We start from the raw sequence: 66,056 nt of genomic DNA, 5'->3' as shown, positions 1-66,056 counted from the left end.
CGCCACTGAGAGATCGAGCTGCGCAGGTGAAAAGATGCGACTGCTGTTACCTCAAGTACCGGAGGGGACTTGTGCTATGTATGACTTAGTCCACATTGCAGCCGGCTTGTGGGAGGCAAGAAACAGCTTTCGTGACAGGGGAGGGTTGAATTGGATGATACGAAATTGGGATGGGAGAAAATATAGAAAATGGGAGAAAAAGTGGACCAAAAAAAAATAATGCTTTTAGCTAATTATACCTACTTTTCCCCAAACCAAAGTTAATCAATGTTGCTCCTTGGTCAGCACAGCTGCCCCCCCCCCCCCCTCTCCCTCTTTAACCTGAACTGACTTCAAGGCACATCATTACAGCCTTGAGGCAAATCTTTCCTGTGACAAATGGCATCCAATGTAATCAAAAAAGTCAACCAACGAACTTTTTTTATCCACATTTTCTCCCATTTTCTATTTTTCTCCCATCCCAATTTCGTATCATCCAATTCAACCCTCCCCTGTCACGGACGCTGTTTCTTGCCCCCCACAAGCCGGCTGCAATGTGGACTAAGTCATACATAGCACTAGTCCCCTCCGGTACTTGAGGTAACAGCAGTCGCATCTTTTCACCTGCGCAGCTCGATCTCTCAGTGGCGAGGAGTAACGCGTGGGAGGCTCACGCTGCCCCCGACACTTCCTAATTCTACTGCGCAGGCGCACCAACCGACCTGTAGGAGTCGCTGTCCACAGCGCCCGATCCCCACCCATCAGTTTCCCACCCCCTAATACGGCCAATGTGTATTGTGTAGTACGGACGACCAGCTAAACTGAAAGCAAATGTGGAGCGCTGGGCTCGAACTGACGAGCCCAGCGTCTCCAGCATTTCGTGGTGAGCGCCTTGCCCACTATGCCACGTAGCCGCCCCTCGAAAAATGCTATTTTTAATCTAGATTAATCTAGATTAATTACAGAAAATTGTGAGATTAATTCGTTAATTTTCTTTAATTGACAGCACTAGTAATTTTACTTACTCACAAGCATTTTATATTACCTAAACATAAGATCTGGGCCACTTGTTTGTCAAACACTTACTCCAAAGTTGTTGAAATGGTCCAGCTTCTCAAAACATCTGTTTACTGGGGGCTGACATCTTGATTAGATTGTAAAATGTGTTTTTTTTTTCACTCCAAATCGCATTCAAATCAAATCAAATCAAATCAAATTTATTTATAGGGCCCAACAACACACGTTAATGTCCCCATGGGCCGTACAGGTCTTCTTTAAACAAGTCAAGAAGACAACATAACAATAAGTCAAGAACAGAACAAGAACACCATAGGGTCCAAACATTTTTTAGATGAATGCAAATAAATGAAAGAATGCAAGCACTCCCAGACATACCCCATGCGAAGGTAAGGAAAAACTCACTAAAACCTAACAATAGGGAAAAAAAGCTCCACAGGCAATGTGGAGGAGAGAAACCTTAGAAGGGCCGTTCAAGGGGGGATCTCCCTTCTTAGATGTCGGTGATAGTAGTGTTGCAGACGGACAGTTGGTAAGCATGCACTCATGTGTGTGGTGAGACACAGATGAGTGCATGCAATAGCAACTGTACATTTTGAAAAATTAAAGATAGAGCTAATAGCGATAGCAACTGAACATTTTGAAAGATTAAAGATAGAGTTGATAGCGGATCTATTTGAGGCACAGGGGCGGCGCAAGAGGGTCACGTCCTCCCCGTCTTAGTCACGGGACATTCAACACTCCGGTCGTTGCTCAGGGACAGCCGGAGACAGGGGGAAGGGGGGTGGCGCAGAGAGGGTCGCGAACTCCCCGACATCATCGCGGGACATCCGGCACTCCGGTCACCACTACGAGACCTCCGAAGACAGGGGGGCACGCAGAGGGGGTCGCAATCTCCCGGCCTTCGTCACGGGACGTCCAACACTCCGGTCAACACTCCAGGACAGCAAGTCATAGGAAGACAGGGAGACGGGACAGGCGTTAGACAGCTCATGAGATTGTAGTAGGCGGACATAGCAATAGATACAAGTGGTAGGCATATATGTGAATGGAGTAGATATATGAAGTAAGCGTATTATGTGAATAGAATAGAAGTACTTAACCCAGCAATGAAACCGCGTTGACTGTTAATCTGTTAACAGTCTGTTAATCAGTTGACAGGACCACGGACAGACGGCGGTGAATAACTGATCCAATGCCTCGGAGGTGCATGTAGAGCAGTCACTACAAGCTTGGCCAAGACCCCGAGGCATCCATCACCTTGGTCAGCGCCAGGAGACGGGTACTCAGAGAGAAGGGGGAGGGAGGGGGGGGGGGGAGAGGGGGGGGGGGGGGGGGAAGAGTTAGAGAGTTCCCATGTTTGTGGTGCTGCAAAGGAGCAGACATGTAGTACCCTGTAGTGCCATGTAGTACCCCGTAGTGCCATGTAGTACCCTATAGTACCCCATAGTGCCATGTAGTACCCCGTAGTATCCTGTAGTACCCTGTAGTGCCATGTAGTACCCTGTGGTGCCATGTAGAGCTATGTAAGCCATGTAGTACCCTGTAATGCCATGCAGTACCAAGTAGTACTCTGTGGTACCATGTAGTACCCTGTACCCTAACTAAACTACCCTATAGTAAACTACCCAGTGGTACCATGTAGTACCCTGTACCATAACTAAACTACACAGATTAATCTAAAGGTCAGTCCCCGACCAGGTGAGATCAAGGTAGGTTGAAGGAGAGAGAGAAAAGATGAGTCTTAAGCAGGGATTTAAAAGCTTCGACAGAGCAGGCGCCCCTGATGACGGCAGGTAATTTGTTCCACAGGTAGGGAGCGCGGTAGACAAAGGCTCTGTGGCCGGCAGATTTCTTTTTAACCCTAGGGGTCGATAGAAGCCCCGCATTTTGTGAGCGCAGAGCACGAGCGGGCGAGTATCGGGAGATGAGATCAGATAGATAGAGCGGTGCAAGCCCATTTAAAATTTTGTAGGTGAGGAGTAGCACTTTAAAGTCAGAGCGGGCTTGGATAGGAAGCCAATGTAGGGCGGACAGAACTGGTGTGATGTGATCAAATTTTCTAGTTCTAGTTAGTATCCGTGCAGCCGCATTTTGCACGAGTTGAAGATTTTTGATGCTTGAATTAGGTAAGCCTGAAAAAAGTGCATTACAGTAGTCCAGACGTGATGAGACAAAAGCATGAATCAGGGTTTCAGCATCAGCCAGAGTTAAAATGGGGCGTATTTTTGCGATATTACGAAGATGGAAGAATGCAATTTTGGTGACATTTTTTATATGTGCATTAAATGAGAGGGAGGAATCAAAAATGACTCCGAGGTTTTTTATGGTGGAGCTCTGGGATACATGACAGGTATCAAAGTTGAGGGAGATGTCCTGAAACAGGCCTCTGTGGTTTGGGGGGCCAACAATTAACATCTCAGTTTTATCTGCATTAAGGAGTAGAAAGTTTTGCGACATCCATTTTTTGACGGCAAGCAAGCAGGCCTCAAGGTTTTGTAGTTGGGAGGAATCATTTGGCTTAATAGGTATATATAATTGGGTGTCATCAGCGTAAAAATGAAAGTTTATGCCAAATTTGCGTATGATATCGCCGAGGGGTAGCATGTAAATCGAAAATAGCAAAGGGCCCAGGACAGAGCCTTGTGGGACACCACATTGCACTGGGAGGGTCTCAGATGTTAAATCATTATAGACCACGCAGTGTGTTCTATCAGTTAAATAGGATTTAAACCAAGCTAGTGCGAGACCCCGAATGCCAACATGGTTCTCAAGCCGACCTAGAAGAATCGAGTGATCGATAGTGTCAAAGGCTGCACTGAGATCAAGCAATAAGAGCACAGAGGTGAGGTTTGAGTCAAGAGAGAGCAGTAAGTCATTTGTGACTTTGGTAACCGCCGTTTCGGTGGAGTGTAAGGCTCTAAAGCCAGATTGAAATGATTCATTAAGATTATTGTTTGATAAATGGTCAGTAAGTTGCGTTGCGACGATCCGTTCTAACACTTTGGATAGGAATGGGAGATTGGAGATAGGTCTGTAATTTTTCAAGATTAGAGGGTCGAGGTTCGGTTTTTTAAGTAATGGTTTAATGACGGCTGATTTAAAGGCCAGGGGCACCACGCCAGTAGACAAAGAGGTGTTGAAGATATTGAGTAGGGCAGGGCCTAGAGTTGGGAAGAGTTTTTTGATGAGAGTTGCTGGGAGAGGGTCAAACAGACAGGTTGAAGGTTTAGCCGCGCCAACCAGTTTAGAGAGGGCACTAAGTGAGACGTTTTCAAGGCAGCATAGCGTATGACTGGAATCAAAGTCAGGGGGAATGCCCGTCAAAGGTTGGGAGGGACTCTGATTGTTGAGTAAAGCAACAATTTCATCTCTAATGAGGTCAATTTTCTTGGTAAAAAATGTCATGAATTCGTTAGCCGAGAACGCATGGTTTAGGGCACTTGGTTGTTTCTGCGTAAGTTTTGCAACTGTGTCAAACAGAAACTTTGAGTTGTTTTTGTTTTCATTTATGAGCCTGGAAAAATAAGAGGTTTTGGCAAGTGAGAGTGCCTTTTTGTAGTTACGTAAACTATCATTCCAGGCGAGGCGGAATACTTCGAGTTTGGTCGAACGCCATTTATGTTCAAGTTTGCGACAAGCCTTTTTAAAGGAGCGCGTTTCCTCCGTAAACCAGGGAGTTAGTTTTTGCGGAGCACGTTTAATTTTAGGTTTAAGGGGAGCGACAATGTCGAGGGTGCTACGAAGGGCGGCATTAAGTTTGTCTGTAAAGAGATCAAGGGGGCCAGAGTAAGAGAGGAAGGGAGAGAGGGTGTCTGGTAGGCAGTTAACTAGAATTGGGACAGTTGAGGCGTTAATACGACGGCTCATGTAGGATTCTACACTGTCTGGGCGAGAAACCGTCAGATCAATTTGAAATTTGATGAGGTAGTGGTCTGAGAGAGCAGGAACATAGGGGGAGACGGTCAAATTTGACACAGTGAGACCGCGGGCTAGGACTAGGTCAAGGGTGTTCCCACCACTGTGAGTGGGTTGGTCAACGATTTGAATGAGACCGACAGAGTCAATGATGTCGGTAAAAGCCTTATTTAGGGGATCTAGAGTTTTATTGGAATGAATGTTAAAATCACCAACAATTAAAATGTTATCTGAGCGCATAACAAGCTCAGAGATGAAAGTTGAAAATTCATCTAGGAAGAGGGTGTAAGGGCCTGGGGGGCGGTATAGGACAGCCATTACAAAGGATGCAGTGGAGGTAGGAATCAGACCGCCACACTTTCTGTTGGGTGGAGAGGGATGCAACAGGAGCACCTCAAACGAGGAAAACTTACAGTTTGCGTCGGATGTAAAGTTGTGCTTAGAGTCATAAATTAGAGCAACTCCGCCTCCTTTCTTGGAGGTGCGTGCGATGTGGGAGCTACTAAAATTAGGGGGTGAGGCCTCGTTTAAGGGCAGAAAATCATTAGGTTTAAGCCATGTCTCAGTGAGGCCAAATAGGTCGAGACTATGGTCTGTTATCAGTTCATTTACCAAAAGAGCTTTGGTTGGCAGAGAGCGGATGTTGATAAGGCCAACCTTCACACTCTCTGTATACTTAGCAGCGCGGTTTTCAGCCATGCGGGTAGGTTTAATCGCAATTAAGTTGGCATGGTTTATCGCACAAGGACGAGCTGGGTAAAGCGGAGCGTAACGGGATATTCTAGTTTTGATTGGGTATACAGGTTTAGGGGTAGAGATAGAAAGAGAGGAGTGGGGAGCCTGGTGGAGGAGGGGCCGAGCAAGAAAGGTATAAGGATTGGCAAGATCCATCAGTTTAGCATGACTAGCAGGCTCGCTAAGAGCCTGCACCCTGGCATGCTTGTGGGGTGGCTGTCAGCCCGAAGCTATAATCTTGTCTATATTGCGAGATAAGAGAGAGGCGCCTTGCATGTTAGGATGCACGCCGTCCTTTCTCAGCAAGCCAGGGCGCCCCCAGAAAGAGGACCAATTATCCACGAACCCTAAGCCCTGTTCTTTACAGTATTTTTCCAGCCATCGGTGTAGAGAAGCTGTCCTACTCACGAACTCATCATCATGCCGGTTTACAGGCAGGGGGCCAGAGAAGATTACTCGATGCCGACTCATCTTTCTGGCGAGGTCAGAAAGCCTAACTATGTTGATCTGTTGATTGATTCGATTCATCATGGCAATAATATATAATATAATATAAAATGCTTCTGAGTAAGTGAAATAAAATGACATAACATAGTGTACTGTCGCCCCAGGAGATCTAAAGTTAATTTTAGTCTATGTTCATTTGCCCAGCTGTGATATGAAGCGAGCAAAGCATAGCGCTACATGTACAGCCAGGGAACCCGGCAAGCTCCCAGCTGACTATGCTCTGCCTTTGTATCTCAACAGCCAAACGAGAGAGGCCCCTAAGGCCTGAGCTACTCCAAATACCCCTGCATTACCCTAATCAATTTCTACTTCATAGCCAATTCTATCCATCGGTGCTGACAGGGACAGATAAACCCTTCCTTCTCAGTGGAACATTGAGTCAGCAGGGACCTGGCAGCCATTCAGACAGCCGTCTGGATGAGCAGGAGGTTTTTAAGATAAACTAAAAGTGCAGCCATAAGGGGATACACGATTTCATGGGGAGTGCCTGTAGAGGAGTGTCTGTAGAGCCATCTGGTGAATTTGTAATAATAAAGATAATAATAAAAAAAAAACAGATTCTGCTCTAATACCATGGGTACAAAAACATCTTTAATATAGTCTAATATGCTGTACTGCTGTATATAGGGAAATATCAACCTAGTCCTACATTCATTTTGGATGAATATGGTCAGGGTAAAACATATTATTTCTGTAGTTAGAAATGTATGAGATGGAGGTTTTTACACATTAAAAGAACACATTTTGGGAAACACACATATTCATATTCACACTACTCTTACTAGTTAAACCACTGGCCAGTATGACTTACAACCGTAGTGTCTTTATACCTGTATCACTGCACATAATAATACTATAACTCTGTACATACATCTGATTAGCACTATTACTCAGTAGTACTAATTTATACATTTTATACCCAGTTTGTCATCACCTGTACATTTTATATTACTATTGCACTTTACTGTTACATTTGCACTCTGGTTGGATGCCAAACTTATTTTTGTTGTACTGTACTTGTTAATGAAAATATATTTGAATCTAAAGGAAATCAAAAACTAAAATATATTCACAATCTTCCCCCAGAGTCAGACAAGAAGATTGATATGAGTTTCATCTCTGTGTGTCCAGCAGCTCCATGCTAGCCTAGCTCAGCACAAAGACTGGAAGCAGTAGGGAGCAGCTAGCCTAGCTCAGCACAAAGACTGGAAGCAGTAGGGAGCAGCTAGCCTAGCTCTGTCAAAAGTGAAGAAATACAGTACACCTTCCAACAACTCCTAAACTGACAAACAGGGATGAAACTAATATCAATCTTCATGTCTGACTCTGCGGATAATAAGATGGCAAATTAGTGTAGGCCTATTTCCCAAATATGTTGAAGTGTTCCTCTAATTAATACAACGGTGTTTTGGAAGATAGATTAGGACAGTTGAATAGGTCAAGAAGGTCAGGTGGCCGGGTAGCGCAGCGGACTAAGCGTCTGTCTACCACCACAGAGCCAGTGGGATCGAATCCGGCTGTGGTGCCTCCGGCTTGGCCGACCATCCATACTGGCACAATTGGCAGTGTTAGCGGGTGGGAAGCCGGCGTGGGTGACTCCTACAGTTCGGTCGGGGCGCCTGCACAGTAAGCGAAGGATCTGGGAGAGGTAGTGTGACCTTCCACGCGTTACACTCTCCCAGTGAGAGTCCGCGCTGCCAGGTGAAAAGAAGCGGTGGGCTGGGTACACATGTGTCGGAGGAAGCATGCGATAGTCTCCGCCCTCCCAGACCGACGGTAGGGGTAGAGTACGCAGCGACCAGGAAGGGCAGGGGCGGACTGGGACACAAATTCAGCCCGGGACATTCAGACGCACCAGCCCACGCACCGGCCCCGAAACCGGCCCACACAGCGGCCGCTATGAAACACTCGTCCAGTATTAAACAACCCAAGGCTGTGGCTAAGGAGTCAACATCAGGGAGACCAAATCTACACCCCGCCCCTAGATGTGCATTGTGCACTCATGCACAGTGCACACACACACACACACACACACACACACACACACACACACATATATACTGTTACTTCCTGTCATTGGCATACGTTTTCTTTTACTAGCTATTTTAGTTTTTTAATTCTAGTTTTTTCAGCTCCACCATTTTTTTTTTACAGGGACCAATTTCGAATTGCATATCATTCTAGGTTGACACTGAAGTTAGTAAAATGCCATCCGAATTATGAAAAAGCTTTCTTGATGGAGAAACAGTGTATAAAAAATCTGAAAGAAGGAAAGATTTACTGTTTGAAATTCTCCCAGTTGTTAGATTATTGCTTCCCTCTGCTGATCAGCTCTTCCACCTTAGAGCTATATCTCCAGGCAGCCTCACGTTGTTCACTAAGCACAACATTTGACGACACAGAAGCAAATCTTCATTCAAACAGCAATGGCAGGCAGCTCTGGATCACCGGCGCAACTACAACGGAACGCCCGAGGGACCAGAACTAGACGGGATGAACCAGAGGCTACAACACCGGTGCAAATCACAAGAAATCCAACCGGCAACCCCACGGACAAATCGCCTGATAAATTAGCCAACCTAGCCAGGCTGGCTATGTTTACCAGCCCAGGAGAACAAAGGGTTGCCGCCAGAAAAGACAGGACAAAGGATCCCCCCTCCCCACACACCAGCACACAGACCTCACGGAGACAACAACAAAGCCCCCCCCCTCCCTCCCCCACAGCAGCACCAGAAAACCATTACCTGGAACTTGAAGACATCAATAACACAGCTAATAAAAACGGACTACACATCTTTCACCTTAATGTGAACAGCATTAAGCATAAGCTGGACGAAATAAGAAACCTGTTTATGAGCGGTAAGGTAGACTTATTATGCTTTACTGAAACTAAACTTGATCCATCTGTAACAGACCCTGAAATAGAAATAGAGAACTATACTATAGTCCGTAATGACAGAAACCAGTATGGAGGTGGTGTTTGTATGTACATGCATAAGGACACCAAATTCATTACCCGTACTGACCTTCATCATGAGACAATTGAAACCGTATGGGTGGAAATTTTATTTGAAAGGGCAAAATCTGTTCTAGTCGGCACAATATACAGACCGCCAGATCAAACTGGCTTTTATGATACTATGGATGTGTGCTTAGCTGGAGCTGAGGATGCGGAAAAAATTCTTATTGGGGATTGGAACACGGATATGCAACAAAAAGATGCACCCGTCTTCAAATCCTTCAATAGGTTTTGTGATCTGCACGGCCTCAGCCAACTAATCACCCAACCCACAAGGATATGTGAATCAACTCAGACTACCATTGACCTCATACTGACCTCTGACAAGTCCAAGATATCCAATAAAGGGGTTATAGCATGCGGGTTAAGTGATCATTATATGATATTCTGTACCCGCAAAAAGCTAAAACTAAAGGCTGGCTGTCACAAAACAGTCACATCTAGAGACCTCAAAACCTACTCTAGCGAGGCCTTTAACCTTGAACTGGAGAGTCTGGACTGGTCAGATGAACTCAATGGTACACTGGTTGAAGAAACTTGGCTTGGCTTCAAAACCAAATGTTCATCAATACTAAACAACATGGCCCCCCTAAGAACCACCAGGGTAAAAAATCGCGCTGAGCCATGGATGCACACTGAAATACTGACCGCTATGAAAGCCAGAGACAAAAAATGCTCTGAGTTTCGTAAAAGTCAGTCAAAGCTTACCAAAAGCACGAGCAGTGAACTCCAAGACCACGTGACTGAACTCAAACTAGAAAGAAACAGACTAAGAAATGACGTAAACTCCATGATCAAAACTGCTAAAAAAAAATTCATCAATGACAAAACCGAGGAAAACAAAAATAAACCACGTGAACTTTGGAAATTACTCAACAATCAACTAGGCTGCAGTAAAAAACTCAAAACCAGGTTCTCAAACATAAACATAAAGACGGACAACACGCTCATCACAGACAAGCTGGATGTAGCCAATTACTTAAACACTTTCTTCACAAACATAGCCACAACACTGGTAAACAAACTACCCTCCCACTCAGGGCAGTATGGGGTAGAACACATAGTAGCATACTACAAGAACCTAGGCGTCCACAAAGACGACTTCAAACTGGAAATAGTAACTACAGATGAGGTACTCAAAAAACTGAGCGCCCTCCAACCAAACAAGGCCACTGGCCATGACAACATCCCCTCCAAATTCCTCAGAGACTCAGCAGCAGCCATCACCCCAGTCATCACACACATAATAAACCTCTCCATAAAACAGGGACACGTCCCCAAGGACTTCAAAATTGCGAGAGTAACACCCCTGCACAAAAAGGGCAGCAAATTAGACCCGGGTAACTACCGCCCTGTTTCTATCCTTACATCCATCTCGAAAGTCATGGAAAAAATAGTATACGAACAGATCGAAAAGTACCTCGCGGAAAAAAATCTAATCTACGAATTCCAATCTGGCTTCAGAACATCCCACTCCACTGACACATGCCTTCTCTACTTGAACGACCACATCAAACAAGAGGTGGACGCGGGCAAATACTGCGGCATGGTCATGCTGGACCTACAAAAGGCCTTCGACACTGTCAATCACACCATTCTGATTGACAAGCTAAAAGCAATTGGTTTTGATAGTTTATCAGTGAGCTGGATACAATCCTACCTGGAGGGGAGGGAACAGATGGTGGAAGTAAACGGTACACTATCCCCCCCCCTCACAGTGAGCTGTGGTGTTCCACAAGGAAGCATACTAGGACCGCTACTATTCCTAATTTATGCAAATGACATGTCGTCAGCTTGTGACTGCAACTTGTTCCTGTTTGCGGACGACTCAGCCCTGCTGGTCTCTGACAAGAACAAGTTACAGGTTGAAAAAGCCCTCAGCTCGGAACTAGGCAAAATCTGCATATGGCTCGCCGACAACAAACTATCATTACACATGGGCAAAACAGAGTCCATTCTCTTCGGTTCAAATAACAAACTCAGCAAGACCGACGGCTTCTCGGTTACAGTGGGTGACAATATTATCACAAGGAAAGATGAAATTACCTACCTGGGTTCCATCCTAGAGGCTAATCTTTCCTGTGACAAAATGGCATCCAATGTAATAAAAAAAGTCAACCAACGAACGCGATTCTTGTACCGGATCTCCGCTCTGGTAAACAAGAATACCCTGAAGACTCTAGCAGGAGCACTCATTCAAGGGTACTACGACTATGCTTGCACCTCATGGTACCAAAGCACCTCAAAGGCACTAAAAAACAAATTACAAACATCTCAAAACAAGCTAGTCAGACTACTACTTGACCTGACTCCTAGAACCCACCTCACCCCTGCCCACTTTGACAACCTAGGATGGCTTAGAGTAGACGACAGAGTACAGCAACTTGCAATGGGCCTGGTCTACAAGATACACTACGCGACCAAGGTACCCATGTACATGTCAAAATACTTCCCAAAGGTCAGTGAATACCACGATCACAACACCAGAGGGAGCTCCACAAATCATGTAAAACCCAGATTCGGATCAAACAAGGGACTAAACACGTTTCGCAATTATGCCACATCAATGTGGAACGCCCTGCCTAAAGCTGTAAAGGAATGTGAATCACTACCCACCTTCAAAAACACTCTCAAAAAACACCTACGTGAGACTGCAATTCGAAACTGGCCCCTACAAATGTCCTAACCTAGTTGTACAGTAAATGACCAAGTAAGGCTTTGTCAATATTCCAATGTACAGTGTAAAATGTGTGTGTGTCCCCTTCCCAACCCCCCCCCCCCCCCCCCCCACCTCCAATGTACAGCCCTCACCCAACCCACCCAACCCCACCCCACCCAACCAACCTCCTCCAATGTACAGTTTCTATGCCAAATGTATATACACTCCTTTTCTGGACACTTTTGTATCACAAACAGTACTGTATTTGCAAATCTGATATGTCATAAATGTATAGATGTAGCAGTACTGTCTATCTGTATGTCATGTATGTCATATATGTTATGATGAATTGAAAATGGGGGACCCTGATGTAAACAAGTCGAAAGTCTTTCTCTGGTCTGCATCCCCTTAACAATTGTATGTATTGAGCTGTACTGTACTGTACCCATTCTGCAATCTGTTAATAAACTTTTCAATCAATCAATCAATCGCACAGTAGAAGCAATCGTCCGTGTTATCTGATTTGGAGAGTATTCCTTCATTAAAAGGACAACAAAAAACGTCTCCGAAGGCTTATATTGTCAGAGAATAGGCTACGGCAGTGCTTCTCAAACTTTTTCTGTCAGGCCCCCCTTTGGCGGACCAAAATATTTTGCCCCCCCCCCCCCCCCCCCCCCTCATGAAATGGGCCATGTTTAAATTTATTGAAATTTATAACGTGACCTTTCAAATTGGCCCTATATTTTGTTTTCAGAGCTGTCATGGATGAAAAGCCAGCTTCACACAGATACTGTATGTGGTGCTGAATGGTATCAACACCTTAACTGCTGCATCATGAGATACTTGGTACTCAGCACCACACTCTGAAATTAGCTCTCCAGGTGGTATCAGATGAGATTTCAAAGAGTTCTTCCAAGAGTTTGGATGGAGATGTGTCAGGAAGCTTTGTCTCAATGTTGTCTGTAAAGGTTTTTTTTATCCAGAGTAACTTGGTGATCCTTTTCTGTGGTTTATTAAATAATGATTTTCAGATTTTGAGAAATGGTATTTTCATGGAGAACTGTGCAGCTGCAACAGATAGCACTTTAGTGATCATTTTCTGTAATACATTTTATTTTATTTTTATTTTTTTTTAAATAAATCTTAAGGCCCCCCCTGTCATGCCTCTGCGCCCCCCCTGGAGGGCGCGCCCCCCACTTTGAGAAACACTGGGCTACGGTGTCAGAGAATTAGGCTACGCGGTATGCTCCAAATGGCATTGAGTTTCTCTCGTTCGATGTCACGGATAAGCTAGGGGACACAAATTCAGCCTGAGACGTTCAGAGTTGCTCCGGCCCGCACGCTATTGTCACCTATGTGTGTCGTTGCGCTCTGGGTAGTGTATCTGTAGTAGAGCGCTGTGTAGGCTACATCATCTGGATGGACTGTTTCTGTGCGAGCGAGCATGCATACTATGGAATTTAATCCTGCCGGCGCAACTGCCGGCCCACACACCGGCCCACACACCGGCCCACACACTGGCCCACACACCGGCCCACACACCGGCCCTCACACTGGCCCACACACTGGCCCACACACCGGCCCACACACTGGCCCACACACTGGCCCACACACCGGCCCACACTCCGGCCCACACACTGGCCCACACACCGGCCCACACTCCGGCCCACACACTGGCCCACACACTGGCCCACACTCTGGCCCACACACTGGCCCACACACCGGCCCACACACCGGCCCACATACCGGCCCACATTAGTGGCCCACACACCGACTCACACACTGGCCCACACACCGGCCCACATACCGGCCCACATTAGTGGCCCACACACCGACTCACACTGGCCCACACCGGCCCGCCGTACAGACCATGTAGCCTGGGAGATGACTGAAATCACTGCAAGAGCTATGGCAATTTTTAAGTATCTTTCTGTGGCAATTTTCATTTTTACATCTAACTTTTTCAGCCCTACCCTACCAAAGTGGGCCGATCGGAGTGGACTAAATGGGCCAGTCGAACCCCCCCCCCATCAAAAGAAAACAAATTTACAAAAAAAAGTAAAAAAATATATATATATATTTTTGGACCAGCCCACTTTACTTCCGGCCCATCGGGATTCGTCCCGAAAGTCCCGATGGCCAGTCCGGGCCTGAGGAAGGGGATTGGGAATTGGCATAACGACTAACGTTGGGATGGGAGAAAAAATAAATAAATTTAAATAAATTTAAAAAAAAAATAAGGTCAGTCATTTTGGATGAGACTATTGCATGTAGAGCGTCCTCCACAGAAGGACTTAGAATGTTAAAAGCCTAAATTAAGTGATTGCCATGATTACATTATCAGACCAAAAAAGCTATAGTGATCAGACTCAAGTGACGTTATATGGAGGGCTGACTTAAATAGGCTTAGAGACCAAATCAGGATAATGTTGGCGCGCACAATGGGGCTGACTGAAATCCACCCTCTTTCCTGACTCAAGTGGGTCATAGACATGGCTCGTCATCTCAGCAGATCGGGTCGTTTAAAGGTATGGGTGGGGAGGCGAGAGAGGGCGGTCGGAGGCCAGGATGGGCTGTAATGATATAAGTGGTCTGAATACGAGCTGACTAACTGGACAGGCCTGCATGCATCAGCAACATCGTGCCGAAGAAAGTTTTCTTATTTTCCTTAATATTGACCAGGACTAACTTACAGTACGGCAGGAATGGAAGATTTCCAGGAAGTCCCAGGAGGAACGTTGTGGATACGCAAAGGACCTCTGATGAATAGAACCTATAGAAAATAATGTACATCCCTATATGACAAAGCCTCGGACAACAGTGTTGTACTGTCGAGAGCATACGCAAGTATACCAGGGCATACCCACCTGTTTTTTTTTTTTTTACCTGTATTTATTTGAATAAGGTTTGCATGTATGTTCGCTGCACATTCATTTAGAGAGATGGACAAAAATACCTTTCTGCATTACAAACACTCCTTGGACTGTTTGATGATGATGGCGCCGCTCCGACCGGCTGCCTCTCTGTTCGCTCCGTCGAGACTGTGTTTACTTTTGTTAATATTTATAGTTTTTAGAGTTTTGTGCGTACCAACTGTTGGTGCATTTAATGTATATGACCGTCAGTCACTCATAGACATTGGATTACGGGAAACTTACCAACTGGATTACTCGCTGGATCAGCTTTCCGAACCACATCAATGGCCTGAAGAAATTCTCCGGAGATTAGGACCAGACCCTTTGTTCCCAGAGCCCAGGAAAAGACGACGAGGAAAGAGGGCTGGGATCCGAAACAGGCTGAGATCCAGACGCCACCGCACACCACTGCCCAGTATATTGCTAGCCAATGTACAATCAATAGACAATAAACTGGATGACATCCGAGCAAGGATTCAATATCAAAGAGACGTTAGGGACTGCAATGTCCTTTGCTTCACCGAAACATGGCTCACACCGGAGGTTCCAGATCACGCAATTCAACCAGCGGATCACTTCTTTATACATCGCAAGGATCGGTCATCAGAGTCCGGTAAACAACGTGGAGGAGGTATTGCCTTCATGTTTAACAAAAATTGGAGTGATCCAACGAACGTGAAGGAATTATCCAACCACTGCTCCCCAGAACTGGAATATATAACCATCAAGTGTCGTCCTTTCTTCCTCCCGAGGGAGTTAACGGCGATCGTCCTGATCGGAGTGTATATTCCACCGCAAGCCAGCAACAAGGTTGCGCTCTCCAGACTACACGACGAGGTAAATAGAATACAAGTGGCTAACGTTAACGCCGCCATTTTAGTACTGGGAGATTTCAATAGCGCCAATCTGAGAAAGGTATTGCCTGACTTCTATCAGCATGTGACTTGCAACACCAGAGGCGGTAACATCCTAGATCACTGTTACACGCAATTTAAAGGTGGCTACAAGGCTCATTCTGATAGTGGCTTTGGTAAATCAGATCACGCGTAAATTTTTCTTTCACCAAAGTACAAACAGAGAATTAAAAGTACTCCCGTAGTCTCGCGAGAGGTGCAGAAATGGGATCTGACGTCAGAAGAGACGATCCGGTCAGTGTTTCACCACACAGACTGGATTGTGTTCCGCGACACAGATAACATTAATGCCTACACGGAGACAGTGCTGGACTATGTTTGTACTAGGGTGAAAGAAACAATCCCCACTACCAAAATGAAAGTTTACCCAAATCAAAAACCCTGGGTAGACAAATCCGTCCGTGAAGCTCTGAGAGAGCGCACCAAAGCATACAATGACGGCCTAGTGGCAGGCAACATGAATGACCACAAGGTGGCGCGACACAACGTAAGGAGGACAGTGTCAGAGGCCAAACGGCGCTACAGGGATAAAATTGAACTCCAGTTTGAACAAGCTGACTCTAGAGCTATGTGGCAGGGGCTCAAAACGATGACAGACTACAAAGGCGCCTCCCTCAAACTGAACAGTGACATCTCCTTAGCAAACGACCTCAATACCTTCTATGCGAGGTTTGATGCTGGTAATAACAACACCAGCTCACAAGCCTCGGCAATGGGGGGGGGGGGGTCGGCTGCTGATGGAGGCGCAGTGTTCAGGGTAACAGAGCATGAGGTGAGGCGGACCTTTAAAAAAGTGAATATCAGGAAGGCAGCAGGTCCGGACGGCATCCCCGGCCGCGTCCTAAAAGTCTGTGCCGACCAACTGGCCCCAGTATTCACTGACATATTTAACCTGTCCTTAGAACAGGCTGTCATCCCCACCTGCCTGAAGAAGTCCACTATTATCCCTGTACCCAAAAAATCCAAGCCTGCTTGCCTCAACGACTACCGCCCTGTAGCTCTCACCTCCATAGCCATGAAGTGCTTTGAGAAGCTAGTAAAGGGCTACATCTGCTCCTCCCTCCCCATCAACATGGACCCCCTGCAATTTGCATACCGCCCCAACAGGTCCACGGAGGACGCCATATCCCATGTGCTGCACACAGCAGCATCACACCTGGACAAGAGGCAGGGGAACTATGTGAGAATGCTATTCATCGACTACAGCTCGGCATTCAATACCATAGTCCCCTCCATACTCATAGCCAAGCTCAGGGACCTGGGCTTGGGCTATGACCTCTGCCAGTGGGTCTTGGACTTCCTGACTGGCAGACCCCAGGTGGTGAGAGCAGGCAACTGCACCTCCTCATCCATCACCCTCAACATAGGGGCCCCCCAGGGCTGTGTTCTGAGTCCCCTCCTCTACTCCCTGTACACACACGACTGTGTGGCTCAGCGGAGTAGCAATACAATCGTCAAATTTGCTGACGACACAGTGGTGGTGGGCCTGATCTCTGCCAACGACGAGAGGGCCTACCTGGAAGAGGTCAAGGTCCTGGCGGGATGGTGCCAGGAAAACAGCCTCTCCCTGAACGTCAGCAAAACAAAGGAGATGATTGTGGACTTCAGGAGGTCGGGGGTCAAGGACTACAGCCCCCTCAGCATCGACGGGGCACCGGTTGAGAGAGTCAACAGCTTCAAGTACCTCGGAGCCTACATATCCGAGGACTTGACATGGACCACACACATTAACAGTGTGGTGAAGAAGGCACGACAACGCCTCTACTTCCTCAGGCGCCTAAGGAAGTTCCAAGTCAGCCAGAAGATCCTTAAGAACTTCTACTCATGTACAATAGAGAGCATCTTGACCGGCAACATCACCTCCTGGTTTGGGAATAGCACTGCAAAAGACCGAAGCAGACAACAAAGAGTGACACGTGCAGCCGAACGCACAATTGGAGGGGGGCTCCCCACCCTCCAGAACATTTACTACAAGCGTTGCAAGGGCAAGGCTAAGAGAATCATTAAAGACTCCAGTCACCCGAACAACTGCCTCTTTGAACTGCTGCGGTCAGGCAAGCGATACCGGAGTCTCAAGGCGAGCACAGAAAGACTCAGAAGTAGCTTCTATCCCCAGGCCATCAGGCTGCTAAACGAACAATGAATGAACACTACACAACAACAACCACCAAACGCACATAGCACACACATCCACACGCACACACTCACTTTAAACAAACACACTGTAGCACCCACTCCACACACTTTATAGCACACACCCACTTTAAACAAACACACTGTAGCACCCACTCCCCACACTTTATATTTATGGATGAAGGATTGCACTACAACTCGTACACCTTACTGTAAATTGTACCTAAAATTGTACCTCATCCCATTTCTGCTTTGCACTAGATAGTACTGTACATTAGTACACTGCATAGTATTGTGTATTGTATATTATATGGTAACTCAGAACATTGTACATATGTCTATACCGAACACTGTGACCTCATTTTCTTCTTCTAAATTCATGCTATATTATGTTATTATGTTATTTGATACTATCTTGTCTAGCACAGTCTCTGGAGCGTAACAGTAAGAAGCATTTTGTATGAAAGTATTCTGTACTTCTGTATGACAACTATTAAAGAACTTGAACTTGACTGAATAATTCATCTAAATTTGATTTAAATCTTTATGTGGCCTAGTGCAACATCCAAATCACCTGGAGGTGCAGTATTTGTTAAAGGCCGAAATGTACGTCAAAATATCCCTCTAACTGTGGTGCTGCAGAGATGTTCCGGGCTGTAAATAGTATTCTTCAGACTTAAGAAAATATCTTTGTTTGGTACAGATCCTAGCGGAAATCACACCATGATCATTTAAATATGTTTTTCAATGAATATGAGTATGACACATCCCCTCCAATATCATGAATCATATCGCAATTGATCATGAACCAATAAGGACCTGCCCACCACTCACTCACTGTACTGAGTCACAACACTATTGAATTACAATGTAGTGCTATGTAACATGTTTCTGCTTCCACTTGCACCCACTACACCCGTATTGTGATTATTATGATTATTATATTATTACTTGGTGCTACTTTATCGTTGTTTCTGCTACTGCTTTGCACACACTACACCCACACTGTGAGTGTTGTGTTATAGAGCTACCTTATCATTGTTATGGTGCCACGTTGCACACACTACACCCACACTGTGATGGTTGTGTTATAGAGCTACCTTATCATTGTTATGGTGCCATGTTGCACACACTACACCCACACTGTGATTGTTGTAAATTAGCTAAGGTCATGTGGCCCTATAGGATTGGATGTGCAGTAGGGAGCAGATGATATTCACATCCTATACCATACCCTTTCAGTCTGATAATGTGAATAACATGTATTCCACTCCTCTGGGATCAGTTTGGCCAGTGAATAATTTAGAATAACTATGTATTGCACTGGTCTGAGAGCAGGCTTGATATACACATTGTCTAAGAATGTGATCACTAGCTTATTTTGCTTAATTAATTAATATTAATTATCATTATCCTAATAAGACAGCATCCAACTGTCCCAGTGGCTTGACGAGGTTATGTGTATGTGTCGCTCTTACTAATTTGGCACATTCTAAATTCAGAAATACCATCCTCAGAAGTATCTTGTTACAAATTACATGATGATTTTCAATGGCAGCAAAATACAAATTCCAAAAGAAATTATATTAAAAGCAATCAAATATGTATTCCCAATAGGGAATGTATATCCCGGAGCTGGGTATTTTTATTCTATATAGGCTTATTTTATTCTTCATTCGTGACTTGTTTTGTCTCCCTAAATGTTTACTGTTTACTGTGAGCGATTTGTATAGTGCGAAATTTCCCTCGGATGAATAAAATATTTCTATTCTATTCATGTAGGTATAGCCTTCTGTCCCATATCTGCATATACAGTTTAATTTAACAACACTTCACAGCAGGGAGCCCAGTTCAACCAACCTGGCCACAAGCAGCTCCACTGAAGCAAAGGGTTGGAGGCAAGGGCACTCCATCTGTATAGTGGTTGAAGGACGTGTTATCATTCGCCTCCACCACCATGTTCTGTCTGAAGGTCCAGGGTTTCCAACAAGTGTCAGTGTATTTATAATAAACCTATCATAGTACTAATTACCACTGAAATATACAAGATGGTGGGATCATATCTACCACTACACCACTGGCCCTGGAGCAGAATGTGTCCAAGAAGCAGGTCAGTCTCTCCCTCGCCTTCCTGTGCTTAATTATGTCCTCACATAATCTGCTCTACTACCGGTGTGGACTGACTGAGACCTTTGTCAACAGGGCTACTCTGTGTGTGTCCTTCTGTGAGGCATCCTCTCGGTTTGGCCGCGGAGAGATCAAAGGCTATATACCAAATGACATCTAGTCTGGTCAGACAAATCTAATTTTTTTTACATTATGCCGGAGAGTGTGGACAGTTTAAAGGGGCTGATGCTTTATAACCAGCATTCATTTGACACAGCAGGACCACATTTGTGTCCTTTAAACCCCCAGCAGGTCTCGGTTCATCACCATTATTATACATTATTAATTTGTGAGGATAATTTCATTATTTCACCCTATTACATAGATAATTGAAATTACACAATGTTTTAACAAAACATTTACAAACATTAATGACACCGCAAACACAACATCGAAGAACTCACCTGAATTCCATAAAACGAAAAAGACAGTACTACTCCTTTTATTCCACGGGTGAAAGTGAATCAAGAAGGCATTGGTTGTATGTGCCGCTGCGGTCCAACACGCACTGCAGAGCGCGGCGTGCTAGATGTGTGATCAGCCTCTACTGCTGCTGCACACAGCTATGCACCACAGACCGACTGCAGTAGGCAATCAATTCAATTTGATTTCGGCAACGTTTCGGCTCATCACGATCGCTAACAACAGTAGAAAGTGTGTTATTCTAAATTCAAAACAGGTGCTGCCTGCATGCCATCTATTTCCCGCCGCTTGACATCAGTGTGTGTGAAGTATGCATGCCATTGCCTCCTTCTCATCGTTCCTCTTGAAGAAGCGCCAACCCAATAGGAATAATCTGATTATTAGACTCCTGGCTAAAGACCGGCCGACACTCTAATCCAGATTAGACTATACAGAGTTGACAGCTCCACCTCCCTCGTTCTTCGTTCTACACTCAACGACAAGGCACGACGTGAATTTGTCAACTATCTCTCTCTCTCTCTGCCACCGCAGTCCTGCGCAGATGTATGTACGTATGGCTGGAAAAATGCATGCCAAAAAAACTGTTGAACATTTTCTAATTCAGTGCTGGTTCTCAACCTTTCTTGTGTGAGAGGTCGGACCACCACGTTGATTCACACATTAGTCCGCACTCCGCAGACCCCATGAGCCATGATGATAATTCCATAGCAGCTGTCAATGAATAGACTTGCTGTAGTTGAAAAGATAACAACAATATATATATGGGTATATACGTTTTATCTTCTAGTGAATGAAATAACATACAATGAATGAGTGACATGTAAACTCTTCCCCATTTTTATTGGGATCTCCTGGAATACCCTTAAAGACTCCATGGGGGTCCACAGCGGATCATCAGTCATTGACTATCAGGGTGAGACAGTGGCCTAATTAAACAATTGAGTCACACGTTTAAAATAATTGCCCAGATATGGACACATAAAGTTGAATGTCTCGCTCTCATTTGGTTACATTTCAAAAGTAGCTATTTTTTTTAACATCATGCCGGAGAGTGTGGACAGTTTAAAGGGGCTGATGCTTTATAACCAACATTCCCTTTAACACAGCAGAACCCCTTGTGTATTTGGAATTAATAGAATATTAACTCAGTAGTTAGGATGGAATTTCAAGATGGAAAGCAAGTCAATACATTGCAAAAAATGCAACAGCAATGGTCGCTTCTCACCAATAGATGTCGCCAAAACAAATAGAAATATGGATCTTGCAGATTACCACTTTAACTTTCAGTGGTTTTGTTGACATGAAGCCTAGTTACCTCTGCCAAGGACTTCCAAGAACTGTGTAAACAAGATATCTCAAAAAGCAATAGGCAGATTGCCATCAAATCTGCTGTGAACATTCAGTCACCTGTTACTCCCATGCCCCATGACAGTTCATTCAATATCGGTGAACATGCACCTCTCTTCTATAGCTATAATTGGAGAAAGAGTCCTCAAATTCGCAATGTCACCTGGATGTAACAATGCTGACTTTGTGGAGCATAAAATGTTGAGTTTAGTTATCACAACCAAATGAGGTTTATATTTCACTATTGCCAACAAGTCTGAACAGACCTGTCTCAAACCCTGCCCCTTTTCTTGATCCTCCAATCACAGCTGTCGCTTACCTCTGACTTCCTCGTACAAACTTTGTTTGTACGAGGAAGTCAGAGGTAAGCGACAGCTGTGATTGGAGGATCAAGAAAAGAGGGCAGGGTTTTGAGACAGGTCCGGCATGGTTTTATAGGGACACTAGGGACATGTCCCTACCAAAGCCGCGGAAACACAAAATGTCTCTACAGTAAGGGCACTGGTACAATTTCAGCAAAAGTGTAGGATAACAAGTACTGCACTTGTGATAAACAGGCAGGCCACTCTTAACACTGAGTCTTGAAGTAGGACACATATGTTACATAAGTGTTTCATGTCTGCAAGTAGTTTGATATTGTCAATCATTTCACTTTTACTTTAGGTGGTGAGTGGGCAAAATGCCTCAAAAAAAAAAAACAGAAAATGGAAATTTTTTCCCTTTTTGCTAAAGCAGCAGACCTTATGTGAATACTGTATATTTCAGTTAGTTAGTTAATTATATAGATTTGTTATATTGTTTACACTGCTTGTTTTTACTACCTGTACCTCCCCTCCCCCATGTTGCTATGATGCCTGAATTTCCCCAAGTGGATCAATAAAGGAATATCTTATCTTATTGCTGAGGTACAGCCTGGGATATTCAGCTCTGCTTAAATAATGTGAGTAAATAACGTAAATAACATGAACACTGTGTCATGATTGGTCGAAAACCTTCCGGTCTGAAGAGCATTTCCAGGGGAAGACAGCTTCCTCTTCTCAAATTCGAACAGGCTGAATTCATAGAATCTGCCAGGCATTCCATTAAGTCACATCCATGAGGTTAATTAGAAAAAAGAAAAAAAAGATCAGCATACAATTAAAAATAACTCCTATAAAAAAATACTTGAAAACATTCACTTCTTTTTATTTGTGAATTATGTAATAAGATAATAAGTGTGTATGTACATGAGTAGGCTACTGATGTACACACACTAATTTCCCCTTAGAATGAAATGTTCCATATTCATTCATAGGACGGCCATTTTGCTCTTATGTCATGCTCAGGTTGGGATTCCTATGGTCAATAAGCAAAGCAGTATGGAGAAACAATTATTATTCTCCATATTTTAGTTCTAAAGCATGAGAAAGGTGTGGGTTATTATAGGGTGGGTCTGATAACTTTAGACCAGGGCTCAGGAACCATTTACCTTTTTTATCAGTTGCACATTTTTAAAGAGCCACAGCTAGGTTTACACTTTAATGTATTACAAATGTTACCATTTTATGTATTAACTACTGTATTGGAAGACCCACTGGAACTATAAGTTACAGTATGCTACAATATCATAAATGTAATGTCCTGCAGGAAGTCAATTTGCAAGGCCACCATACAGCAAAATGATGCATGTAATAGACAACAGTAGGCCGCGTGAATATTTTAGGCAACCAACTTGTGTTTAGCGTTTCTCTGATTGGCCAATACGCCCATGTGACCACGGCAGCGCGAGAGAGCTGCAGCGCGGAAATAGGCTGTCTATTGCCTCGCGCTGCAGCGCGGAAATAGGCTGTCTATTGCCATTCTCTAAGACAAACTCTAACCTTAACCAGCTCCTTAACAGCGCCTAAACTTAACCCTTCTAACCTTAAGCAACTCCGAAACAATGCCTAACCTTAACCAACTCCGAAACAATGCTTAAAGTTATGCCTAAACTTAACGGCGAAAGAATGCGAATGCACGTTAAAAAAAAAAAAAAAAAATTGAAGGGAATAGAACTTTGCCAGGATCCACAGCAATGCAGCGCTGCCAATTGAGCTAGTTCTGGATAGTGAAAAATGGGGGATTACTGCTACATAATGCTGCCGCAACGGAGCTCCGCCCGCTCTGCTGCTGCCGCGTCGCCGCGGGGGCGTGGCTAGACGCAAGTTGGGCGTGGTTAGACACAAGTTGGTTGCCTTTAATATTTAGGCCAGTAGCCCACATAAACAACATTCACCTGTTAACCATCGGTCCAGTCTTTATGTGCCAGAGTTGCACACGTTTTGCTATCTAACATGGTAGCCAGCGGCCACTTGAAAATGAGCCATTTGATGGAGCTTGACCTGAAAATGTAATTAAAATCCAGCTTTCTCCCCTCACTTATGTATAAGCAAAATGCTGCCATCAATCATATTAAGCCAGAGAAGATAGACATGTCTTGTTTTTAAAAAGGTTAATGGTATAAGACTATATAAATTAATAGCTATGCTATGTAGCCTGGGTTTTCTTTATTCTTGTGAACTGTTGAACATTGGTGAGCCATATGATATCTGGAAAAGAGCCACAAATAGACCCCCTGATCTAGACCCTAGTTTAGCTATAGGCTACTTATTCATTCAGCCATGCAGCTACTGCATACATTCAAACAATATGTTACATAATTTGAAGCACTCTCCATATGGTTTGGGGACCCCCAAATTATCTGGTGTGACCAACTGAAAATGTACAATAATAATAATAAAAACTGGCCAGTTACAGTATAAGAGTTAACAAAAAAGGATGAAATGTGCCGTTTAGTAGAACTCTAGACCTTACGGTAAATAATAGAATTTATTGGCCTACCAAGTTGAATAGTTAGTCACTAGAATATGAATCCTATGCAAACTTGCGTACAAACTCTACTCTATTAATATCAAAACACGTCATCTAGCCTTTAAAGGTAGAATCTGTAATGTTGTCAAACAGCCCTCTAGGCAAAACATGACAAGTTACTGCGTTTTGTTTACTTTTTCTTGTTTTTGTCTGATGTTTGGGTTGGATTTCAGTGGTTATGGGGGGTTGCCGCTACTGCTGGCCACACCTCAGGCTCTACCAAGAGGTCTGGAGACATTCACAGTATAATAAGTTACTAAATTCCAAACCCACATCAGACTGAAACAAAAAAAAAGTGAATAATAAATAAAGTAAAGCACAATACCAAGCAGGGCTATTTTGCCTAGATGTCGTTGTTTGAAGGCATTACCCATTATAACTTAAATAAGGGAAAGAGATAGATGTTATACATTATATAGGCTAGAATAGATGATAAGGCCTGACTCATCAATTTGACAAGAATACTGTCAGGAAGCAGTTTCTCTCTCGTGGATTTTCATGTGTTCTTTCAGATTTGGGGCAAATTTGTATCGCATACCACAGACATGGCAGCCATACGGCCTCTCTCCTGTATGTGTCCTCATGTGTCTTGTCATCTGTCCGTTTTGGCTAAAGTTTTTGCCGCATATTTTGCAGGAATAGGGTTTTTCACCTGAATGGTATCTCATGTGTGTTTTGAGGTGATTGCTGGTGCTAAAGAGTTTGCCACACAAACTACAGTGATAAGGTTTCTCCCCCGTATGGCTTCTCTTGTGAATAGTCAGATTCTGACTCTGGCTGAACGCTTTCCCACAAATGTCGCAGTGATAAGGTTTCTCCCCCGAGTGGGTTCTTGCATGGATTACAAGATGCTCTTTTCGGACAAAGGCTTTGCCACAGTCCTGGCATGTGAATGGTTTTACCCCTGTGTGTATCTTTGAGTGCGCAGTCAGAAAATGAGTTTTCGAAAATGTTTTACCGCAAACATCACAAAAATGGGTTTTACTGTGAGCAGCTTGTAGATGACCTATCAACTCCTCTGACGACTGGAATGCCTTACCACAAACATTGCAATCGTGTGTCTTGTCGTGCATTTTGATGTGCTTCATTAAAGAACCTATATATTGAAAGGCCTTGCCACACAGATGGCAGAAACTTTGGTCACTTTGAGCTTTTTCTTGGGAGTTAGGGTAAGGCAACTTTGTGGGTTCCACCTGCTTATTGCTGTCCATTTGTCTCTTTAATACCTTTGCTTTCTTCAACTTCTGTTTGTTGGAACTTGTCTGAGTTTTACTCTCAACCCAGTCATCATCACTGTCACCCTTATCACTCTGGGTCCACTTGGAGGGAAATGGGTGAGATCCAGAGTCTGGTTGGTCACTTTCTCCAATAGCAGGAGGGAAATCTGCCTCCATTTCTGCACTGACGTCAAATTCCTCCTCTTCTTCTTCTTTAATCTCTGATATTTCAAAGTCTGTCTGAATTGTGCAGTAGTTCCAGTCATCGTCCTCCACAGTAACGTCAGTTTGAGAGGTTCCTGGGCTCTCATACCCTGGAATGGGATCAGACTCTTCTTCCTTTGCAGTTGACGGCGAAGCCTCCTCCGAGTTCTGCTCAAATAGGTTCTGCTGCAGACTGAGGTTCGCTTCCTCTTTGACGACCGTGCCACCGGCCTGTATGGGGTCTACAAATAGAGAGGAGACGGAGGGTAAAGTTAGTGAGCGGGCCATTGTTTGTATTACATACCGCAAGCTAGCGAGTTAGCTACACGTTATTGAATATAGTTAGCTTAGGATAATAACGTGTTATCCTCCTCAAACCAGCAGCCTCGCACATTCCAAGTTCTTAACGCCACCTGTCTTAATGCCACCAGTTATTTTTCGATTGTTAATGCCGTTAATTGTAGCCCTGCTAAGAGTCACAGACCTGTTCTTTCTCTGAGGAGGCTCAGCTCCTTCCGCAGTAGGCCGATCTCATCTCTCGAACGAGAAACTTCAACCTGATACAAAGCTATCGTTTGCTCAACTTCTCCAAATATCTCCACGGCTGCCGCGGACAGTCGCTCGCTCACAAACGCCTTCAGTCGAATCATTGTGGACAATGTCGCTCATGGATGGAAAGGTGTGCGGCATGCAGCATGCATGTCTATGAATTCTTGTTGTTGAGCCTCCCTCCACCACAAACTATTGAGCGAAGGAGACAGCTAGCGAGTAGGCCAGGGTATATCTGCAGTGCCGCAACGGAACCCGAACGCGGAACTGCAACTACTCCGTTGGTAAAAGACTACTGTGTGTGAGCGTTCGACGGGGTGTTGTTGGGCGGGGCTCCCCGTAAAACCCGGAAGTAGTCAGTTTGTGCTGTTTATCTTTACCCCTAACGCGCAACACGGAACACAGAAATGCAAATGCTGTCGAGTCCTCACTGCTTGTAAAAAAAAATAAACAGCACAAACGGACTACTTCCGGGTTTTACGGGAAACAACACACAGTACAATAAGCTGCGCGTCTGATCCTGATGAATTGAAAATGGGGGACCCTGATGTAAACAAGACGAAAGTCTTTCTCTGGTCTGCATCCCCTTAACAATTGTGTGTATTGAGCTGTACTGTATTGTACCCATTCTACAATCTGTTAATAAAGTTTTCAATCAATCAATTCAATCAATCAATCAATCAATCTCTACATTTCGTAGCCGCATTTCTGCAGACCCCTCTCTGATTGGTTGAACTCCATTTCTGCAGACCCCTCTCTGATTGGTTGAGCGAAGCCCCTCTCTGGTACGCGCTTGGTTTGCGTACTGCAGATATGCTATTGGGAGTAAGCAGCTAGCTCGGTGGCGACATCTTGTGGCCGAAATGTGAAGACGTGGTTGTGTCACGTGGCGTCACTGACTTGACCTGCTAAACGAGTTGTTGGCCAAATAACAACGCTACAGCAGAATCCATTAGCTGAAGTAACGTGTCAGAATTGATCCGGAATGTCGTTTTGCTCTTTCTCCAGCGGAGAGGTCTTCAAAGACCACTTTCAAACAGGTTTGTCTCTTTATGTCTACTATTTGGCGATATTCTTTAGGGGGAAACTGGCTATATTAACGTTAGTCTGATAACTGAACTAACGGTAGAACACTAGCTAGCTAACCTAACGTTAACTAAGTTTGCGGAATGCTAAAAACAAATCGCCAGTGCAATGAATGGACACATTTCGCCTCTATAGGTCGGAGTAAAATGTTTATCATCTTTGCCAAAAGTTACACAGGTAAGCCATCACAAACTTGAATACTTATGGTATATATGGCAGTCTCTTACCTTACAGGCTTGAGCCAGCAAGGTGTTGTAAGTCACTGTTACACAACACTGTTACAAAAGCCGCCTGTGAGAACTTCATGTCCGATTTTAAGTTATAATCCACATTTTCAAGAAACCCAGCGTCATCTAATTTGTGATTTGGGAACTGGGGATTCCTTCAGTCCATTCAAAACGTACTTGCACTTAGATTCGATTCCAGATTAAATGTATTGTCATTATACAGATTGATTGATTGATTGAAAACTTTATTAACAGATTGCAGAATGGGTACAGTACAGTACAGCTCAATACATACAATTGTCAGGGGACCCTGATGGAAACAAGACAAACGTCTTTCTCAGGTCTGCATCCCCTTAACAATTGTATGTATTGAGCCGTACTGTATTGTACCCATTCTGCAATCTGTTAAATAAAGTTTTCATTCATTCATTCATTCATTAAGGGGATGCAGACCAGAGAAAGACTTTCGTCTTGTTTACATCAGGGTCCCCCATTTTCAATTCATCGTAACATATATGACATACATGACATACAGATAGATAGTACTGCTACATCTATACATTTATGACATACCAGATTTGCAATTACAGTACTGTTTGTGATACAAAAAGAGTAAAAAAAAAAGAGTATATACATTTGACGTAGAAACTGTACATTGGATTGGGTAGGTGGGGGTGGGGGGGGACTGTACATTGGAGGTGGGTGGGTGGGGGGGGGGGTTGGGTAGGAGTGGGGGGGGGGGGGTTGGGTAGGAGGGGTGGGTGGGGGACACTGTACAACTGTACAAACAAAACTGTACATTGGATTATTGACAAGACCATACTTGGTAATTTACTGTACATTGGAGGGGGTTGTGTTCGGACATTTATAGGGGCCAGTTTCGAGTTGCAGTCTCCCTTAGGTGTTTTTTGAGAGTGTTTTTGAAAGTGGGTAGTGATTCACATTCCTTTACAGCTTTGGGTAGGGCGTTCCACATTGATGTGGCATAATTGCGAAACGTGTTTAGTCCCTTGTTTGAGCCGAATCTGGGTTTAACATGATTTGTGGAGCTCCCTCTGGTGTTGTGATCGTGGTATTCACTGACCTTTGGGAAGTATTTTGTCATGTACATGGGTACCTTGGTCGTGTAGTGTATCTTGTAGACCAGGCCCATTGCAAGTTGCTGTACTCTGTCGTCTACTCTAAGCCATCCTAGGTTGTCAAAGTGAGCAGGGGTGAGGTGGGTTCTAGGAGTAAGGTCAAGCAGTAGTCTGACCAGTTTGTTTTGAGATGTTTGTAATTTTGTTTTTAGCGCCTTTGAGGTGCTTTGGTACCATCAGGTGCAAGCATAGTCGTAGTACCCTTGAATGAGTGCTCCTGCTAGAGTCTTCAGGGTATTCTTGTTTACCAGTGAGGAGATCCGGTACAAGAATCGAGTTCGTTGGTTGACTTTTTTTATTACATTGGATGCCATTTTGTCACCGGAAAGATTTGCCTCTAGGATGGAACCCAGGTAGGTAATATCTTCTTTCCTTGTGACAATATTGTCACCCACTGTAACTGAGAAGCCGTCGGTCTTGCTGAGTTTGTTATTTGAACCGAAGAGAATGGACTCTGTTTTGCCCATGTGTAATGATAGTTTGTTATCAGCGAGCCATATGCAGATTTTGCCTAGTTCTGAGCTGAGGGTTTTTTCAACCTGTAACTTGTTCTTGTCAGAGACCAGCAGGGCTGAGTCGTCCGCAAACAGGAACAAGTTGCAGTCACAAGCTGACGACATGTCATTTGCATAAATTAGGAACAGTAGCGGACCTAGTATGCTTCCTTGTGGAACACCACAGCTTACTGTGAGGGGGGGGGGGGGGGTAGGGTACCGTTTACCTCCACCATCTGCTCTCTCCCCTCCAGGTAGGATTGCATCCAGCTCACTGATAGACTATCAAAACCAATTGCTTTTAGCTTGTCAATCAGAATGGTGTGATTGACAGTGTCGAAGGCCTTTTGTAGGTCCAGCATGACCATGCCGCAGTATTTGCCCGCGTCCACCTCTTGTTTGATGTGGTCGTTTAAATAGAGAAGGCATGTGTCAGTGGAGTGGGATGTTCTGAAGCCAGATTGGAATTCGTAGATTCGATTTTTTTTCCGCAAGGTATTTTTCGACCTGTTCGTATACAATTTTTTCCATGACTTTCGAGATGGAGGTAAGGATAGAAACAGGGCGGTAGTTGCCTGGGTCTAATTTACTGCCTTTTTTGTGCAGAGGGGTCACTCTCGCCATTTTGAAGTCCTTGGGGACGTGTCCCTGTTTTATGGAGAGGTTTATTATGTGTGTGATGACTGGGGTGATGGCGGCTGCTGAGTCTCTGAGGAATTTGGAGGGGATGTTGTCATGGCCCGTGGCCTTGTTGGGTTGGAGGGCGCTCAGTTTTTCCAAAGTTCACGTGGTTTGTTTTTGTTTTCCTCAGTTTTGTCATTGATGAAATTCTTTTTTGCTGTTTTGATCATGGAGTTTACATCATTTCTTAGTCTGTTTCTTTCCAGTTTGAGTTCAGTCACGTGGGCTTGGAGTTCACTGCTCGTGCTTATGGTAAGCTTTGACTGACTTTTACGAAACTCAGAGCATTTTTTGTCTCTGGTTTTCATAGCGGTCGGTCAGTATTTCAGCGTGCATCCACGGCTCCGCGCAATCTTTTACCCTGGTGGTTCTTAGGGGGGCCATGTTGTTTAGTATCGTTGAAAATGTGGTTTTGAAGCCAAGCCATGTTTCTTCAACCAGTGTACCATTGAGCTCATCTGACCAGTCCAGACTCTTCAGTTCAAGGTTAAAGGCCTCGCTAGAGTAGGTTTTGAGGTCTCTAGATGTGACTGTTTTGTGACAGCACAAGTACAGTACAACGGAAACAAGTTTGGCATCCAACCAGAGTGCAAATGTAACAGTAACGTACATTAAAGTGATACAGGTCTACTCTAAAGACATTATGGTAGTAACAAGTCATACTGGCCAGCGGTATAACTAGTAAGAGTATGGGGGTAAAGGTATATGTACAGATATAGATATAGTATCTACACAGGTATGTACAAATAATTATATGCAGGTATACAGACAGATGTGGATATAAATATATGTATATGGTACATACAGCATTATTGTACGCTATCATACAGAGTTATATGGGTTATATGCAGGATTGCAGGTGTATACATAGGTAGCCTTTATAGAAAGGATTATATGCAGGTATATTCATATGGATATACAGTAAATATGAATATATATATATAATATATACAGTATATTTAGCATTATTCTACATGCTATCATACAGAGCTATTTGGATAGACTATAGTTTGAGGTAGATAGTTATGATTATAGATTTAGGCAGTTGTAGACAGTGAAAGCCGTAGGCAGGTATGAATTGAGTATAGGCAACAGAGTTAAAAGTTTGTACAGTATGGGTGACAGAGCCATAGAGTATACACTAAACGTTAACTTTGTGAATGTTCACAAGTACTGATCGAGCTCTCTTAAGCTAATAGTAATAATGTGAATTATGTTGTAGGGTTGGTTTTCTGCTTATACACTGACTGTGTCTGTGATACAGCACTAACAACGATTATTAGTGCATAAATTGGTGGCAAGCTTGTTGCAGAACCAGACAAAATGTGCCTCCAAATAGCTGTATGACTCACTGTTGTCATGTATAGCACCGACCTCTCTAATCTCTCCACAGGGCAATATGTGTGCACCAAGTGTGGCCACCAGCTGTTCTCCAGCCGGTCAAAGTTCGAGCACTCTTCCCCCTGGCCTGCCTTCACGGAGACCGTCCATGAGGATAGCGTGTCCAAACACGAGGAGAGGCCTGGGGCGTATAAGGTGACATCCTTAGATATGCAGTAAATTTTTTACACTAACATGCTCGACATGGATTCTGTAGAGCAGGATGTTGATCAGTACTACTGATGTTGCTGTGATGTGTTCCAGGTGCGGTGTGGGAAGTGTGGAAATGGACTGGGCCATGAGTTTGTCAATGACGGGCCAGCCAGGGGACAGTCACGCTTCTGAATATTCAGCAGCTCATTGAAGTTCGTCCCTAAAGGTATAATAGTTGGGGGGCTATCAAGTTGTTTCCCAAATCCCAACACATCAGCCCATAGCATGTTGTTGTTAAAGGAACACGCCAAACATTATGGGCAATGTGCGCAGCTTTCCCTCTCTGCATTCAGTAGAAAGTTATCCGGCCGCAAGCTAGCCTAGCTTAGCTCAAATGAATGGAAGCGGATAAGGACCACTAGCCTATCTTAAATCCAGGAGAGGTGTTTTTGGCCAACAGTTAGGCTAGCTGGTCTATATCCGCTTCCGTTCATTTGTGTTAAGCTAAGCTAGCATATGCCACCAGGTAGCTTTCTGCTGAACGCACTGAGAGGAAATTAGTATCTATCTCCTTGTCTTTTTCTTTTAAACAATATTTGTATTGGATTTTACAGTACACAAGTCATATTTTCATTGCCATCAATTATTTTGAGTTCCTTTTCTCCAAGTGTACACAAATATACACACATACCCCCCTCCCCCTATCTCTCTCTTAACATCTTTAAGTCCACATTTAGTGTTATCATATACAAATAATATGTATACATTCAATGGTACCTTTAGTCAAATATCTCGTACATAGGTACAAATAAATAAAAAATCAAATAAAAATTACATCCTTACAACACCTTCAATAACATGCCTCCGCTCTCCCCCGGGGTCAACTGACCACGGGAGAGCACGGGGGGATTCCTCCTGTAGAAGCCCTCCTATATCTTCCCTTCTCAAGTATTCATTAAATGGTTTCCATATACCCTCGTAAACCTTTTGTTTCTGAGGATATATGTTATTCTCTCCATTGACATGCATTGTGCCATGTTCTTAATCCAAGCACCGATTGTAGGTGCGTAACATTTCTTCCAATTGAAAGCTATTGTTCGTTTTGCCTGCAGTATAGCAAAGTCCATACATTTGTATTGTTTGGTTCTCAGGTTGCCTTATCTATCTCCTTGTCTGACTGGAGAAGCATGTTGGCGTGTTCCTTTAATAATTTGCATTGATAAGAGGATAAACATTGACTGTAAGTATTACATTCTCTGTGTCCATCTCTCTCTCTCTCTCTCTCTCTCTCTCTCTCTCTCTCTCTTTCTCTCTCAGATAAGGTTGATGGACAGTAAGGTGAGCTGGTGAGAGGAGGTGAGCTGCTAGAGCTCTAGAATGTATAGATGCTCTCTGTGCTGCTGAAGGTGTGTGCAGTGGATGAAGTGTTCTGGGACAAAGCCCAGACTGGGACCTCCAGGACTCTGATGGAAAATTGCCTCACTGGACAGCAAGGACGGAGGACTCTCAACATGCTTTGTTATGCAATGAGCACCGCACAAACAACCAGATTAGCCTAATTCATGTTATTATATGTACAGGGTTCGCACAAGGTCCTTGAAGTGCTTAAAGTGCTTGATTTTTTAACAAAAAAAGTCAAGGCCTGGTATTCATTGAAAACAGCCAATTTTTTAACAAGTTGCTTAAAAAGTCCTTGAAATTCAAATCAACCATTCGCATTGAAAGTTTTGTTCATCCATGATAAAAGTGTAATTGTCGGAAATTGGTTTAAACCCTAAATATTTGATCAGATTCTTTCTATAAAAAACAGCATTTAACTCTTTAATGGCCAAGCCCGAGTATAGTCTGGTTTTGATCCTTTGATATTTTCCTTTGATCCCAGTTATATACGGTCAGCCGGAGCCATCTAGGTGTCTATGATTCATCTACCTACGTTGGAATTGCAAAGACGATCGAATATCACCAGGTGGCTGGAATGGCTTGGTGTGGATACACATTTTCCTTTTTTTTACTGCCTGGACAGAAAGACACAGCGATCGCCTCGACATTTTGTTGCCTGAAGCGTATTTCCCATATAAACGAGTATAGACATATACACTGGTAATCGCGATGGCGATGCGATCACTTGGAATTATTCTTTTTGGAATACCTTCTGGCTAAGGTAAGGTATATTCTATGTCTATTTTACCGAACCTGAAACATGTTTTTGTAACGATCACAGTTTTGTGTTTTACCAGACGTAAAACATGCTCAACAAACACGATCACAGTTTTGAGTTAAAGGTCCCATGTTTTGCTATTCCTTTCACTATTTGGGCAATGGTACACCATTCCTGTGAGTCTATGGAACACATCTGTAAGTTTTTTTTTCAAAATAATTCATTGTTTTGTATTTCTAATCAAGTACTCTAAAGCAGCATTTTTCCACTTCAAGATTTCAAGCTGTTTTGGGCTGGCTTTGAGTGACAGTCACCCACAGTCTGCACTGGCAGACAGAGAGAGACATAGAGAGATTGAGGGAGATACTAATTCATTTCGCCGCGGGGGGGCATAATCCCACAGGACAATGCATTAGTAACTTGTTTCAAATGGCAATATATACCCCTGTGAATATTATTGCACGGATTGGAATACGGGCGTGCGGGTGGGAGCGTGCACAATGATATTTTGCAGCAGGTTGACAGTGATATGCGAGTGCTCCCGACTGCGTGTGTGTGTTTCCCTGTGCGCGCGGTCGGGAGTGTGTGTGTAAATGCTCTGTGTCCCTCTATCTCTCTCTCGTTCTCTGCTCTCTCTGTCGGCACCCGCGCCACGTCAACCCGTTTGAGGAAGTGTCCGTATTTCCACTCGCTCTGTTGTTGAGCGAATGGTTGAGTGTGGCTACAACCATAGAGGGGGCGTTAGTTATGCAGATGAGAATTCTTGGACGTCACAGGTACGCGAAATTCAGAATAGCTTAGTTCAGTGAGGGAGGATCTCGTGAACTCGAGACTGGACTGATGAGCCAAAATGAGAATTAGAGACACAGACCCCATTGATACAACCCCACATTGCTAGAAAACAATGCTAAACACTGGAAAAGGCCATTTATAAGACACGGGACCTTTAAAACGACCCCCCCCCCCTTTGATAATTTTGTGAAGACACATATGTACATGGTATATACCTTTTTATTTGGGGCTTCAGGGGATCAACCAGAATGATTTAGGCTTATTGCATATAATGTGTTATATCTCACGATCTATGGAAAAAGACTGGATTATTCCGGAAATGGGGCGATGTTTAGCGTGTAACAAACTACAGTGTAGAAATGAGCTGATTAGTCAGTAATGGACTATGAGCAATGCCTTTAAAATGAGCCATACTAGTGCGGTTAGGTGGCCGAGCGGAGATTGCGTTCGTCACCAGCCCCGGAGCTGAGCTGGATTTGCCTGTTCGAATCCAGCTCACAGCTCCGGGGTTGTCACCAGCTTGGCTGGCCGTCTGCACTGATACAATTGGCTGTATCAGAGGGTGGGAGAAGCTGGCGGGGTGGGTCCGGGTCGTTGTAAACAGCGACTCCTACAGTTCGGTCGGGGCGCCTGCTAAGCGCGGATTGGACGTGAGGGGGATAGTGTGGTCCTCCCACACGCTACGCCCTCTCAATGAGAATCCGCGCTGCCAGGTGAAAAGAAGCGGTGATTGGCTGGACGTGTGTCGGAGGAAGCACGTGGTAGCCTCCACTCTCCCAGATGATCTGACTGTGGGGGGTAAGTGCGCAGCGATCAGGAAGGGACTGGGAATTGGCATACGACTAACATTGGGATGGGAGAAAATCGGAGGAAAATGGAGGGGGAAAAAGACAAAAAAAAAAAAAAAAAATGAGCCATACTATTGTCTCCATAGCTATAATACAGAACACACGATGGGTCTGCAAACATCGCTAAAATGGTCATTAACGCTGGCGCCAAACAGTGCAGATGGCAAAAGCTAGTGGCCGTGAATGAGTTAAAAGTGAATTGTATCCCTTTAAATGCCCTTTAAAAATTACAAATTGTGCTTGGAAAAGTACTTGAAAGTCCTTGAATTTCATTTTGCAATGTCTGGGAACCCTGTATGTAATAATTGTGTAGCTCGACATTCTCAAACACGAGGTGCATGTCAATTTTGTAATTTGTTGTAATTTTAAAGAAAACACCATACAAATTAATTTGTTGGTTTGTTAAATGCAGCAAATTAACTGTGAAGATATATATATTTTTTAAATCAAACAGTTTTACAGATTTGATCAACAACATTGTTACCAAACGTTGTTCACAATGATTGATATGTAAATCTAATAAATCTAATTTTATATGAGTGATGCACTGTGTCTTCTACATCACATTCTTGAATGTGGGTTTAATGGTTGATGCATTAGGTTTTAACAGACATACGATAACGTGTTTCTGTATTAATCCCCTTGGGGAAATTCTGGTGTCAGCAGCATGGGGGAGGGGGAAGTGAGGTACAGGCAGGGTAATAGAAATGATAATAGAATATAGATAATAAATATATCAGTAGAGGTAAAGAACAAGCTAAAATATGAATGAAAACGTATCAACATGCTCCTCATCTTGGCTAGCAGAGGGGGTGGGAGGGTGGTTTATTATATAATTCTATAATTATTTTACCCCTGGTCTATCATTCTTCTCTTAGATTTATTACTGGTGATAGTTATGGCACTCATGGCACTCATGTATGATAAGGTGGGTTAGTCTTCTCTACCAGATAGATGAAATGGGCATTGGTATCTGTTTACTTTTAAGGCCATTGATGGAAAATTGCCACCATATAACAATGATGCTAGATTGGAATTATGGACCTTATCTGACCTGCTCAAATGATTGGCATACACTTAAGGTCCCACGAGTTTAGTCAATTTGGTAAATCTGCTTTTTTATCTTTTCACCAGTTTTTCTCCTATTTATGCAAATGTATTTTTATCCTAATTACTTGTAATCTTGACGGCATTGCAAATGTCCCTTTTTTAGAATAAATAAAGGTTTCAATAATCTTTCTATACAACCACCCCCTGCTGAATGAACTGAACATTTCAAATCCATTGTATTCCTCTGACTCGATGAGTATAGTGCCATCATGTGACAGAAATTAAATCCATTAATTACAACGGTGGCGAGAAATATCACAACCACTTCCAACCTGCTGGTGAGTGGCAAAGTGTGAAGGTTCATGTGCCAAACTCAGGACGACATTTGAGAACCAATGCACAACACGTACCGTCTCATCATGTATATTCATATTCACCTCCTAAGCCCAAGTATCTCGTAACTGCTACAACTTTTCCCTTTTCTCCTAACAATGTGTGCTCAGAGTGTGGACATGAGCTGTTCTCCAGCACGTCAAACAGTAAAAGAAACTGTAACATATGAACTGTGATCACAGTAAGGCGAACAACCACCAATATATAACGATGGTGTTTTCAGAATGTTCGCTTTTCATGTACCTTTTTAAAAAATAACACATTTTCATGTAATTTATACCTAATGTAATTGAATGTAATCTTTTTGTGATTCTCACAATTCACTTTCAATTATTGTGGTCACAATTCGATTGACTGTAAAATATTTATTATCCAGGCAACTCGATAGATTATGTTCTTATATAACCTTTGTGTTACAAGACTTTCTGCATGGCTAATCTTGGCAATCTGTAGGATTTAGCAAGCTAATGATTTATAGTTCTAACATCATGAACAATTGTCACAAGACTGAAAACTGAAAAAAATTATAAAAAGTACGATTTTGGGGGGTTCTTTCCACCACCGCAACTGATGTTACATATTATAAATATACAGTATACCATATTGTGAATTTAAACAAACATTTCTATTAGATTAAAAAGGATATTAAGCTTTAACTAATTAAAAGGTGGGATTACCCACCACTACATATAGCCTGAACCTGCAGTAGGTTTACCAAAGACATCTAAGACACTAACCCTAGTGAATGAATGAAAACTTTATTTAACAGATTGCAGAATGGGTACAATACAGTACGGCTCAATACATACAATTGTTAAGGGGATGCAGACCAGAGAAAGACATTTGTCTTGTTTACATCAGGGTCCCCCATTTTCAATTCATAGTGACATTTATGACATACACAACATACATGACATCATGACATTTATGGCATAGGGACATACATGACATACAGGTATATAGTACTGTTACATTTGTGACATATATGATATGCAAATATACAGTACTGTTACCCATAGATCCTGACAGAGAGTATATGATGGGGAGGAGACTACATTAGGAGGGGGTGGGTGGGTGGGAGAGAAATATACATACGGTGGGGAGAGAATATATACATACGGTGGGGAGGAGACTGTACATTAGGAGGGGGTGGGTGGGTGGGAGAGAAATATACATACGGTGGGGACTGGGGAGAGAATACAGTTGTAATGGGAATTATCAAAGGACAAACGATGAGCCGTTTACATTAATCATTCTGAGTCATTATTAATAATAATAAGAAGGTTTATTTAATAAAGAAAGTTCATGACAGCGTGGCCACGCTGCCAGGCCAGTCACCCGCCAGAGACAGACATGTTTACCCCCTAGCGTCTGACAGGGGACTGACCCAGAGGCCTGGTCAGACATACAATTGAATACATGAAATGACGTAGAAGAAAACAAAATGGCTGGTTAGAGAAATTAATAATACGACTATGTTATGGCTAAGCCTGGAAGGAAAAACAGCTCCATCTTACAGTTCCCATGACCTTGGGTTATGGCTCTATGGCTGGTAGAAACAGCAACTTCGTTACGACTGAGAGAGAATGATAGAGTAATCTTAAAGAGACATACACACATTAACCAGTAAATCTGGTCAGACTGAAACTCAAGCTGTATGACATGATAAAACAACACAGATCCATAATGACATGATAATATTTCCACGACACAGTATATACATACGGTGGGGAGGAGACTGTCTATTAGGAGGGGGTGGGGGGGTGTGGACATTTACGGTGGCCAGTTTAGAATTGCAGCCTCCCGTAGGTGCTCTTTTAGAGCGGTTTTGAATGTGGGTAGGGATTCACATTCCTTTACACTAGCTTTGGGTAGGGCGTTCCACATTGATGTGGCATAATTGCTAAAGGTGTTTAGTCCCTTGTTTGAGTCAAATCTGGGTTTAACATGATTTGTTGAGCTTCCTCTGGTGTTGTGGTCGTGGTATTCACTGACCTTTGGGAAGTATTTTGACATGTACATGGGTACCTTAGTCGTATAGTGTATCTTGTAGACCAGGCCCATTGCAAGTTGCTGTACTCTGTCGTCTACTCTAAGCCATCCTAGGTAGTCAAAGTGGGCAGGGGTGAGGTGGGTTCTAGGAGTAAGGTCAAGTAGTAGTCTGACCAGTTTGTTTTGTGATGTTTGTAATCTTGTTTTTAGCGCCTTTGAGGTGCTTTGGTACCATGAGGTGCAAGCATAGTCGTAGTACCCTTGAATGAGTGCTCCTGCCAGAGTCTTCAGGGTATTCTTGTTTACCAGAGAGGAGATCCGGTACAAGAATCTAGTTCGTTGGTTGACTTTTTTTATTACATTGGATGCCATTTTGTCACAGGAAAGATTTGCCTCTAGGATGGACCCTAGGTATGTAATTTCATCTTTCCTTGTGACAATATTGGCACCCACTGTAACTGAGAAGCCGTCGGTCTTGCTGAGTTTGTTATTTGATCCGAAGAGAATGGACTCTGTTTTACGCAGGTGTAATGATAGTTTGTTATCAGCGAGCCAGGTGCAGATTCTGCCGAGTTCTGAGCTGAGGGTTTTTTCAACCTGTAACTTGTTCTTGTCAAGTTGCAGTCACAAGCTGAGTCGTCCGTCAAGTTGAGTCGTCCGCGAACAAGAACAAGTTGCAGTCACAAGCTGACGACATGTCATTTGCATAAATTAGGAACAGTAGCGGTCCTAGTATGCTTCCTTGTGAAACACCACAGCTCACTATAGTGTGTGTGTCAGTGTGTGTGTGTGTGTTTTCAGGTTTGTTGCAGGAAGTATGGCAATGAATTGGGTCATGAGTTCCTGTATGATGGAGCAAGATTCTCACACTTCTGTATATTCAACAGCTCCCTGACGTTCATACCTGAAGATACAATAGACCTCCCTCCTTACTCCCTCCATTCTCTTTACCTCCCCTCTACCTCCCTCTCTTCTCTACCGCCATCCTCTTCTCTACCGCCCTCCTCTTCTCCACCTCCCTCCTCTACCTCCCTCCTTCTCTCTACCTCCATCCTCTACCTCCTCTCTCTACCTCCCTCTTTTCTCTTCATTTTCTCATCTCTCTCTTTCTCTCTCATATAAGGTTGATGGACAGTAAGGTGAGCTGGTGAGAGGAGGTGAGCTGCTAGAGCTGTAGAATGTATAGAAGCTCTCTGTGCTGCTGAAGGGCAGTGGATGAAGTGTTCTGGGACAAAGCCACCTCCAAAATGGCCTCCCAGGACAACAGCAAGGAGGGAGGGACAACTGAGATTAGTTTAGTAACTTTGTGTAAACATTTACTGACATCCACTTTTTTGGACATGATTATGGACAGCTGCAGGGTGGCCCTGTGGGATTTTGTAGGAGACAAAGTGAAAATGAACACAATTATATAATGATGAACCTTGGTCAAGGTATGAGCAATTGTGTTAATGTTGAAACAGTAAGAAGACAAATACATTGTTTGTTCTTCACAATGGCTCCTCAACACACTTTCAAATGCATTCGGTTTTAGGCTGGGTTGGGTGACAGCATACCAGTCAGAATTTCACAATTTAAATCTATAAAAATAAATCCCCCAGTTGTTAGCAAAGATTTCTCTCATGTTTATTCTCAAAGGTGTAATGACATGTTCTTATCAGTTGATGGCGCCGGCATCTCAACAAACACACCATTGCAATGTCACCATTGTCTAAAACTCCATAATATAGTCTGCAGGGTTTTGATGTGTCTAAACAGCACCTCCGTTCGTGCCGCAGCATCAGAGGAATCCCAAACAAAGCTGGGACCCCGGGGTGCGTTCAGGTGCTCTACTGGGAGGAGCAGGTGTGGAAGACGGCAGGATCAGAGGGCCTTTTGAAAGTTGAAAGGTTCATTGTCAGATGCATGATTAGGAGAGGGGAATGCAAACATTATCGCTGTTGTTATAGTCTGGGGAGAGCCGCCTGTGATGAAGTTGAGAGTTTGGAGTTTCCAACCATGTTGTGCAGTACTTGTCATAAGCACTGGGATGATGTGGTGAAAGTTTGATTTGTACCTCCAGTAGATCTTTCTACTCACCTGGGGAGTTTTGTCACATTAGAGTTTGCAAAACGACACCCCGTTGTTATGTGCTGCATTTTCCCCCACTCATCAAAGGGCTCGTGCTAAAGAACGGCATCATTCGGAGAGCTTGGAATTATAAGGCTCCATCTGTATACAGAGTAGTGATTTGGTGATTCTGGTTTTAAAAGTTTCCATATCCCATAAACCGAAAAACCTTGTAAAAAAATATATATATACATATATATATATATATATATATATATATATATATATATATATATATATATATATATATATATATATATATATATATATATATAAATGAAACATTTAGAAATACAGCTTTTCCTCCCAGAAATGTTAGATGAAACCTTAATTAATTCTAAGGTAACGATTTGTGTATTGTGCCAATTACCACGTTCAGCCTATCTAGACGATGCAAACAAACTCCACAGATGTTCCAACAGAACCCCTATGGGCAGAGATGTAAAGTGTTTCTAATCCACCCTCATAGTTAATTGATGGGACATGTTTGCCTTCCTCTGCTCTAAGCCTAATGATGACCCTCGCCGCTGACCTCACCTCAAGTCTCTCATTAATTGGTAGAGTAATACTTTCCTCATGGCTGCTCAGTTGGCTGTGCCGTGCATTCTCTACAAGGCCAGGGAGTTCTGGGAGGGAGAGGGGAAGACGACTGGCCAACTAAAATACACATAGAGGGATAGAGAGATAAAAACCAAAAGACACAAAGAGGGATAGATAGAGAGATAAAAACCAAAAGACACAAAGAGGGATAGATATAGAGAGATAAAAACAAATACACACAAGGGATAGATGGAGAGATAAAAACTAAAATACACAAAGAGGGATAGATGGAGAGATAAAAACTAAAAGTCACAAAGAGGGATAGATGGAGAGATAAAAACTAAAAGACACAAAGAGGGATAGATGGAGAGATAAAAACTAAAATACACAAAGAGGGATAGATAGAGAGATACAAACTAAAATACACAAAGAGGGATAGATAGAGAGATACAAACTAAAATACACAAAGAGGGATAGATAGAGAGATACAAACTAAAATACACAAAGAGGGATAGATAGAGAGATACAAACTAAAATACACAGAGTGCAGATGGAGAGATACAAACTAAAATACACAAAGAGGGATAGATAAAGAGATAAAAACAAATACACAAAGAGGGATAGATAGAGATAAAAACTCAAAGACACAAAGAGGGATTGATAAAGATATAAAAACAGGCACATAGAGGGATAGATAGAGAGATACAAACTAAAAGACACATTACACATAGAGGGATAGAGAGATAAAAACTAAAAGACACATTACACATAGAGGGTTAGATAGAGATATAAAAACTAAAAGACATAGAGGGATAGGTGGAGAGATAAAAACCATAAGACATACACAGAGGAAGGACTTGAGAGATGAAGAGGAAATTGTCCAAAACACAGGACTGTAATTAACACAAACCCATATGACAGAGAAAAGTGCCCGTTCAAGCTGGCATGGGTGGGGCACCAGCACGCAGCTGTATGGCCAAAAGGATCCAAACAGGAAGGAGGAAACGGGCCGTAACTATTGTTTTCTTCCGCTGACCTCCAGGGCCATTTTTCTGCTAATAAGCGAGAAGGGAACCCAAATGAGATTAAAGCACTACTACCCCACCTCTCCAGTGACAAGGACCAAACACAACAGTGAGCACATGTCTGTGTGCTGGTGACTCATACACGGGACATATTGCTTTCATTGTAACTGATAGGAGCCACTTGTGCTGTTGGATGTTTTTTTTTACCTCCGCACCTGTTTCTATTTGGAGAAACACCGGGGGAAAAAAAGCTCTATTTCAGCGTCCCGGAAGCAATGACATTATAGAGGTGCTTCATCAAGGTAGTGTGGTGCTGGCGCATAGTCTAGGAGTCTGGGTAAAGATACAAAGCTTTATTCAATGCACCTGCAGGCAGAGAACTGCAATACTTTTTATTCATCTGGATACCATCTTCGAATGGACTCAAAAACTGGGCCAGGTCTGGGAAAACGAAGCTCTCATTGACTTGACGTTATCACTGTTGTTTTCTTAAATTTGGTGTGAATGCATGTCAATGAGCAAATTATTCATTTACTTTTGTGTATTTCAAAGTAGGAAAAACTGGTGGTTAGAAACAATCTGAGCCAGGTAATCAGGGGTTTGTCATTACAATAACCCGGTGGGAGGCCTTTCTGTGTGGAGTTTGCATGTTTTCCTCGTGTTTGTGTGGGTTTCCACTGGGTACTCTGGTTTCCTCCCACACACCAAAAGACATCGGCTACATGTTAGGCAGGGACTACGGATAAAAACGAGCTCATTAGCTAACCTCGGTGCATTTACATTGATGTGGGACCTGAAAGTGTTGCTTGATGTGCATTGTCCCTGGATATAAATAACTAAATGTATACTAAAAAAGCATACTATTATTTGGATTATTCTGGTCCTTGAAGTGATATTTTGATGATAAAGTTTTAACATTGCAGTGAACAGGATCTCTGCTTCCTCGAGTCCCAACCCACTGCATCACTCAACCAATATTGTGGGTAATGTGAATAAGGCATGCAGGGGAATAAACATTCTCTAGCACCTTCTCTGGCAGTATGCGGTGTTGGCAGTTTTTTGGCAGTATATAGTCATGCCGGCTCCGCCTCTTGCTTCGCCTATTGGACTGCCACTCGGCAGCTGCTTGTGTGTCATGGTGAGTCCGGTCTGTGTCAGAGCCCACTCCACGTGTGGAGAGTGTCTCTGCTCTTCTCAGAGGAGTCGGTGGAAGACACCTGCACAGCAGCTTCTTGGTCTCCCCTATGCCCTTTTATCAGGTTATATCCACTGGACGTGTCAGATCATTCTCTCTCTCTCTCATTCTGTCCTCAGCTCAGGAGCCCCTCCTCACCTTTCTTGCTCCAGCTAGTTTTGTGAGGTTTTCCCTTCACGCATCTTTACGCACTGGAATGCCTGTGTCCTGTGGTTACAATTCATAACTCTCATACTGCGTCACCAGGCTATTCCTATTTTTCCTGTTGCTTCTCCTCTTTTACAGACTGAGAGCATTTTTTATTCTCAGGGATCAGTGCCTTTACGCATGGGATAAGTGGATCCTCTACCCTTGCTCTGTTACAATGTGTAACCTGAGGTTGTAGACTACCATGCTTTTCATTTTCTTTCCTCTTGCATATCCTCAGGCTTTGGCAGGACGTTTGGTCTATCTCCTTTTGATCTTTTGGGGGTATATTGATCAGGGCTACACTCTATCTTTAGCTACAGTATTAGTCCAATAGATGAAGCAAGATGCTGAGCCAAAATGACATATAATGATAGTTGTATAACTCTAGTTATATACATTCTGGTAAAGCATTGTCCTGAGCTTTCTGAAAGAAACTACGGAAGGGAGAACGCTACAGCCTCTGCTTATATACTGGCAGGGGGGACGTGGCCCTGGTCAGTGATAGGTGCATTGGTGAAATTATTTCAGCAGGTGCGCTATTTGTTAGGGTAGCGTCAAACTTGAGCCCAAGAGCAGAACACAGGAGGAGAGGAGAACGAGGCGGTTCAGGATGTTTAATTGTTAGGTACCAAGCAGACGGGGTTAAATGGCGAGAATGTGCGACAGGGGCGAGCAGGGTCACTCCTTGTGATTCCCAGGAGACGTCCTGGCTGGTGATGTCTCGGGATACAGCGTAGACTGGCCGGTGTGGGATCCTGGGCACAGAGAAACAGGGTTAGGACAAGGCAAGGATAAAGACAGAGTAAGCAAGTAGGTTACGTCCTCGTACCAAGGTAGGTGTAGCAACACTCTGATGAGGAGTGGCAGGAAACACGGGTCTCATATCAGGCCTGGTGATGATATGACGAGTCTCAGGTGTGTAGATTGATCCTTGGCGACAGCGTGTGGAAGCAGGAGCAGGAAGCTGCCCATATAAGGGCTTGGAAGCAGCAGGTGAGAGAGAGGCCCTGGCTGTGATTGTAACACTATTGGCACATGGAGCAGTACAATAGGCGAAGCAAGATGCTTTACCAGCATTCATATAACTAGAGTTATACTTCATAACTATTGTTCTTTAACTCATTCAGTGCTAGGGGTCGTTGTTTACCTTCTGGGTAGAATGCCATCGCTTTGTTCAATGGGGAGAAAGGCAAACTTGCGAGTGCTAAAACTATATGAAATATAGCTATGGATCTAATCGATTGTCAGTGAGTTTCTTCCAGTCAACATGCACGAAACAGATAATTTTTTCATACATACATCTCCGTTTTATACCGTGATGAATATGAGTATATTTCCAGAGCGTTCTGTCTAATCTCAAGAAACTCGAGCAAACCGCGCTTCAATGTATTTCCTTAGAAATCGTGCCATTTGTCACTTGATTTATGAATCGTTCTGATAATAACGCTAGATTATCGTTATTATGTCTCCTCATGCACCCATGAAATGGGGCTTGGAGCTGGGCGGTAAACAGCACACACACAGTCCACACAGACTGCTTCGATCGCGGGAGAAAAAAATATCAGATCAACGCAAGATTGGATATATAGTGTCCTTACCTTGTCTCTGATGTAATGCAAAAAAAATAATCCAATTATCTGATCGCCATTCCAAGTACTGGTTGCGGAGATCCGTACCACGTTATCCGGCATTGCATATGAACGGGGGGGGGGGGGTAGTTGATGCATCGTTGTAAGCGCCTGCCTCGCCGGAGTATTTAAACCCCGCCCGCACGGCTCAGCTCGGCCCAGAAAAGCAACTACATCGTTTCAAATGGAGTGCAATAGCGGCCGAAGGCGTTAGAGGGCGGTATTGACCATCTGCCAGCTCAGACACATTCAGAACAGTATGTCCACAGGCTGCCCAGATGAATTATGAATGGCAATAGCGAATAAAATAAATAACGATTCAAACCCGACTTTTCGCGTGATTGGCGCTCAAGCGATGGCGAGTTAACCCGACTTTTCTCGTGAATGGCGCCCAATGAGTTAATATGTTCAACTTACAGTAGGTTCACTTACAGTAACATGAACCTATCAGCAGAACTTATCAGTGGTTCCTAAACTTTTTCCGTCAGGCTCCCCTTGGGTAATTGAAAACATTTAGCCCCCCCAGAAACATACCACACCATCTATTTTGTATTTACTTCTACTGTATTTTCCCCAGTGTTCTGATGTGCATTTATTGGGTCTCATAGTAAGATAACCGCTTTACATTTTATATATGTATAAAATATGTATATATATAAACATTCTCACGCTTTTATTTTGAAGGCAAAATCATGCCGACCTCAGTAGTGAAAGGGAGAGGTGTGTCTCATCATACTGTCTTGCTTTTGGCTTTGTAACGTGAGCGATGTTGACGTTACCTGGAACCCTTATGGGTGTGTCAGCTTTTCTTTCAAAACTTTTCCATTTTGTTTTTAGATTTTTTCCTCTCCCTGGTTGGATAGCTAACATGGCTTCAGCTAGCTAGCTCGCTACCACAGGTAATATGTGTGCTCTTGTGTGTAACACATTGTATTTAAATCTGAATACATTTCATTACACTCTGATATTTAGTTCTGACTGATAGTTAGGCATAGCCAGAAACCAGGGAACAAAGTATTTTTCCCCTGTAGTTTGCCCGAACCCCCCAAGGGGCGCGCCCCACAGTTTGGAAACCACCGTGTTAGGGTAAGAGGATGTTTACCGAAGTGGACACTTGTCTTTTCTCCCAGACACTCATGTCCCTAGAAAAGGACCTTTTAGTGTTCCTTCTCATGCTACAGTAGTAGGCGTAGCTGGTTCTTGACTTTGCAGAGCTGGGTGTATAATCTGCTAAAGTGTACTTCCTCAGTAGAGTCCACTGAACAAACACATTCAGCAGGCCTTTCTTTTGCACACCACAGAAGCTGTGGTCAAGAATGTGTGACGGACTCTCGCACGTACTCTCAGACACAGAATAAAACTTCCAAAATGCGTGACTGTAACAATAATAGACAAATCTTCCTCTCACGGTGGAATAATGTCTGCTGTACGTGAGTGACTGCACCAGCGTACACACGCAGCATCGTAGGCCCTCACCGTACATGTTCACAGGGCTGCTCCCCATGTGTTTTCAGAGGGCATACAGATGTGCTTTCCCCCAAGCCTGGCCAAACATCTGTCGCTCAATGCCTATGATGAATGAAAGGGTAAACAGAACTTTTTTTTTAATACATGGTATTGGAATGTGATTTCCGCCATGGATCAAAGGAGAGACTGTATTCGGGGTATTGTTCTCCTTCTGTCAACATGGGTTTGGGAAGGGAGAGGTCATGAAAGCCTATATAACGAGAATATTTTGCTTAAGAGAGGCCTAGCGGTGGAACCGTTGTGTAGGCTTTCTGATAACATTAAAATCACATTATATGGTCTTTATAGGAAGGGATATTTTGATGGACCATACATGTAAACATCATACATGTACATTAACACAATGGGGGCCATTCGGGCCCGTCTAATATAATGGTAGAGGGCCAGCAATAGACCTGTCGCTAAACCACGCCCCAAAATAGAATTTGTCCAATCATATCACGGCAAAATCCTCGCTCCACAAACCTCGGTCAACTAGGTTTGTAGGCTGTATCAAACCAGACGGCTTTGATCGAAAACCACTGTCAAGAGTTCAGTTTTATGTTATTATCTACATAATATCCGATGGTGAAACGCTGTGCGTGGGGTACCTGTAATTCGGACACCAGGTACCCTGAAAGACTGGATGGAGGAGTATATTTCATACCTTTTCCGAAGCCCAAACGAAAACTAGAGAAGTGCAAGCGTGGATTCTACTGTGTCGTCGACCACATACACAACTGAATGTGAAGACCATTACCAAGGACACTTATGTTTGCTCAAAGGTAAGGTCAATTCATAAAGACATAATATTTGACGGCATGTATTAGAAACGTAGACCAAACTATTAGGTTGCTAACGTTTTACTTTGACTGCGAACTAGCTATTGTATTTGTATATCCAGCCCAGTTAGCTAACGTTAGCAGCTAGCTAACGTTAGCTGCCAACATGTAACGATACCGCAGATATTTCTGCATCATAAGGTTAGCTTTCTGCATCATAACGTTAGCTTATACTCTGGACTGGATTGATAGCAGGGCTAGTACTAGTAGAGCCAGCTAGTGGTAAATAAAGGTTATAAACAGAACCTACCCTGGTAAATAAAGGTTATACACAGAAGAACCTACCCTGGTAAATAAAGGTTATACACAACCTACCCTGGTAAATAAAGGTTATAAACAGAACCTACCCTGGTAAATAAAGGTTATACACAGAAGAACCTACCCTGGTAAATAAAGGTTATACACAACCTACCCTGGTAAATAAAGGTTATACACAGAACCTACCCTGGTAAATAAAGGTTATACACAGAACCTACCCTGGTAAATAAAGGTTATACACAACCTACCCTGGTAAATAAAGGTTATGAACAGAACCTACCCTGGTAAATAAAGGTTATACACAGAACCTACCCTGGTAAATAAAGGTTATAAACAGAACCTACCCTGGTAAATAAAGGTTATACACAGAACCTACCCTGGTAAATAAAGGTTATACACAGAACCTACCCTGGTAAATAAAGGTTGTAGCTGAGGGGCTACAAAACCCGGACTGTATTAAAGATTGTTTAGATTAAACCACTACTAAATATTATTACTTGCCAGACAGTACAGTTAGGTAAATATGGCAGACACTCAATTGACGGCACGGGGACAAGGATATCAAGTTTACAGTATTTTAATAGTAATCAATATACAACTGAATTATCACGTTGCTCTTTAATAGTGGAATGATAGTAGAATGTCAGAGTATCAAAGTCAAGGGGAATGAATAATTCCTAGGTTAAGAATACTCGACCGGAGCTCTGCATGGAGTGGGAGAAGGCGATACAGGGCAAAGCGAGGGGGATAGCTGGAGACGATGATTTCCCCCACGGAGTTGTAAGCTCCAGAGGAATTGAAGAATAGTCGGATACTCCTGCGGTCACTGAAGAAAAGGGGGTCTCGTACGGATCCAGTCCTTGTAATCCAAGTGCCCGATGGCAGGGTTAATAGCTCTTAATCCAAAGCCAGATGGCAAAGATGGTAGCTAGCTAGCTTCGTTTGTACTAGAAGCTAGCCCGATGACGGTCTTCAGGGAGTAGTTATATCCAAACGCTGATGGTCTTAACTATACGCTTCTCCATGTTACTTCGCTTACACAAGTCACTATACTGCGCCAATAATGGCTCTACAATATTATGGTCGTATCTAAGTAGCTACTAGCTATCCGTAACGATACACCGCGGGTGGGTCTGTGTACAACGGTACTGAACGTATACAATCTCACTCGGCTGCTTCTCCTGTTCTGCTACTGCCGACTTATTACTTCCACTGCTCACATGTTCACTCGTTCTGCTGTTAGGTTAGGTTACTTCTCGTTTCTCTGCTTTCACTTCACACTTCACCTGCGGCTGCTTGCGCCTTCTACAATATATATACTCAGAGTGATTTCTAGAGCGCAACCGAATTACTTGTCCGGAATCAATGCGCCCGCTAAGGGCATGTCTGAACTTGCCCGGACACGTCTTTGAACTTGTCTGAGGGGCGCGTCTGCTGGCGCCTCCAATGTCAAGGGCGGTGCCCAATGGGGCGAGCGAATAATACTATGATTCAAATGGAAGCTTAAAGGTATATAGATTATATATATAAACAATATACAAGTTATACAAAATAATAAACGTAGATTCTCAGAGTTAATCTGGCCCTTCAGAACAAAGGTTATGAACAGAACCTACCCTGGTAAATAAAGGTTATACACAGAACCTACCCTGGTAATTAAAGGTTATAAACAGAACCTACCCTGGTAAATAAAGGTTATACACAGAACCTACCCTGGTAAATAAAGGTTATACACAGAACCTACCCTGGTAAATAAAGGTTATACACAACCTACCCTGGTAAATAAAGGTTATGAACAGAACCTACCCTGGTAAATAAAGGTTATACACAGAACCTACCCTGGTAAATAAAGGTTATAAACAGAACCCACCCTGGTAAATAAAGGTTATACACAGAACCTACCCTGGTAAATAAAGGTTATACACAGAACCTACCCTGGTAAATAAAGGTTATACACAGAACCTACCCTGGTAAATAAAGGTTATATACAGAACCATAACCTAGCCCCAACCATAACCATAAGCTAACCCTGACGATACTCTAACGCTGACTGTAGCCACTAGGTTTATTCCAAAAGGCCACAGATGAGTGTGAGTGTATCAACCGGTTTGTAGGAATCAATAAAATCCACTTTGAGCTGCATTTTATGTATGAAAGATGCTCCATAAATGAACTATTATTATTATCTGTCTATGCTTAGCTAATACTCAGCTTTTTGTGTTTTTTTTCACAGAATGAGGTGTGCTGGAGATGTTACTGCCTCTCCCCCTCATACCTCTCCCCTTATCCATCACTCCTCTCTCCTTATCCATCACCCCTCTCTCCTCCCCTCTTACTCCAGATGAGGAGTGCCGGCCTGTGGAGCAGGCTCCCCGGAAGGTGGACATTACTAGAAAGCTAAAGAATGCTTAAAATTTTATAGGAATGTTAGAGGTTCTAGAGAAGGTACTACTATGACATCATCACCAACGTTCCAGAATGATCGGGCAGAACTAAAGTTCTAGAATGTACTGCCATGACATCACACACGTTCCAGTATGTTCGGGCGGCACTAATTTTCTAGAATGTTCCTAACAATAGGTCCGTGGGTGAATTATGTACCATTACAATCACTACAGTACTGTATTAAGTTTCAAAAGTAAAAGTACAGTACATATTCTATAGGCATCTACTACTTAAGGCATCTACTACTCCGCCCCTCACTCTCCGACACCTCAGCGGAAACACTCATTCACGCCTTCATCACTTCCCGCCTCGACTACTGTAACGGAATCCTTCTTGGTGCTTCCAAGAAGGTTCTGGATCGCTTACAGTACGTCCAAAACTCTGCTGCGAGGGTTCTCACGCACACCAAACCCTGGCAGCACATCACCCCCACCCTGCAAAAACTCCACTGGCTCCCCATCAACTACCGAATCCCCTACAAGATCCTCCTCCTCACCTACAAATCCCTGCACGGGTTGGCCCCTTCCTACCTGACCAACCTACTCCACCCCTACACTCCAGCACGAGGCCTCCGATCCTCCAACTCCGACCTCCTCACCATCCCCCGCACCAGGCGTTCCACACTGGGAGACCGAGCTTTCGCTGTAGCTGCCCCCAGACTGTGGAACTCCCTCTCCCCCCTCATCCGAGGCTCTGACACCATCAACCTCTTCAAAACCAAGCTAAAAACCCACCTGTTCACACTTGCCTTCACGCAACACGGCCCCGCTCCCAAGTAGCCCACCCCTGACTTTTTTAAGCCACAGATTCCGTTGTTTTGTTTTGTTGTTGTTTGTTTTGTTTGTTAATTTCTGTTAGGGTTTGTAACCGACCCCAAGCGCAACGGCACAGAGAGAGTTGTTTCAGAGTTAGCCAAAGCAAGGGCGTATTTATTCTCAGAGTCACAAGATAGAATTAGGTTGAGCAACAGAACAAACGGGGAATCTGGCATGTGAAGAATGTTGCGGCTCTGCAGATTCTCCCAGTAGGTGGTGGTGAGGAATTAGCTTGTGACGTCTGAGCCGCTCTGCAGATCCTCCCAGCATACACTCCAGGTGGAAACGGAGGGAGAGAGAGAAATCCCAGTTAGCCCAGCGCACAACAGAAACAGAGAGGTGACTGATCCAAATAAATATCCAAGTGACTTGATCTTCGGTGTGATACACACAGTTAGCAGAGTCCAGAGAAAAAACAATACGGTAATCCAAAGTGTAAATCCAACAACAAAAATTAGGTGAGAACAGTATAACAAAAACGGGATCTCTTCGGTGTTTCACAAACACACAAAAAACGGGTGATCCAAAAAGAACTGTTTCCAAAAACTCACCAGAGCGCAACGCGTAAAGCGGGCAGATAAACGAGGCGCAGCTTCGTACAGGGAATCAGGTTCTCCACAGGGATACTTCACGAAAGTCCTGGGGAGCAACAGACAGGGAACAGCGACGGGAAAGACAGGCAGATGCAGGGAATATTCAAAACGATCCAACATCGATACTAGGGGAATCAGGGTATATAAAGCCACAGGGCGCTGATGACAAGCTGTGACAGCTGCGGGATGAAATTGATCATTGCTCCAGAAGCGTGTGGTGGGAAGAGCACCAATCAACACGGCATCTTACAGGAAAGAAGCGTGTGGCGGGGAATGCAATTAATTAACAAAATACCTTAAAGGAACGGAGCGAGTGGGTGGGGAGCGGACCAAACCTCACAATTTCAACCACTTCATCCAATTGGACAGCACCTTGCTTCCCTTTTTATCTCTTTTATCTTATTTGTTTTTTCTTGTTGTTACTATACACAGATATTCATAATTTATTTTTTATCTTTTATATATTTTATTATATTTTTTCAAATTTTTTATTTTTCCATCCTTTCCTTGTACAGTGTCCTTGAGTCTGAGAAAGGCGCTTCTCTCTTAAAATCCAATCTATTATTATTATTATTATTGCATCACAGTCAGGAAAGGGGCTACCTACGGCCATCGTCAACGAGAGTCATCCACGGTCGGCTTAGCTTGACCGAGTTTTCAAAGGGGGCCTGGTTTAGCGACAGGTCTATTGTAAACAGACTTGGGGCTGTTTGTAGAGCTAAATCTATACTTTATAGTATTGCTATCTGTCCATTCTCATTGTCAATTGAGTCCATAAACCGTCCCTTCAAAATGGCTTAAAGAAAAAAAAAATCATCAATAGGTTCTCATTTTATAGCGCTGTGAATATAAGCGTTATACCGGATTTGGTCTAGTATATTTCCTGGAAGCCGAGATACAGGGCTAATAGCTGCTAACGTTATATCCAATGGCATTTCCGTTTTACAGATGCTACAGAAATAACTCAAACTGCATATGATCGGCACGATCCCAAAGCATGTATGCATGAAAGGGGGGGGCGGGGGACGTTGTTTCTGATTTCTGATGATTGATTAGCAATAACCGTGTTAGCCTCATTAGCCTCATAGGCCAAACGCCTGGTTGAGTATCATAATAATGCCAGATTGGGCTGTACTTTACGTGAAAAAGATCTTACCGTGGTCCGGGCTGATCCCCCCGAGCATTTCCCCGTTATCGATCGCCATCTGGTAGATCGATATGTCCATTGGCTGATGATAAATCCCCTTATTGCATGGTGAAATCTGCGATCCAAAACGTAATCCAAGCTACAGGCTGCAGATCCAGAATCCTGCTAACATAAAACTCCATTGAAAGTTTAAAAAAAAAAGAGTCCACCGTTCGGCCACAGGGAACACTGAATTATCACGATAGCGCCCCTAAGAGGATCTGGCCGGTATTGCACATTCTCGAATTCATAGAGTAGGGTAAATCTGCAGTGCCGCTCTGCGACCTTGAATATGTTATTAAAATGGAATAAAATATATATATATATATATCAAATAAAATATATCCGTGCTTCGGTCCTTTAAGCATGGATTCGTTCGTCCCCAATGTGTTAAAGAATAATAATTAAAAAAAAAAAGCCTCAGAAAGAATTAGCTCTGTTCATTCACTTATCCACCCCCTACAACCTGGACTTGTGTGGTATTGTTTTTGCATATGGCAGACTTAGGCTATGTGTCCACTAAAAGAGAGCGCGCCTGTCGCGTCTCCAGCATAGAAATGAATGACAGAAAGGAGCTGATAACTCATAAAACGTCCCTGGTGGACACAAGCCCTAATGCAGAGTCCCAAAAGCACTAGCATGGGGCTCCCTATAGTGAGGGGGGGGGGGGGGGGGGGGACAATATTTCCTTTATCTTTGCCTAATTTTTTTCAAACTTATTTTGAGTTTAATTCTCATTATCATGCACATCTCACAAGAAGAAATAAAGACTTACGCATTCCTTTCTGTAGGACCGCTGTTGAATAGTATCCATGTGTATTTGTGTAAAGTATTTTTAATTTTTTCCCCCAACATTATAATAGTTGTATAATGCTGTATTGTATGTATCTGTGTGTATGAGAGAGGGATATGTGCATGTGTTTGTGCATAATGTGGGGGGGGGGGGGGTGTAGTTATCCTATATAGGTTTAAGAGGAGAGGTCGCTTATAAGCCCTTGGGTTTTTTTTTACCTTTCCTGCACATTTTAACTGTTCTTCTTTTACTTATTTTATTCCAGAATGTATGTTTGTAAGCGCAAATGACAATAAACTAAATAAACAAACAATATGACAAATTTCAGAGAAGCCACAGATCTTCAAGTGGCTTTTCCTCCTTTGTTGTCGGCTTTATCCAGCATGATCACATTCCTGTTTCTCGGTGCTCCGTGGGTCACTGGCATGAATGGAGTGGAGGGGAGTTGAACATGGATGTATTTGCAAACACGACTCGCTATCAGTTCTCCCATCAGTCTCACGGAGATAGCACCCTGGGATAGCGGCACAGGTCCATCTCAAAGCATCAAAGGGGAACAGACTAGTGTAAACTGGGAGTGTGCGGCGCTGCTGATATTGTGCGGTGCCCTCCCTCAGATTAGGGGGAAGAGTTCTTTTTTGTTTGGGCACAGTCCATGGACTGTCTGGGGGGATAACAGAGAGGGCTTAAAGCAGGAGAATATGACTTGATTATTTTCTTACATGCCTTTCATCCTCCACCATGATGGTAGACTACAGGGGGGTTGTCATAATATCAGAGGAGGGCACAGTAATCCAAAAACTGTCTTCAGGGTGCCATTTTTTCATTTTTAGGGCATGTGCTTGTGTGTGTGTTTGCATCATCCATACCAAATCAAACGATCTATTTTGTTCTATAGCATTCTATTCTATACTGTTCTATGCAGGGAAAATAATCTTGGCAAAATCAAGTGATCGGTGATCAAATGGAACCACTGATAAAAGTGCGCCAGGAGGCCAGGAAACATTGATCCGACGCGCCCACTTCAAAGTGTGGAAATATCTGCGAGGTTTCCGATTTCAATGGAGTAATTTAAATTCAGGGTCAATTCAAACATGGGTCCGAAGCGGTGATGGGCTGTGGAAAACGCTGTATTCATTGTCAGCGTGTGTCAAGAGATGTCAGAGCCTATTGACATTAAGATTGTCTTTGGCATGGTGAAAACATCTTTACGCAGACATAAGCTGAACCATATTCGGGGGGGGGGGGGGGGTATATAGTGTAATTACCTCAGTCTTTCCCTGGGTATGCTGCCACAGACCCCCCCTCCCCCCACCGCCCCCACCCTCAACCCCACCCCCTATAACCCCAGACCAGCCCCTTCCAATTTGTGGCAGCTCATCCTCTCTCATCTTGGGTTAACGCTCCCAGCATGCTCCATATGAGACCCAGATCACTCTGGGGTGTGTGTGTGTATAGTATGTGAGTGTGTGCATGTGTGTGAGGAAGAAAAAGAGAGTGAGATTGTGTGTGTGTGTGTGTGTGTGTGTGTGTGTGTGTGTGTGTGTGTGTCACCATCACTGTGTCCTTTATGAGAAGGTTGGTTGGTCCTCGCTGGTGGGGAGGTGCAACAAACACTGGTATTTGTACATTTTTAAGGCCCTTATTGGTAAACTACCTCCTTATACTACATCATTATTGGAATGGAATTTTGGTACCTATGGAACCCGTTCTAGTGACTGGCTGGTCCTTAACACTTTCCGTGCCAGCCTCCGTGTCCTATTACCCTGTTGAGTGCCGACACTCTATTCAATGACAGAGCACTCGCATTTGTGAACGCATAAACTATATCTTAAATTATGGCTATGTGTCTAATACGACCGTCGCTTATCAATGACTTGTTTGCAGTCAACATTGTCGAAACGGATTGTTTTTTAATCGGTTCATTTCCGTTTTATACCATTTTGAAAAACGCTGTTTTTTTTAAACATTCAGAAGAAAAAAAAAAGATTCTGCAGGAATCGCGCTTTACTGTAATACACAAACACGTTGTCATTTTTCGGCCTATTTATGAATCGTTTTCAAATAAACGCTAGATTATCGATAGTATATGTGTACTTATGCACGCTATAGAAGCGGGCTGAAAAATCGATTATTTTATTTCCTGATCAGCTACACACACTCACAGCCACACACACACATATGGGACACGTTGATATATAGGTGAAAACAGCTCTGATTATCCCAATACTGGTAAAATAGATTCCTTACCTCAGATCAGATGTTCTCCAAAAAGATTATTCCAATTCCTGATCGCCATTCCAAATATCGATCGCGTTTATTGATCCAACGCTGGGTACTGGAAACATATATTCCACGCTGTTCTGATGGTGGGCAATGACTGGGATCGTCTTCGGTTACTTGCCTGACAAGTAAAATGTGGAATCCGGACTCTTTTTTTCCCATGCGTTTCATTCAGTCTAATCCAATGGGGTGCAGTACCATCTGGAGAGACGATAGGGGGCGGTATTTTCCCAATTCGAGCTCAGAGAGAGTGCCAGTGGTAACGTGAGGCTAGATTGATGAAATATATTGATGAAAAACTCAAAGTGTTAAGGTCCCTTGAGTTTAACTCGGAACAGGGTAGATCTGCATTTTGCTATGATGCTCCTAGCTCACGGAATGAACTTCAACTGTCCTTAAAGCTTGAGATGCTCCCCTCCGAATTTAAAACTTTGATCTCCAACCAATCAAGTTGTACGTGTTTTAATATATCTTTTATCCTTACTTTTTGCCCCGCCTTGTTGTCTTATTGTCTTATTGTTATGATTTGATATGCTGTGTGATTTCATATGCCTTCCTTTTTGGCTTATTTCTGTATATGTGACTGTAAAGGAGGGAAACCTCAGTTGCCTTTCCAGTTTAAATAGAGGTTTGAAATTAAATGTGTGTACGTGTGCATACTTGTTTGTGTGTGCGCACACACACACACCCATGTGTGCATTTGTATGGATGTTTTGCGAACCCAGAGGCCCCCCACAGGGCCCCGCAGCCGGACGGGTGGTCTTAATAGTTCAAATTGCCCCTTTTGGTAGCACTGATTGCTAACTTCTGTGGGGAGATCATTGAGGGGTGTCTTAGCTGGATACTGAGGCCTTTCTTCTCCTGAGTGATTGTAACCCCACCACCACTGACCTATAATCTACATCATTCCCGGCATTATGAGACTGCTGTGGAGCCGCTGGCCTGTGCGAGAGTGCGCGTTTGTTGGAATTCCGTCTTTTCTTAGGAGATAACGGGATAGACGGACGAGAAAAGTGTCTTTTTCCACTGAGGATCAACTTCTATAGGAAATGTGTGTGTGCGTGTGAATGCATGTGCGTGTGTGTGTGCGTGTACATGTACGTGTGTGTGGATGTGATCACATCTGGAGTGAGGGGAATTCCACACAGCTCAACAGCTTCGTGCCCCTCAGGTTCTCGTGCTAACACACACACGCGCGCACATGTACACACACACACACATATACACAAAACAACCGTGAATGTTCACTCCAATCACCTCGACTTCGAACAACAGAACCATTCATCTATCTCGACCCCTAATCCATCGTTCGTCATCACTCCCCCTTTACATAATGACAGTGTGATTAATATTCCTCCGGTGATTTAGAGTCAGCGTTTTGGCCCGGAATAGCGTTAATCCTCACACATCTGTACGTGACTTTTTGTATTTCTTTTACTGCCGTGCCAGGAAGCCTCTCCAAGCTCATTCGCTGAACATTTATTTCATCTGTTCTGTTCTTCGGCCACTTCGCCGCTGGTTTCCAATGTTCTGGCCACGCACGCGTGTGTGGAGAGTGTTATCCGAGGCCTTTTAGACCAAGGCAGAGTGAGGAATGAGTGTGAGGTTTTGTGTGGTCCATATTCAACAAAGTACATAGTTTCTCTGGAGTCCATTTTTCATACTGCCTTGCCTGTTGTCGATTTGTTACCGATATACAGTGGAAGTTGATTGATTGTGTCCGGTCACGACATTGACTAGAAGGGGCATTAGTCATACGCGTGTTGCCTAATCTAAGGTCCCGGGTTGGAAAGGAAGCGTAGGAGTCGCACGTCACAGTACCAAATCATGGGACCAGGTTTCAGTCACCTTGTGTGCGTCTTGATCACGTCTCAAGTTGACACTCAATGCAAAGGCATGAGAGTGAGTGTGCACTGAGTGTAACAGTGAGACCCAATAGAGACCCAGTACTGTAGAAAAATGTCATTTAAGTTTTAATAAAGGTGTATTGGAGCTCAATCGATGTGAGGGCTTGAATTGTTTTCAGCTGTCATAACTGAATCACGGCTGAATTCATAAGATAAGACAAGATAGTTCTTTATTGTCTGTTCATATAGAAATATGTTTTGTGTCAGAACACACAATATTGCGTGACAAAAACGAAAAGCACAAGACAACCATGTTACAGCATAGACAGACAGACAGACAAGACATCAGAGAGACAACCATGTTACAGCATAGACAGACAGACAGACAGACAGACAGACAGACAGACAGACAGACAGACAGACAGACAGACAGACAGACAGACAGACAGACAGACAGACAGACAGACAGACACAGACAGACAGACAGACAGACAGACAGACAGACAAGACATCAGAGAGACAATGTAATTAACCCCTTCCTTCCCTCCCAACCAACGTTATTCATTTGATGGGGCACAGTCCCATAAGTCCGAGGTTATATTTTATATGACACTGTCCTGTGTAGGTTGAGACTACATTTATATCCAGCTTGTTAAATAGCCTTATTGAATGTGGTACAAATGGATCTTTTTAATGTTTTCAGTTTCCACTTGGGGGATCTGAAGCGTCTGTGTTCATCTCAGCGAGCCAGTAGAAAATGCTTCCTTCCTGTTGTTGTTGTTGTTGTTGTTGTTGTTGTTGTTGTTGTTGTTGTTGTTGTTGGGGTGTCCCCAGAACCTGGAGTAAGACCATATGAGTGCCACAGGGAGAAGAAGACGGATTGTGTGTGTGTGTGTGTGTGTGTGTGTGTGTGTGTGTGTGTGTGTGTGTGTGTGTGTGTGTGTGTGTGTGTGTGTGTGTGTGTGTGTGTGTGTGTGTGTGTGTGTGTGAGAGTGAGAGTGAGAGAGAGAGAGGTTAGACAAGAAGATGAGGTCAAAGCCTCAGAGCAAATTCCCACAGGAACCAGGTTCCCAGACAACCCAATATGATTACCCACTTTTCTCCAGAGAGAACAGGGGTTGAGGGTAATGAAATGGGGGGGGTGGGGGCTGGTAATAGCTAGCCAGCCTATGCATTGACCTGTGTGTCTGTGTAGATTCAAAAAGGAAAACCTGAATGAATGAATGAATGAATGAATGAATGAATGAATGAATGAATGAATGAATGAATGAATGAATGAATGAATGAATGAATGAAAACTTTATTGAACAGATTGCAGAATGGGTACAATACAGTACGACTCAATACACACAATTGTTAAGGGGATGCAGACCAGAGAAAGACGTGTGTCTTGTTTACATCAGGGTCCCCCATTTTCAATTCATAGTGACATTTATGACATGACATCATGACATGTATGGCCTACTGTAGGGACATACATGACATACAGGTATATAGTACTGTTACATTTGTGACATATACGATATGCAAATATACAGTACTGTTACCCATAGATCCTAACAGAGAGCATATTATGATGGGGAGGAGACTGTACATTAGGAGGGGGTGGGTGGGTGGGAGAGAAATATACAAACGGTGGGGAGAGAATATATACATACGGTGGGGAGGAGACTGTACATTAGGAGGGGGTGGGTGGGTGGGAGAGAAATATACATACAGTGGGGAGAGAATATATACATACGGTGGGGAGGAGACTGTACATTAGGAGGGGGTGGGTGGGTGGGAGAGAAATATACATACGGTGGGGACTGGGGAGAGAATACAGTATATACATACGGTGGGGAGGAGACTGTCTATTAGGAGGGGGTGGGGGGGTTTGGACATTTACGGTGGCCAGTTTCGAATTGCAGCCTCCCGTAGGTGCTCTTTAAGAGCGGTTTTGAATGTGGGTAGGGATTCACATTCCTTTACAGCTTTGGGTAGGGCGTTCCACATTGATGTGGCATAATTGCGAAACGTGTTTAGTCCCTTGTTTGAGCCGAATCTGGGTTTAACATGATTTGTTGAGCTCCCTCTGGTGTTGTGGTCGTGGTATTCACTGACCTTTGGGAAGTATTTTGACATGTACATGAGTACCTTAGTCATATAGTGTATCTTGTAAACCAGGCCCATTGCAAGTCGCTGTACTCTGTCGTCTACTCTAAGCCATCCTAGGTAGTCAAAGTGGGCAGGGGTGAGGTGGGTTCTATAGGAGTAAGGTCAAGTAGTAGTCTGACCAGTTTGTTTTGTGATGTTTGTAATCTTGTTTTTAGTGCCTTTGAGGTGCTTTGGTACCATGAGGTGCAAGCATAGTCGTAGTACCCTTGAATGAGTGCTCCTGCCAGAGTCTTCAGGGTATTCTTGTTTACCAGAGAGGAGATCCGGTACAAGAATCTAGTTCGTTGGTTGACTTTTTTTTATTACATTGGATGCCATTTTGTCACAGGAAATATTTGCCTCTAGGATGGAACCTAGGTATGTAATTTCATCTTTCCTTGTGACAATATTGTCACCCACTGTAACTGAGAAGCCGTTGGTCTTGCTGAGATTGTTATTTTATCCGAAGAGAATGGACTCTGTTTTACCCAGGTGTAATGATAGTCTGTTATCAGCGAGCCAGGTGCAGATTCTGCCGAGTTCTGAGCTGAGGGTTTTTTCAACCTGTAACTTGTTCTTGTCAGAGACCAGCAGGGCTGAGTCGTCCGCGAACAAGAACAAGTTGCAGTCACAAGCTGACGACATGTCATTTGCATAAATTAGGAACAGTAGCGGTCCTAGTAAGCTTCCTTGTGGAACACCACAGCTTACTGTGAGGGGGGGGGGATAGAGTACCGTTTACCTCCACCATTTGTTCTCTCCCTTCAAGGTAGGATTGCATCCAGCTCACTGATAAACTATCAAAACCAATTGCTTTTAGCTTGTCAATCAGAATGGAGTGATTGACAGTGTCGAAGGCCTTTTGTAGGTCCAGCATGACCATGCCGCAGTATTTGCCCGCGTCCACCTCTTGTTTGATGTGGTCGTTCAAATAGAGAAGGCATGTGTCAGTGGAGTGGGATGTTCTGAAGCCAGATTGGAATTCGTAGATTAGATTTTTTCCTGCTTGTCTCCTAACTGGACCTCGCTCCAGTCCAGCGAGGATGACTTCCTCATCTTTATCAAGGAAACTATAAGGGTCATTACGTCACTGTGTAACGTGGTGGCACTGTGGTGCCAAGTGTGGAAACCTTCAGTTTGCCCAACATTGGGTTGAATCGGATCAGCCATCTCCACAGGTTATTACCTCGGATGTCAGAATCATCTGTAATTAGTTGCACTGCCATCTACAACGCAAAGAGTTTAGATTTATAGATATGTGCATATTACAAGCAAAACGTGTAATAGCTCTTAATTGGAAAAATGTTGATGGACCAAGAATTGTTATGTGGATTAAAGAAATGGCTTCCAATATGTCAATGGAAAAGATGGTGTATATTGTTAGACGTAAACAAAACATTTTTGATAATGCCTGGGGACCATTTGTGTACTTCTTAAAGCATAATACGAATGTTGGGAACTTGCTTCAACAAGAACGGGATTAGGGGGAGTACTGTGGGACAACTCTTATTATTGTGTAAAAATGACAAGAAACACCCTTTACTTAATGTGTAAAACATTTTGGTTGTATTATTATTTATTTATGTTTATTTTTTATTTAAATCTGTATCCTTCCTATGTGAACCTGTTTTTGAAGTTAATTATTATTTTGTGTGGGGTGGGGTTAGGGGAGGGAGAACGGGGTGAAAATGTTTGCTGAATACTGCTCTGCTGATATACATGTTGTAATTAGCAAACTAAAACCCAATAAATATATTGTTAAAAAAAAAAAAAAAAAAAAAATTTTAGTTGCACTGCACTAGCTAACTTTTGATATATTAATGTATATTTCCTCAGATACAGGTAGCTGGTATATTTTTAATTTTAACAGGCTTCAATATAACTGGCACCAAGCAGAACATAGAAGGCGGGTATTCTGACCCTTCCTTCTTTAAGAGTTTCCTCGTTCATCCCTCGGGTTCCAGCGCTGCTCCCAAAACAACCCAGCAAATAATGGCGTTCACATATTTAGTACACTCCTGGCGTTCACATATTTAGTACACTCCTGGCGTTCACATATTTAGTACACTCCTGGCGTTCACATATTTACACTCCTGGCGTTCACATATTTAGTACACTCCTGGCGTTCACATATTTAGTACACTCCTGGCGTTCACATATTTAGTACACTCCTGGCGTTCACATATTTAGTACACTCCTGGCGTTCACATATTTAGTACACTCCTGGCGTTCACATATTTAGTACACTCCTGGCGTTCACATATTTAGTACACTCCTGTCGTTCACATATTTAGTACACTCCTGTCATTCACATATTTAGTACACTCCTGTCGTTCACATATTTAGTACACTCCTGTCGTTCACATATTTAGTACACTCCTGGCGTTCACATATTTAGTACACTCCTGTCGTTCACATATTTAGTACACGCCTGGCGTTCATATATTTAGTACACTCCTGTCGTTCACATATTTAGTACACTCCTGTCGTTCACATATTTAGTACACTCCTGGCGTTCATATATTTAGTACACTCCTGTCGCCTTTGGCCACAAACAACCATCAACACCTTTACTAGCTAATGGTCTCCTGTCTACACTACAGGTATTCACATTCCTGTGAAATCCAGAACTGGCCCCACAGGGGCCTTGTTTTTGTGTGGCGTGAGACACCTTGACACACAGACACACACACAAACACACACACACCCTCTGGACTGTGTGGTGTATATATACTTACCACACACAGGTGATATCATCCCATCTGAAAAAGCCCTGACTCAAGAATGAGGCAATGATGACACCATTTTAGGGTGACACCTTTTTTTGCTGTCAAAAGTATTTTACGTTCCTTGCTCCACCAGACAAAAACGACATTGCACGTCCCAGGGTAGGAGAGCCGATCTAGGACCAGTGCTCGAGACCATACACACCCTCACTATGTCTTATGAGCCGGTAGATCAGAACTAAAACCCTTTCAGATGGTTGATAAATACTACAGGCCCAGGTGTTTTACCTCACACCAGGTGATGTGAGTGGGGTTGACATTCCCTACTACAGGTGACTACGGGGGGGGTGCAATTTTGAAGTTTTTGTACTTGACTAGTTGTTCCCCATTTTATGGATTTCAACTTAAATTATCCCCCCAAAAAACTAGAACACTGGTATGTGTGCTTTTTTGGATGATCTGAAATCCCTCCCAGTTTGAAACAAATCACATTGACTTCTGAAAAGAAAAGTGTTGCGGATACGTTTAAGTGTTTAACAGTATACCGTTGATCCGGTTGGGTGGCGGTTCTGGCCCAGTAACAGCAACCTCAGTATTCAAACCAACAGTGAATCCTCGATCCCCCCTCGATGAAGGAAAAGAGAGTTGGTTTTTTCACACGCTGGGCGGAAACACGCGGTGACAGAAACACACGATTAGAGTGGTTTAGAGTTGACGTCACACCAGTAGAGGTTTTAGGAGTACGAGGGTGCGAGTGAAATTAAAGCCGCAGAGACCAGCCCACAAGCGTTTCAACAATGAAAAAGAAAAAAGGCCTCGTCTGCAGCGCAGCAAACGTGTTACGAACAACGAACGAGGATCATCTTTTACGTGCACACGCACACACTTAACACACACAGGAACACTTACACGTGACCCCCACAGTCTAATTTCTGTGGACACACATGCACGCATGCACACACGCACACACACACACACACACACACACACACACACACACACACACACACACACACACACACACACACACACACACACACACAGTGAACTTCCCAATATTTCACCTTCACAGTGTTGTCAGATTTGCAGACACAGGTCTGGGTTAATCCCCGAAAGTGAGCTGGAAGGCATGAAACTGTATACTACTGAACTAATCAAGGTCTCTCTGCTTGTATTTAACACACACACACACACACACACACACACACACACACACACACACACACGCACACACACACACACACACACACACACACTCTCTCTCACACAATTACCCCTCTTCCCTCCTTCCTTACATACCACACAAATCCCCCCCAACCCCTCACACACACCACCACCCTCCTCTCTTCACCACAGCCTTGTTGGATTAGAGGAGAATATGAGGCATTTTCCCTGAATGATCTGTGTCTGGAGCGATGACATGACTGTCATTCAGTTTAATTCCCCTCTCTATACTCTCTGAGATTTCCTCAGGCCACAATGATTCACTAGATACGATAGAAAAAAGTACCCTGAGAAGGTAAATAACAGTTTAGAAAAAGAGAGACTCCTGTACAGACTTGTCTCTCTTGATAGACGTTACACTTTATCGTGGAGATGAAAAGCCATGCACGTCGAAATTGTTTCTATGCAGCTGGCTTGTGGCAGCTGAGGAGGCAGACTGAGTTCAGTGCGTACATACATCGTTGTCTATGGGTAAAACAGCTGCGGATGCCTATATGTACACATGTAAATCAGTGACATAATTGTACCCCCTCTCCCCGTGCTTTGAGCGTTATAGACCCCAAATCTATTCCTTATGAAGGTCCGGATTGAAAACAATGAAGTCCTTTCTAGTCTAATTTACTCCTCGTCTTGACATGCAGGCAAAATGCAGAGTCTTGTTCTGGTCGATGTTTTCGAAGCCTTTGAGGTTGTTGTTGCACAAAGCCGCCGAACTTGCTTTCAACAAAGATCTATTTAGTATGTTCATCCTTTGAGTGCTTCTTCTTTTTCTTTTTTTTACCTGCAGGGCCAGTTCTTAACATGAAAGTCTACCTGTAGGGAGAGTGTGGGATGCACCTGTTTGAGTCTGGGACAGGGCTTTATGATGATGGGATAGAGAGGGGGGGTAGGGGTTGGAGGTAGAAAAGAGGCAAGGGAAGGGGAGGGGAGAGGGGTGGTGGGCCGTTGTCCAGTCAATGGGTTGGATGGGGGGGATCAGAGTCCCTTCATCCATCCATCCATCACTCTCTCTGACCTGATGGAAGAGACCTGGAGGAGAGGAGGCAGAGCTTTTCTGTTGCTTTTGGTATACCCTGTGATCCTGTCTTGCGGTGTCTGGCATCTTGTAGTGTGTGTGTATTCTTCATGTGGGGATAGAGAGATATGCCCCTGGGTATAGGGGAGGGGTCATATTTTGCCAAGAAGATTTCCATCTTTTATCTTTTCAAAGGGATTGAACTTCAGACCCGGTCCTTTTAACAAACTAAACCTTGGGCCTATTGTTACAAGGTGGTCTCCTTTGATGGTGTTAAATTGAACGTGTATAGAGATGAATCAACTTGACCTAATAAGAGAACAAAATCAATAATTATTTTGTAGATGTGGCTATCCTCATCAAAGCTATTCAATAAAACACAGAGGCATAAACAGTCGGCGACGATCCAATCCAGAACGGTAGGAACACACCCTGATAAACAGCTTCAATCTGGAAGTCTGGACTTCATTTATTACCAAATTCTGCATGTGGATGAGGAGAGCTCATGGCATTCATTCCAGACACAATAGAAGCAGGTTCCATTTGTAAGAACCTTCGGCTATGGGTGTAGGGCTGCTAGACGGCTCCTTCTCACTCGCGGGCGGGTGGTTTGATAGACCGGCCTGTAATGGGTCTGAAAGCATTCTGCCGGGTACGTCTTGCGGCTATCGCAAAGGGCCAAGAGCTTCTTCCTCATCCTGGAAATGACTAAATGAG

The 66,056-nt window shown here is 43.6% G+C and overlaps 2 protein-coding genes across 2 annotated transcripts; one reads left to right on the top strand and one right to left on the bottom strand.

Moving 5' to 3' along the window:
- Positions 1 to 22,896: 22,896 nt before the first annotated feature.
- Positions 22,897 to 26,866, bottom strand: LOC311239795 (uncharacterized protein). Its single transcript, XM_084328239.1, has 2 exons — positions 26,527 to 26,866; positions 22,897 to 26,284 (listed from the first exon to the last, which is right to left on the bottom strand). The coding sequence occupies exons 1-2, from the start codon at positions 26,690 to 26,692 to the stop codon at positions 25,089 to 25,091; spliced, it is 1,362 nt and encodes a 453-aa protein (XP_084184365.1). The 5' UTR covers positions 26,693 to 26,866; the 3' UTR covers positions 22,897 to 25,088.
- Positions 26,867 to 27,498: 632 nt separating this feature from the next.
- Positions 27,499 to 36,088, top strand: LOC311241232 (methionine-R-sulfoxide reductase B1-A-like). Its single transcript, XM_084329988.1, has 4 exons — positions 27,499 to 27,631; positions 31,612 to 31,754; positions 31,863 to 31,977; positions 33,069 to 36,088. Exons 1-4 carry the CDS (start codon positions 27,577 to 27,579, stop codon positions 33,086 to 33,088), a joined length of 333 nt encoding a protein of 110 aa, XP_084186114.1. The 5' UTR covers positions 27,499 to 27,576; the 3' UTR covers positions 33,089 to 36,088.
- Positions 36,089 to 66,056: the final 29,968 nt, after the last annotated feature.

The sequence above is a fragment of the Notolepis coatsorum genome (assembly GCF_963971535.1).
Source record: "Notolepis coatsorum genome assembly, chromosome: 14".
NCBI classification, from domain to species: domain Eukaryota; kingdom Metazoa; phylum Chordata; class Actinopteri; order Aulopiformes; family Paralepididae; genus Notolepis; species Notolepis coatsorum.
This window is presented reverse-complemented; position numbering and strand designations above follow the sequence as displayed.

Coding starts and splice junctions, on each gene's coding strand:
- LOC311239795 (XM_084328239.1), bottom strand. CDS start 26,692: ATGATTCGACTGAAGGCGTTTGTGAGCGAGCGACTGTCCGCGGCAGCC. Junction 26,285..26,526: donor CCTCCTCAGAGAAAGAACAG/GTCTGTGACTCT, acceptor CTCTATTTGTAG/ACCCCATACAGGCCGGTGGC.